Source organism: Podarcis pityusensis, assembly GCF_964106645.2.
Source record: "Podarcis pityusensis genome assembly, chromosome: 2".
Classification (NCBI taxonomy): Eukaryota; Metazoa; Chordata; class Lepidosauria; order Squamata; family Lacertidae; genus Podarcis; species Podarcis pityusensis.
The window spans coordinates 14,528,002-14,599,877 of NC_138029.1; the positions used below are offsets into that span (position 1 = coordinate 14,528,002).

At 45.2% G+C, this 71,876-nt stretch overlaps 1 protein-coding gene and 2 long non-coding RNA genes across 5 annotated transcripts; 2 read left to right on the forward strand and 1 right to left on the reverse strand.

Moving 5' to 3' along the window:
* Positions 1 to 23,026: 23,026 nt before the first annotated feature.
* Positions 23,027 to 33,870, reverse strand: LOC308470338 (homeobox protein Hox-A1-like). Of its 2 annotated transcripts, none has more exons than XM_080993498.1 (2): positions 33,128 to 33,870; positions 23,027 to 26,106 (listed from the first exon to the last, which is right to left on the reverse strand). In XM_080993498.1, exons 1-2 carry the CDS (start codon positions 33,723 to 33,725, stop codon positions 25,754 to 25,756), a joined length of 951 nt encoding a protein of 316 aa, XP_080849624.1. In that variant the 5' UTR covers positions 33,726 to 33,870; the 3' UTR covers positions 23,027 to 25,753. The 2 variants fall into 2 exon arrangements, 1 of the variants encoding a protein (XP_080849624.1); XR_013982375.1 differs by lacking the exon at positions 33,128 to 33,870 and adding an exon at positions 28,175 to 28,492 and having other exon boundaries at positions 25,976 to 26,106.
* LOC308470340 lies at positions 28,497 to 31,780 on the forward strand. The gene is made up of 2 exons (XR_013982378.1): positions 28,497 to 28,766; positions 31,444 to 31,780. It is a non-coding gene; the product is annotated as an uncharacterized lncRNA (long non-coding RNA).
* On the forward strand, positions 33,257 to 38,196 carry LOC308470339. 2 transcript variants are annotated; one of them, XR_013982376.1, is made up of 3 exons: positions 33,257 to 33,406; positions 34,062 to 34,220; positions 37,152 to 38,196. It is a non-coding gene; the product is annotated as an uncharacterized lncRNA (long non-coding RNA). The 2 variants fall into 2 exon arrangements; XR_013982377.1 differs by having other exon boundaries at positions 33,387 to 33,497.
* Positions 38,197 to 71,876: the final 33,680 nt, after the last annotated feature.

A 71,876-nucleotide genomic window follows, 5' to 3' on the forward strand; every position in this document is an offset into this window, starting at 1 on the left:
CATACACACACTGTCCATGCCCCCATGATTCACAATCTTTCTCTCTATTCAGTTCCTTAAAATACACATAAAATACACATAATGCCTATTGTTAAAACAGCTCAACAAGATGCTGTGCTGGGCCATGATGGAGACAGTGGGGCTCCCAGGCCTATCACCAGTGGTAAGGTGATGTTGACTCTGGGTAGCCTGCCTAGGCACCATTGATTAGGAGGTCTATTAAAAAGGTAAAGGGACCCCTGACCACTAGGCCCAGTTGTGGCCGACTCTGGGGTTGCGGTGCTCATCTTGCTTTATTGGCTGAGGGAGCTGGCGTACAGCTTCCTGGTCATGTGGCCAGCATGAGTAAGCCACTTCTGGCGAACCAGAGCAGTGCACGGAAACGCCATTTACCTTCCTGCCAGAGCAGTACCTATTTATCTACTTGCACTTTGATGTGCTTTTGAACTGCTAGGTTGGCAGGAGCAGGGACCAAGCAACGGGAGCTCACCCCATCGCAGGGATTCGAACCGCTGACCTTCTGATCAGCAAGTCCTAAGCTCTGTGGTTTAACCCACAGCACCACCCGCGTCCTTTAGGAAGTCTATTACCACTTGATTAAATCTGATACAAGCCTATTCCTTTGGCGCAGCGAGTTGTTGCTGCACTCAGTGTAGAGGCTGACCAGAAGGCAAACTCACTGCAGAAGACACACTTTGCATGTTAGAATTGTTGCAATGGAATCCCTGATCTGAACCAGGGACATCCCGAATGCCTTTAGGGAGGTATTTTTATATGCAACGGCTGCAGCTTGGACTTTGGTGGCAAAGGGGTGGAAGGAAGAAGAAGTCCCGATAATAACGGATTGGCATAACAAGCTACAAGAATCTGCTGAAATGGTGCAGTTGACAAATAGCCTGAGAGGCAATTCAAAACAAAAATTTATGGAAAAGTGGGATAGATATATGTTCAAAAATACAGTAAAGGTTCGCTATCTATGCTAGCATTCAATTGACATTGGAGATAGACTGAGTTGAGAAATAAGACCAAGGGTACATATTGATATAGGAATGTATTAGATAAAATGTAAAGAAATATACAATAATAAGAGTACATTCATTTGGGGAAAAAGGAATATACAACGGGATAGACAGGAAGTCCAAAATGTTGGTATATAAATGATTATGGAATAGTTTTTTGCCCTTGTTTTTTTTCCTTTTTTTCCTTTTAGTAGATAAACTTTGTATACATGTTGAAAATTATAGTATAATAAGCCTTGTGATGTAATATGATAATGTTTACCAATGTAACATAAGAACTTTAATAAATAAATAAAATTCAAAAAGAAAATAAAATAAAAAAGGAATCCCTGGTCTGGACCTTGTGTTGAAAATAATTCTCTCCACCACAAGAATTGTGTTTCACACCTTTATTGGATACAGACTTAAAACTAGTTACATATTAAAATTGTAAGAGGAAAATACAAAGTAACACATTGCTCTGAAATAGTAGGCAATGTGGTTTAGTCCTTTATGCAGTTCAGTAAACTCTCCTCTCTCTGGTCCCAGAGAGAGATCCTAAGCTTGTTCATCATTGCAGACCTTCTCCGTTGCTACTGCTGTTGCTACCACTAGCCATTGCTGATGAAGCGCATGCAGACTTCTCAAGTCTCAACTTCCTCCTGTGAGACATCTGCAGCTCGGGTTTCCAGCAATGAGTCATCAGGTGGCCTAACACACTGAAATGGAAAAAAAAACCAATGTCCCGCATTCACCTAGAGTGAAACTGCTTGCTTAATGCAAACCTATCTGCTTTGCAAATGCAAACTTTTACATAAGTTTTAACTTCAGTGCATACAAACATTGCATTTAATGCATGTTAAACATAACTTTATCACAGCACTAAGCAAAGAGATTAACAAAAATATGAGCTGGAAATGAAGAAAGTTCAAGCAGAGTTTTAAACTGATAACACAGCCCCAAATTGCAAACCCCCAAATTCTATCAACTTTTTTTTTTAATTAAAAAAAAAATCTAACCTGTTTTATTCCCTAAAACAGGAGCTTGGAGTAATTATAATCAAATACCCCCCTCCCCTCTGTATCTCCCTCTCCTTTCGTCTGTTTACAGGCCAGTTCTCACAATGTTAAGAGTTGGGTGAGACAGGATTGACTTTTCGAAGTGGTTTGTTAGAGATAATTCACAGACAAAGCTGTCCCTTTCTTATCACATCATGTAGATGAGTAGAAGAAGTTTACCCCTCATGCCAGTTGCCAAAAAAAGGGGGCAAGGTCAGTCGCTTTCCTGCTCCACCCATAGATCAGCCTTCAGCTTGATTGAGCTGCATCCTTGTTAAGCAAAGGTTTCACAGAAAAGGTAGGCTTGGCTCGTGAAACTGTGTCACAGTGTGTCAAATTCTGCACAAATCCACTTGACCCATGTACAAAACACACCACTTGGGTCATGTCAACTGGCTCTGAGCCAAAAACAGCATCATAGCAGAAGGAGAATCTATACTGCCATCCAGTATAGATAGACATAAAAAGGTAAAGGGACCCCTGACCGTTAGGTCCAGTTGTGGCCGACTCTGGGGTTGCGGCGCTCATCTCGCTTTATTGGCCAAGGGAGCCGGCGTACAGCCTCCGGGTCATGTGGCCAGCATGACTAAGCCACTTCTGGCAAACCAGAGCAGCGCACGGAAATGCCGTTTACCTCCCGCCGGAGCGGTACTTATTTATGTACTTGCACTTTGATGTGCTTTCGAACTGGTAGGTTGGCAGGGACCAAGCAACGGGAGCTCACCTCATCACGGGGATTCGAACCACCAACCTTCTGATCAGCAAGTCCTAGGCTCTGTGGTTTAACCCACAGCGCCACCTGCGTCCCTATAGATAGACATACCCTCCAGCTATTATGAAGACCCCTAATTTGTTCTAGAGCAAGTTGTCAGTGCAGCTCCTCTCCCTAGGGAACGAAGAGAGCAGAGGATGCTTTTATGATGCTGTGATGAAGAGTTAAGTCAATTGAGACTCTAGTATTGCAATTTGAGGGCCCCGGGTGTGGAAATTTGCAAAGGCTTTAAGCTAGGGCTGGTGTTTGAAAATGTGTCAATGATTTAATACAGGCAAGTCAAACAGGACGGAATGGCTTTTTAAAAAATAAATAAATAAATCCGCAACTGCGGAACATCTGGCTGGAGGAATATGCAGAGAAGATAACACGGCGCACAACTGCTTTTAATGATCCCATTTCCTTATTGAAGCAACAGATTAAAAAGGGCCCATTGCTTTCAAATGGCGGGAGAGATGTGCGGAATACCCATCAATTCCCGGCTCCGCGTTTTAGGGTTGGGGGGGGTGAGGGTGCCAGATGTCGTGTGGGCAGGGTGGGATTGATTACGTGGTGGGAAGGAATAATTTAGCACTGGGTTTTAGAAGAAAGTGAGGCAGCCCTGGGAAGGTTTTGATGTGGTCTCTTTGGTGGTGACAGGTGGAAGGTGTCACGCATGTGGGTTTTGAAGAAGAAAGGGGAGGCTTATGTCCAGGCATACAAGCAAGGTTTTAGCAGGCATATCATTGCTCATTAAGAGTCAATCCTTTTGCATGAGAAAGTGATTGGAAGAAAGCTTAAGGGGGCAGATTTGGGGCCAGCTGCTGATCTCCACTTTCCTTAAAAAAAGCAGTAGTTCGTAGCTGACACAGTGGAGCATGTAGCTGCTACAATTTTACTACAATTTCAGCATTGGGGATATCATCCCATGACAGTCTCAACATCTGGAGCTTCCCAAAGCCAAAAAAGGGCTTGCTTGTTTACTTACTCACTGATTTATTTCTTTACAAAATATATCAGCTGCCTTTTCTTAGAGTGGTAGAAATTAAAAACACATGCAAACGAAACCACTACAAGCTATTCAAACACAGCATAAAGCATTGCATAAAACAGCAAACTTTTCAGCTTTAAGAACAATTATTATTATTATTATTATTATTATTATTATTATTTTCAGACAGCAAGGAAAAAACCATTCATGCTTATGGGACATTTCAAGTGCTAGTTTGTCAGAAAATGTAGCTTAAAATGCATATGTACATATGAGAACGTGAGCTCTGGGAAGACTAATGCACATCTGTGGTGCCACCAACAAACAGGCCCCGGGTTAGGGCCGGCCTTACTATTAGACAGAGTGAGGCAGCTGCCCCACATAACTGATTATGCTTGTCATATGTATAAATTCAATTTTTAGAGACAATTACTGTAATTGAAATAGAAACACAATACACCACGGTGAGAAGACTGTGATCAGATTACAGTGCTGTCGATGGGCAAATTCAGGGCCTCCTCTTATTCTTCCTTCCTATGGCTGTTTGGGTGGTATTCTACTAATGAGCCCCACCAGCACATTCCACTTGTACAATGGGGCTTCCCCCTTCTGCCCACCCCCCTGAAATCGGCTTTTGGGGACCAGGAGAACCCCTATAGCAACACACAGGGGGAGAAGAGAGGGGATTGTTCTGTCTGTCAAAATGAAATCCTTGCACAGACTATTCATTCGGCATAGTGTGATGTTAAACTCCACCCACTGACAGGAATGGACCTAACTTAGTCACTTTCATTAATTTCAGTGGGTTTGCTCTGTGTAAAACTCAGCTGAATGGCACTCTTTGTCTTGAAATGGGTCTGGGAGTAGACAGCCCTTCAGAAACAACAGAGGATGCTATCAAACAGAGGACCACCCTACACATAAAAAACCACCCTCTGTAAAGTTGGGCACATGGGCATCCTTCTGGGGTGAGATGTCATTTGCTGCTCTGTTTAGGTAGCTAAAGATATTGCATCTGCCCTGTACAACATCCACCTGAAGCAAAAATTATCCCCTGTTTAGATAACTTGTATCATTTTCAGACTTGCATGGTTTTGGGGATGCGTTTGGTGCTTGGGACGCGGGTGGCACTGTGGGTTAAACCACAGAGCCTAGGACTTGCTGATCAGAAGGTTGGCAGTTCGAATCCCCACGATGGGATGAGCTCCCATTTCTCGGTCTCTGCTCCTGCCAACCTAGCAGTTCGAAAGCACATCAAAGTGCAAGTAGATAAATAGGTACCACTCCAGCAGGAAGGTAAACGGCGTTTCCATGCGCTGCTCTGGTTTGCCAGAAACGGCTTAGTCATGCTGGCCACATGACCCGGAAGCTGTATGCCGGCTCCCTCGGCCAATAAAGAGAGGTGAGCACCGCAACCCCAGAGTCGGTCATGACTGGACCTAATGGTCCCTTTACCTTTTCCTTTTCCATCATATCTGAGCAGGCTTGGCATTGGAAACTGGCATCTGGGGGCAGTTGCAATGGCTCAGTCCCTCTGCCAGGGCTGATTCCTGCCTTGGGTTTATGAATTTAAATTTCCCGCAATGTTTTGGAGTGATGCTACCATGGGGAGTATGGTAGGAAATTTAAAATGACCACAAGCACCAGGTTAGCCTACAAGCCAGAGCCTCCTCAAACCTGAAGGTGGCCCTGTATAAAAGAAAATGTAATTTCACATCTTCCCCTGTAGAAAGATGTGCAAATCGTCCATGCATAAGAAGTATAAAGTAATGCTATTTTTTAAGTATGATGGAGAAGCTTGGAGGTTCTGTGGTCCTGTCACAGCTATATTTGTTATGCAATATTAACATATGTTCAGCAAACATTTAATATGATTGTCAGAGGGCGAATCCATTGTGGGTGCTTAATACTGAAAATGGGTCACTGGCAACTTTTTAAAAACATATTAATTTCCCACAGAAATGGGAAGTCTGGATTTAATTTGGGGTGGTGGTGGTATGGGCTGGCATCTTGATGCCAATGACATCATGTGGCAACAGCCTTGTATGATTGAGGAGCACCCATCCTACGATAAACACCCGTCCCTGGGAGCACCTAGAGACAGGAGGAGATAAGTCCATTTCACATTTCCTGATTTAAACGGAAGAATTTCAAAGGAAAGCTGCGGCAAGTTTAAGCAGGCTAAAATTATATCAGTGTGGGGAGGTGTCGTTGACAGAGTGTTGGACTTAAGGAAAGCCTGGGTTCAATTCAATGCTTGGCAATGAAATTCACTTGCTGGCCTGGGTCTCAAGACACTATGTGTACACAGCGCCAACCCTTCCCTTGCAAAGTGAAATATTCAGCCCAGCACTATTACTGCATGTTCTCTCTCTCTCTCTGCCTTACAGGGATGTTGTGAAGATGTAAGCCACGTAGACAGCCCTGGGCTGCTTGGAGGAAGGTTAACATACAAATGTGATAAATATAAAACAAATGTTTTTCGAGGCTTAAGGGTTATTGATGTTCGAGCATTACAAAACTCGCATTTGTCTCCCGTTTTGACTGCGAACTGTACACATGATATGTTTACTGCTGTAATGTAGCCTGTCTACTTCACTCCTTATATGGGTTAATGGAAGCGTGTGGAAAGCGGCTGGTGGGTAGATGAGCTCGCCTTGGAAGGAGGCATTGAACTTGATGAATTGCTAGTCCCTTCCGTTTATGGTCCTTTATTGATATTGTTAGATTTACGATTCCATAATTGAAATTGGAATAAAAGCTGGCATCTGTAATAAACTCTTGATTTACTGTGATGGTTTGTAAATGCAATCGGTTGTGACCGGCCCATTCACAAAGTGGACTTTCTGTTGAAACCCGCGTAACGAAACTCAAACTCCAGATCAAAACTTTTACAATGGACACAATTCAGCCCAAGTTTAAAGCAATTTGAAGTCTCCCTGTTTTTAGTGGGCATTTGCTTAGCATTACAGTGGTACATCAGGTTAAATACTTAATTCGTTCCGGAGGTCCGTACTTAACCTGAAACTGTACTTAACCTGAAGCACCACTTTAGCTAATGGGGCCTCCTGCTGCTGCCGTGCCGCCGGAGCCTGATTTCTGTTCTCATCCTGAAGAAAAGTTCTTAACCTGAAGCACTGTATCTGGGTTAGCGGAGTCTGTAACCTGAAGCGTATGTAACCTGAGGTACCACTGTATGTGCATGTGGTGATGAATGTTGCCTAACCTAGATTTTGTCTCCGGATTTGAGGCGTCTCCCATTGGCACTGCCATTTCAGGCTGGCCTTTAGGCTGTCTGGGCCCTAGGTTTGATCAGAAATGTATGCAGGATGGGGAACCTGGGGTCCTCCAAAAGTTGCTGGACTACAACTCCCATGATTCCTGTTTTTGGCCATGCTGCCCTGGGCTGATAAGAGTTAGAGTACAGTGGTACCTCTGGATGCAAACGGGATCCATTCCAGAGCCCCATTCGCATCCTGAGCAGAACGCAATCTGCGTCTGTGCATGCACTGGTCACGATTCGCCACTTCTGCACATGCGTGTGACATTATTTTCTGCACATGCGTGTGACATCATCATCTGCGCATGTGCGAGCAGTGAAACCCGGAAGTAACCCATTCCGTTACTTCCGGGTCACCGCAGAACTCAACCTGAAAACACTCAACCTGAAGCATTTTTAACCTGAGGTATGACTGTACTTTGAGTTGGACATAAACTTCTGTATATCTTTTGATAAATATCAATAAAAATAGATCTTAAAATGGGGAAAAAATAGTTGTCTCCCCACCTCTGCTTTAAAGCCTCCAGGTATTCCTGCTTGGAATGAGGAAGAACAACTTACCTGTGAGAGATCTCCCAGTGGGTCTCTTCTAGTTCATTTTATTAGCAGTGGGGGCTGGGAAAATCCAGGAGGGCTGGACTTCTGGTAATGAAGGCTGCACCAAGGATGAATCTGACACAATGCAACTCTGGGAAGTTTGGGTCACCCACTAAATGTCAGGGCCTAAAAGCCCAATCCGGATTCAGTCTCTAGTCCAGATTAGGTTTCGGGACACACAAGAGAGGACATATGAGAAACAGACCCAGTTATTCCACATTATTCCCTGAGGTGGTGGTTGTTGTGATGGTGAATCTTCCCATTCTTAAATATCTCTCACTAAAATCAATGGAACTCTAAAGTGCTGACCTTTGGGAGGATTTCTACTGTGTGTCTTTGCCACGGTGAAAAAGGGCAAAAGAGATGTATGCTCTCGACAGACTTACCAAATGAGATATATATGAAAAAAACGGGGGAATAAAACCTCCCCAGCAAATGTTGGCAAGGCATTTATTTCTCCCTCTATTTTTTACATCTCTGTTAATTAGATAATTAATCTTTATTGGTTCCTTCTCTCCTTTATTGCACGCCTCCCACACCAGCCTGCTCATTGCTTCCCCCCACCGCACCCCCCCCCCACACCACCACCGGTGTTTGCATCCCAGCTGCTGAGGCAATATTTTTCTAATAGAGTGTTTAAAGAGGAGATGGGGATGCGTGGAGGAGAACGGGGGGGGGGGGGAGAGAGAGAAAGGAGACGTCTTTGAAAAATAATTTTGCTTCTGTTGCTTGCTAAAATAAGGCTGGTAGCAGGTAATAAAAAAGGGAAATCTCCCAATACAAGAGGCAATAAAGTCATCTTTTACAATAAAAATTGCTCTTTCTCTCTCCCCCTCTCCCTGCTCCCCTTTTTCTCCAGCTTTCTCGTTTGGGTGAGCTGCTTCTAAGCTGTGAATGTTGCCTTTCTGGAAAGAAAGAGAGAGAGAGAGAGAAAATGGAGGCCCAGCTTTCTTCTCTTTTAGAAAAAATATTCTTAAAACGAACCCATTACTATTCTCAGTGGCATCACCACCACTAATGAGTAACCCCCTGGTTATTCCTGTGGTATCGGGAAGTGCATTTGAATACATTAGAGATATTTGTGTGGTTAATCCTTGGCTTGACTCAGGGGCTGTTTACCCTCCCTCAGATGGATTAGAGACCTGTTTGAATTGGTAAACTGCGAGAAGCTGCTGGATGTGGCCCGCTTTCCCCACCAGCCCAGCAAGAAGAGTGCAGAGAGTGCTGAGCTTGCATTACGGGGGTGATAGAAGCATGTCTCCGACTGTCTCTTTCTATTGATCCCCACCTTGCAATCTGCTGAACCGAAGCACTTTTCTCTCTCTCTCTCTCCAAACAAGCACACATACACACATATACTACCCCCCCAACCCCCAATGAATATGCAGGCCAACTCTCTTTCACGATGTACCGGAGCCGTGATGTTATTTGCAACAGCAAAAGAACACGCCGTACAAATCTGACCCTGACACATTTCCTTTTCCTTTTAAAAAGATGCTCTTAGCGAGAGACTTTGACATTCCAAACCATCCGTCCCAAAGCAGAAGAAAGGAACTGGAAATTAGACCACGTCATATAAATCTTTATCAAATCCGAGCTGTTCGCCAGCTCAGCATGGAGATGCAATGTGGGTGGACAAGTGGTTTGATTCCAGTAAATATCAAATGGGAGACCACCTAGGTAGCCCAAATCCATCTCCATCCACGTGTGTGTGTGAGGCAAAAGGCACCCTGTTGCTCGGAAGCTTAGCTTTGGAACACGCAGCTCATCTCTAGCAGGGTTGGGGAACCTCCAGCTCACCAGGGCTAATGAGACCTCCCAGGGCTTCTCATTTGGACCACAAGGCCATTTTGGCCACGCCATGCTCATCTGTGTCACGATGACCCCAGAGCCCATCAGTGACCAAGAGTTTCTATCTAAGGTGCTAGACTCAAGATCTGAGCTTGCTGCTGGAGCTCAGGAGATAACTGAGGAGCATGCATCCCCAGAAGAACCTTCCTTAACTGTAGGGCAAGAGCCAGGAGGACCCTCATGGACACCTTTGCTCTGAGGAACCCAGGACTTCCCATTGCACCTCATACCACCAGTCCTGTGGCACAGGGAGAGCACTTCGGTGTGGGATCCGGCATTGGGCCAGCTGGATTTACGTCTGAGCTCAGAGCATTGCTAAGGAAAAGCAGCTGGGAAATGGCCTGGAAAGAGAGGGGTGTTTGCAAGGCAAAATAAGCAAGCAGAGGAAGAATTGGACAGCAAGTGTGCTCCCTCACGCACCAGCTTACCCCTGCAAATGCCTCCCCCAGCCTCTGCATGAGCAATGTGAGAGAGAAGTGAGCTGAAGAACCCTGTGTTTGTCTCCTTGCCCTCCTTGGAGCTCTTGGTTCTTTCCATACATCTCTGCAGTTTACCCACTCTCTGCTTCTTAATGCCGCACAACACTACCAATTATTTTCTATTATTTTTTATATCTCAAAGCTCTACCCATGTACTATTGCTGCAATCCTCACAACAGCCGTGTAAGGTAGGCCAGTATTATTAACTGCTAGGCATCATGGACCGAAGGCTGAGAGAGCAGTAGCTTGCTAGAGCCCACAATTGTGATTTATGTGGCTGAGATGAGAATATTTGAATTCGTTGGTCCGAGAGCTGACCACTCGCCTTTTTCATGGAACTCGTTCCAGAGAGATAGCTTTTGTTTGTTTGTCTGAAAGAGCAGAACCTTGTTCTTCTTCACCTTGAAATTCTGATGGAGACCATGTGCCTGACCTCAGTGGGGGATTGTAATGTGCTATTTATAGATCCTTTCCCCTGCTCATAATGCACATGAATAATAGAACTGCTCCAAAGAGTCGCTCCAGCTCCTTAGTATTAAAAAGAGAGAGAAAAGAATCTAGCTATTTAAAAATATCAGCTCTGGGTTCCATGGAGGTTTGCTAGACAGGAATATATATACACACCAGCAGAGGTGGCACAAGTACCCACAAATTGCACTATCCCAAAACTCAGCATTGATGAATTAAGGGTCTATCCAACACCGGGTGTTTAGTATACATACGAAACAAGTATTCTGTAACCCTTATAGAATCCTTGCACTCTAAAAACTGAAATTAGAGTACACTCTAGCTTTACAGTGGTACCTTGGGTTAAGAACTTAATTCATTCTGGAGGTCCATTCTTAACCTGAAACTGTTCTTAACCTGAAGCACCACTAGATAATGGGGCCTCCCGCTGCCGCCGTGCTGCCGGAGCACGATTTCTGTTCTCATTCTGAAGCAAAGTTCTTAACCCGAGGTACTATTTCTGGGTTAGCGGAGTCTCTAACCTGAAGCATCTGTAACCCAAAGCGTATGTAACCCGAGGTACCACTGTGCTATATGATGAACGGTTTGACTAGATCAAATCTCTGTGCTGCTGCTGACATTATTCCAGAGCATGTGAAGAGCACAAAGCACCCACTCCCTAGATCACTGATCTTCAACTGGTGGGTTGGGACCCACTAATGGACTGTGGCCTGATCCAAGGTGGGTCGCAAGCGGAACACTACCACCATGCAAATATATGGTAAACAATTCAGAAATGGGTCCCCAAATGCACGCTTGAGTAAAAAGTGCATCCTGGGTCCGAAAAGATTGAAGATCCCTGGTCTAGATTTGCCCTGAGAATTGGCGTGCAATCAAGCTGCAGCTGGATCTGCTTAGATCCCATGGGTTAGCTGGTGGTGGTGACAGACATGCACCCAATGATATGCCATGCCCCTAATCTATTTAGATGACTACATAACACACAAATCCTTACTCCATTCTCTCCTCCCTTAACAAAGACACCAGAGCTTGCCCAAACTCAAGTATACAAACCTGGTCCACTTTCCTAAGGTCACCTGTGTGAAGAGAACGATATAACAATAATTGCAAAGCCATTTGCATGTTAAAGTGCTATATAAATGATTAATAATAACAATGCTGTGCTCGTTAAAGAAATCAAGGACTTTGGAGACTCAAGGTGATTTTCGGATTGCCAGAGTTTGCACAGCACTCATTGCAACCCTCGGCTTTATGTAGGTTTGTTTATTCACAACAGTTTTATCAAGAGGGTTTATTCACTACAATTGTATCCAAAGTTGCTCAGAATGAGAAATATAGTCACACAGGCAACTCAGCCTTGCAACTACCCTGTGAGGTGGACAGAGAGATAATGGCCTGTCGGCATCATAGTTGAGTAACTAAAGTAAAGGGACCCCTGAGCATTAGGTCCAGTCGTGACTGACTCTGGGGTTGTGGTGCTCATCTCGCTTTATTGGCCGAGGGAGCCGGCGTACAGCTTCTGGGTCATGTGGCCAGCATGACTAAGCCACTTCTGGTTAACCAGAGCAGCGCACGGAAATGCTGTTTACCTTCCTGCCACAGCAGTACCTATTTATCTACTTGCACTGGTGTGCTTTTGAACTGCTAGGTTGGCAGGAGCTGGGACCGAGCAACGGGAGCTCACCCTGCCATGAGGATTCGAACCACCGACCTTCTGATCGACAAGTCCTAGGCTCTGTGGTTTAACCCACAGTGCCACCCGTGTGCCTTCTGTTGAGTGACTAAGTGGTATATAAATACTGTTAAACAAAATAAGATAGCAACAGAGTATGGAAACTCAAAGGATAGACTGAAGGATGAAGATAGTGCCCAAACCTGGGTCTCCAGCTGTTTGTGGACTACAACTCCCATCATCCTGAACTAGCAGGACCGGTGGTCAGGGACGATGGGAATTGTAGTCCCAAAATAGCTGGATACCCAAGTTTGGGAAACCCTGATCTGGTGCCTTGTCCGTAGTAAGGCCTTCCATTAGTTGCAGTGTTGTCATTTAGGGATGGTACAAGCAACCGACTGCCATCCCCACCTCCTGCCTGGTTTGTACTTCAAATCATATGATGAAGCATTCCTTGAGAGCACCTGTATTTCGGCCCAGCTCCTCAATTCTGCACATGAATGACTGTATCCCAAAAGCACACATGGTCTTGCTTCAAAGGAGGTGATGGTTTGATCCCAGTTGATATCATTAACATACTCTCCAATATCCTGGGAGGCAAAATCAGGATAAAACTTCCTCCCTCCCCATACCCCGCATCCCACCACAAACCAGGAGTCTTGAATTCTAGGCTCTAATAGACAGGGGGGAGGTTTCTAGTCCTCATGAATCAAGAGAAAACCTGAAGAATTGTGACATTTAATTCATAGCCTCTCTACAGTTCTTGCCATCCCTAGTTCATGCTCCACTTCTGCTTTTATCCCTCAATATTTGGGGAGACTCTGACCTTATTGCTCAAGCCTAAAAAGAGAACTAAAAAAAATCTGTATGAGAAGCCAAACAAAAGAAGATAGTGCCCTCCAAATATATAATAAAAGCTGGATAAATGGGCACACAAGCCTGTTTATAACAGATTCCAGTCTCAGAATTTTGGGATTATTTGTGCAGAATCCCAGGCACCTTGCAAATATGTATGCAAATAGAGGGGCAGGTAGGTGGATAGGTAGGTAGATGATGGATGGCTACTGAGATAAAGATAAAGATTAGCTTTCAGTTTTGTATGGGCAGCAGTGGTAATGACTATTAATGTGTTCCAGTTAGTGGCTACTACAACTCTCTCTCTCTCTCTCTCTCTCTCTCTCTCTCTCTCTCTCTCTCACACACACACACACACACACATTCACAATACAATTACATTTCATAGCCTCTTTGTCTTAAGAGTGCCAGCCCCCCCCTTTTTTTACCCCTCTTCTAAAAGTAAAGATAATCAGATGCACGTGTTTAAATTTCTACACAGCCCCCCAAAAGGGAGGGGGAGCACAAGCTGATTTATAGGACAAACCCTCCGCCATAAATCTTATGGCAATATATGTTTTTCAACGTGTGCTGGAGCCTCCCTCAGTGTAAACTTTTCTTCCACCTTCCCCTTAGTGTTGGAAGCAATAAAATATAATCAGGACCTGAAATCCCTCGCTTATGAAATGTTGAGTGATTTTTGTGTGTGTGGTGGGGGGGTTCTGGGGGTGACTGACGAAAAGCTCAAGCAGCAGGGTAGCTTGTTGCATTCACTCTGCTGAACATAAAACGGACCTGCTTTATAGAAACAAACAGACATTTATCTATTAATATCCTAACATCGGTGCTGTTGGTGCTTTATGGAATGACATTTAGAAGACATCTGAAGGCAGCCCTGTTCAGGGAAGTTTTTAATGTGTGACATTTTAATGTATTTTTAATCCAGAGTGGTTGGGGAAACCCAGTCAGATGGGCAGGGTACAAATAAATTATTATTATTATTATTATTATTATTATTATTATTATTATAGCAACAACAAAACAAGAGGGAATGGGAAGTTTTTAAAAGAAGGTTTCTGCCCCAAGTAGCTTACAATCTAAATGACTGTAAGGCTTAAGATGCAGCAGTGGCCTTTGTTTTGCTTGGGGATGACCAGGCACGGCTCCAAGTTTCGGAGGACCTCTTACAAAGTGCTCTTTAATGGCCCTCCCCATATTGTCTCCTCTAACCCAGTAGGAATACCAGTGGCATTGTCAGGCACTGCTGTGATCTGTGGCTTGCCTCTACTTCCAATACCCACAATGCCCAGCTTAGCACCACTACAGGGCATTGTGAGAAATTTAAAATGGCTGGTGACTTGCAGCTGCCTGCTACTTCAGTCAGGTGAGCCCAAATCTGGAGTCAGTTGCAGCTGGTGGGCTGGGGTGGGCTTTCCCCCCTGACCTCCTGACAGCTGCATTGCTGCTGCTTACTGGGAAGAGGAGAGAGAAGAGGTGGTAGGGAGGTCAATGCAATGTACAGTGGTACCTCGGGTTAATAACTTAATTCGTTCTAGAAGCCTGTTCTTAACCTGAAACTGTTCTTAACCTGAAGCACCACTTTAGCTAATGGAGCCTCCCGCTGCTGCTGCTGCGCCGCCGGAGCACGATTTCTGTTCTTATCCTGAAGCAAAGTGTGGTGTAGTGGTTAAGAGCGGTGGACTCATAATCTGGTGAACAAGGTTCACGTCTCTGCTCCTCCACATGCAGCTGCTGGGTGACCTTGGGCTAGTCACACTTCTTTGAAGTCTCTCAGCCTCACTCACCTCACAGAGTGTTTGTTGTAGGGGAGGAAGGGAAAGGAGAATGTTAGCCGCTTTGAGACTCCTTCGGGTAGTGATAAAGCGGGATATCAAATCCAAACTCTTCTTCTTCTTAACCCAAGGTACTATTTCTGGGTTAGCAGAGTCTGTAACCTGAAGTGTCTGTTATCCGAGGTACCACTGTAAATATATTGGCAGCTGTGCCAGATTGGCTCCACCAGTGCATCTGCACTGCAACAACCCCAGTCACCTCCCTCCACAGCAGTTGGGAGGTCAGGTGTGTCTGCTACTGCCTGGAGGAATGTGTAGCACTCAGCCCAGTAAACATTGTTGAAGGTAAAGGTAAAGAACCCCTGGACAGTTAAGTCCAGTCAAAGGAGGCTATGGAGTTGCGCTCATCTCGCTTTCAGGCCGAGGGATCCGGCGTTTGTCCACAGACAGCTTTCCGGGTCATGTGGCCAGCATGACTAAACTGCTTCTGGCACAACAGGACAACATGATGGAAACCAGGGCGTACAGAAATGCCATTTACCTTCCCGCCTCAGCGGCACCTATTTATCTACTCGCACTGGTGTGCTTTTGAACTGCTAGGTTGGCAGGAGCTGGGACAGAGCAACGGGAGCTCACTCTGTTGCGGGGATTTGAACCGCCAGCCTTCTGATCAGCAAGCCCAAGAGGCTCAGTGGTTTAGACCACAGCGCCACCCACGTCCCAACATTGTTGAGCCCTGTTGGGGAGACAGTGTCTGGTCATCTGTCCCAGGATGTTGGGCCTGGGGATGAAAACTTCAGGGAAGAGGAGAGATTTCAATAGAAAGGAAAGGTGGAGTTTGATAAAGGACAAGCTATCTCCTCTGGGAGAGGCACCTCAGTTTTCTGCTTTAAACATGGCTGCCGGTCTTTCTTTGGTACACACTGCTGTGCCATTCACTGAGGAAGAGGAAGCAGTAGGGCAAGAGTGAAGCGCATAGGAAGAGACCATCCTACTGGGGTGTGTAAGAAAATAAGAATCATGAAATAGGGTGGGTGGACGGCTTTGGAGACAAAGAGAATTGGGAGTTCATTGGGAGAGGAGTTCATTTTACTTCAATTAAGGTGGAGAAAATGAGAGCAATTTGGTGTTGGCGTGTTTTAATGAGGTAATATGCTTTATAGGCTTCAAAAGTGAATGCAGAAATAATAAGAGGAAAATGAGATGTAGGGAAGTGAGCAGAAACCTAAGTGAGGAGTGAGGAACCTGAGTTTGGGGCCCAAATGCGGTCCTTTGGGTCTTTCTACTTGTCCCCCAGACCTGCTGCCAGGGCATACCTACTCTACCTTGGCCACACCATCATTGAATGCTTTCACCTGTCTGGAATGTGTCCTTGAACTGTGAGAAAGCTCAGACTCTCCAAGTGCCCCTATTTCCCAGGGACAGCCTCAGATTTACAGAAGCCGTCCTAGTTTCTGATTTGATCCTGGAATGTCCCGCTTTTCCTTAGGACGTCCCTATTTTCATTTCAGAAATATTGGAGGGTATGGAATAGGATGTTCCCAAGGCTTTTTTTAATCTGGAACTCGCCAGAACTCAGTTCCAGCACCTCTCAGGTGGGTGCCATTGCCATTATAGAGAACAAGGATGGTGTTCATAGTGAGTTCCTGCACCTCTTTTTCTAGAAAAATAGCACTGGAAGTCCCTATTTTCATTGGAGAAATGTTGGAGGGTATGGAAGCTTATTGCTTGCCTAAAAGGAGGATAGAGAGTTGTGTGGTGTGTGTTTGTAGAAACGTTTGACTTTTGCTTGGCTGGAATAAAACATATCGTACAAAGAGTCACTTCTGTTGCTCTGCCCATGTTATCATTGGACCTCACCTACCAGTGACATATGTGGCCCCAGGAAGGATTGTCCAGAATGAAATGAGGCCCTTGGGCAGCCAAAGGTTCCCCATTCCTGGAATACGTGTTTGAAGAACAGTTGTACAGAAATCGTATTGGGCAATCCTTTCTTGCAGATAACCTTGGAGAAATACAACAGCGCCACAAGTCCTGGCACCAGGGCCGGATTTGGATTTGATGAGGCTCTAAGCTACTGAAGGTAATGGGACCCTTTCTATGTCCAGCTGTCATTCGTCAACAACAAATTGTCACTGTTTTTTATGTTGAATATATGCTATATGGTAATTTATAGACCTAATAGGTATCAAAGCCATTTGCACATAATAAATAGGAGCCTAAACAACACAAAACACTGATGCTGTATGTAGGTTTTTTTTTTTTATCTTATATTTTGAAAATGTACATCCAGTTTTTTTCCTTTAAATTTTTTTTGAACCCCCAAGAGAATGGGGCCCTAAGCTATAGCTTGTTTAGCTTATATGTAAATCTGGAACAGCCTGGCGCTTCCCTTCCCAACTGTCTCTCGAATATTCAAAAGCAACATTTGGGAATGTGTGGGTCAAATTCGACCTGGTACTGTTTCCCATTTGTTAGCAAGGCTATTTCCCCCCAAAACACCCCCACCTACAGACCCTCCAAGTGTCCCTATTTTCCAAGGATGTCCCTGATTTAGAGTAGCCATCCGGTTTCTGATTTGATCCTGAAATGTCCCACTTTTCCTTAGGAGATCCCTATTTTCACTGGAGAAATGTTGGAAGGTATGGAGCTCTGCGATCCCGAGCCATCTGAAGGCAATCCTGTATAGGGATGGCTTTTGTAATGTTTTATTATGTTTTTATATATGTTGGAAGCTTCCCAGAGTGGCTGGGGCAACCCAGTAAGATGTGTGGGGTATAAATTATAAAAGTATTCTAAGTCTAATTATAATTATAATTATTAAATAGGATGTCCCTATTTCCATTGGAGAAGCGTTGGAGGGTATGTATTACTATGTACTGCTCACCTGTGTCAAAGTCTATTGCCGTGCTGGATTTACATATAAGCTAAACAAGCTGTAGCTTAGGGCCCCACTCTCTTGGGCACCCTAGAAAAATTTAAAGGAAAAAACCCTGGATGCACATTTCCAAAATATAAGATAAAAAACAAATTAAATAAAACCTGCATACAGCAACAGTGCTTTTTGCTTTGTAGGCTCCTATGGTGTAAGTAATGGGCCCCGCCTGCGATCCTGCTCCCTAAAATATCACTGGTTCACTCATTTCTATATATAGGGTGCCTACATTCTGCATGGACTGGTTGCACGGCAACATGTGCAAATGGCTTTAGATACCTATTAGGTCCATAAATTACCATATAGCACATATTCAACACAAATAGTGGCGACAATTTGTTGTTGACAAAAGACAGCTGGACATATATTACCTTCAGTAGCTTAGGGCCTCATCAAACCTAAATCCGGCCCTGGTCTATTGCACTATTATTGCGCCCATGACATGTTGCAGAATTCACCGGTATGGAAGGGCCCACGAAGTATTGCTGTGGGGATGAATGGGGGAAGGAGAGGAGGAAGAAGAAGAAGAACTAAATGTGGAAATAGTAAGAGGGGAGAGAGGGAGAGAGGAATGGGAGGCAGGAAAAAGAACAGAAAAGCTGAAATGATAAATAGAGGAGGGGGGAACGGGACAGCAAGAGAATGAGACACAAAGATGAAGGTTAAGAAAGAAGGACACAAAAAAGAGCAAGAGATTGGAAGAAAGAATGACAAAGGAAAAGAAAAATGAGAGAAGTGGGGATAAAAAGAAAGAGCAGACAAAGGAGCAGGGAATGAGATCCGAGGGGACAGAGGAGGGTGGTTTCTCCCCCTCGAGGGGCTTTCATCCTTAGATATCCTGCAGAAGCTGAGGGATTCTCCCACCCTCCCTTTCTCTTTCTTGCGTTTGCTCTCTCTTTTTTTTATCTGAATAATTAAGTCATCTGAATTCCTATGATTTACCATTTCCAATGATAAATAGTCGTTACAGGAGTTAGCCAGTTGGCAGATCTTTAGCTTGAAGTTATAATTTGTCAAACTGCCACTAGATTCATGTTTTATGCTAATGAAGGTAGACTTATTGACTCAGGGTTAGGCAGTGACCGGGTCACCACTGCCCCGAGGCAAGACGGAGGTCAAAAGGTCAGAGGTGAAAGGAAGAGTGGGCCTGTATGGATTTTCTGTAAGGCAGTTGTGATTTTGTAAGAAGGCCTGTCTAAATGATATCAGGAAGCGGGGAAATCTTCCACTGAAAGTGGGTGCTGTGACTTTTTTTTTTTAAACAAACATGTCACAACACAGTGGTACACGTTGTAGTCTTTTACTGCTCATTCCAGGTTGCATTAGCCCTCTGTCCACTTGCTAAAGTGCATCTTGAACTGCAAAAGAAACAGCTTGGTCATGGCGCTGGGTCGCAAAAGCAGCTATTGTTTTTCTTTAAACTTACAGCTCTTTCTCTAAGCTGTGTGAGTACTTGTGGTTTGTATGTGTGTACATGCATATGCAAGCATGTACCATCAGACCTTCCAAGTGTCCCTATTTTCAGGGACAGTCCCTGATTTACAGAAGCCGTCCCGGTTTCTGATTTGATTCCAGAGTGTCCCGCTTTTCCTTAGGATGTCCCTACTTTCATTGGAGAAATGTTGGAGGGTATAGAGCAGGCACAAGCAAACTCAGCCCTCCAGATGTTTTGGGACTACAACTCCCATGATGCCTCGCTAACAGGACCAGTGGTCAGGGATGATGGGAATTGTAGTCCCAAAACATCTGGAGGGCCGAGTTTGCCTATGCCTGGTGTAGAGTTATGTGACACCTCCCCCCCAAGCCAAGGAGATAACTAACTATACCACTTTTAGAAGACATCTGAAGGCAGCCCAGTATAGGGAAGTTTTTTATGTTTCATGTTTTTGTTTTTGTTTTAATTAATATTTATTAAAGTTTCACAGAAAAGGAATCACATTAATAAAAAAGAAAAATTTAAAAATAAAAAGAAAAATACACAATACACAATACAAAAAAGAAAAAGAAAAAACAATTAAAAACAATTCCGTCTTTTCATAACTTCTTTTACATTTACTTGTTTCCCGGACCTCCTCATACCTCCCTCTTTTGTATTCCAATTCAGTTTGTTAGTCCAGCAATTTCTTTCCCTCCTTTTTAGTCCCAATCCTTAATCCTAATATATTGTAACATTAAGTTTTTACCTATTAAAAACCAATTTTTCCATTCTTTTAACCTTTTTAATCCTAATCCTTAATCTTGATATATTTATAACTTTAAAACCTGTACAGCTAGAAGCCACTTAGCTTCAATCCAACATCACTCTAACATTCATTAATTTTGCAATATTTCTGTAAATAATCTTTAAATTTCTTCCCATGTTTTATTACGTTTTTATATATGTTGTAAGTCGCCCAGAGTAGCTGGGGCAACCCAGTCAGATGGGCGGGGTATAAATAATAAAGTTGTTGTTGTTGAATAGGACATTCCTATTTTCATCGGAGAAATGTTAGAGGGTATGCACCATCATAACAACCTTAGGTGAAAGTTGATGTGGCACCATGGCTCAGATGCTGCCAGTTCAAATCTCAGCTAAGTTAGGAACTCGCAAGGTGGTCTTAGCCAAGCCACTCTCCTCTCAGCTTCCTCCCTGCCCCCTCCATGTGTGATCTAAAGGAAATAACACTTCAGGTTGTTAGGAATATGAAGCAACGGTATAGGCTTCAGTGCTACATGAAATGGCAAATCACCCTCCTCACCCTCATTAAGGCTTTCTGGGAGATGATATATAATGAATTAAAAAAGGTATTTAAATATACCTTCTTGAAGAAACCAGAGGCCTTTCTCCTGGGCATAGTCGGCCAACCGGTGTTAAAAAAGGATAGAACTTTCTTCATGTATGCTACAACAGCAGCAAGAATACTCATCGCAAAGTATTGGAAGACACAAGAGCTACCCACACTGGAGGAATGGCAGATGAAAATGATGGACTACATGGAATTGGCGGAAATGACTGGCAGAATCCGTGACCAGGGAGAAGAGTCGGTGGAAGAAGATTGGAAGAAATTCAAAGATTATTTACAGAAATATTGCAAAATTAATGAATGTTAGAGTGATGTTGGATTGAAATTAAGTGGCTTCTAGCTGTACAGGCTTTAAAGTTATAAATATATCAAGATTAAGGATTAGGATTAAAAAGGTTAAAAGAATGGAAAAATTGGTTTTTAATAGGTAAAAATTTAATGTTATATTATATTAAGATTAAGGATTGGGATTAAAAAGGAGGGAAAGGAATTGCTGGACTAACAAACTGAATTAGAATACAAAAGAGGGAGGTATGAGGAGGTCCGGGAAACAAGTAAATGTAAAAGTAGTGATGAAAAGAGGGAATTGTTTTTAACTGTTTTTTTCTTTTTGTATTTTGCATTGTGTATTTTTCTTTTTATTCTTGATTTTTTCTTTTTTTGCTGATGTGATTCTTTCTTTGTGAAACTTTAATAAATATCATTTAAAAAAAAATAAATCACCCTCATCACCGGCACCATCAACTGATGTCTCCGATAATCCTCTGTGCAAGAACAATAGGAGCCCTCTTCAGGTGTTCGCTCAGGTGAACAAGGAAGGGTGAGAACATGCTGACAAGCCAGTCTCCTTCTGGAACATCACCTTTCCTTTATTGCCCTTGCTGAGTTGGGCATCTTCTGAACCTGTGTGCGCTCTCCTCTACTGATAGAGATTCCTCCTGTACTTTAGAATCCGGATGATTCAGTGTTCTAAATCACTTGGGGATCTTAGCCAATAGCAATGGGTGAAACTGCCAATTTTGATTCTTCCTAGTTTCTCATTTTTTCAGTCCTAAGGCCAGTTCTTCACATTTTCACATAAGCCTGTCATTTTCTTTTTAAAGAAGGTTCTCACAAGAATTGTTTGACATTTTAGTGCATTTTTCTTCTGACACACACATTTTTAGATGAAATTTTGCTTAATAAAGCTAATTTCTCCATATATATAGCATTTTATGTTCTATTGTCTATGCATTTTGAGGCAAAGTTTTCCCTAACATGCACATTTTTGTACACAATGGTGGGAGAACTGCATTGTGAAATTCAGAGACGTACCAGTTTCCAGGAATAGCTGTGTTTCAATTCACTCATTGTTTTGAGAAATGCACCTTGGATGGTTTCTAAGTAAAATGTGAGCAAAAGTGGCTTTCTCCTCAATCCCTAATACCCAGTGGTCTGCACTCCCCAGATCCAAATTCTCTGAAAGTCTGAACCCTGGAACAAGGTAAACAAACATTCAGCAACATGATTTCATCTGCAATATTCATTTCAGATTCAGGCATGGGTTGGCGTTCTGTTTGTTTCCCTTGGTTCCTTGTTTGTTTTCTGTTGCTGACAAGACCAGTAAAATTTGAACAGCTCTGTCAATCTTTCCTCAAATGATGACTTGTTTTTTGAGAGTATGAAATAGATAAATAGAAGGTTTCCCCCCAAAAAACTATTGCTGCCTCGTTCACTGATACCAGCAGAACAACAACACTTATAAAGGCTGCAGCTCACAAACCACTTTCTCTTGAATACTTTTGTTGACATCAAGGGAGTTTTTAATGAGTGAATGTTTTATGGATTACAGTTTCCATGATCATATTCCTCCTAGCACAGTTGGCCTACCAAACAATATCAACATCCAATATTTATCTTCTCAGCTGTGCGCACACTGTACTTTTAAAGCACATGTCTCCCTACCCTCAAAGAATTCTGGGAGCTGTAGTTTGATAAGGGTTGTTGAGCATTGTAACTCTGTGAGGGATAAACTACAGTGTCTGGGGTGGTCTGTCCTGTATCACCACCTGAGGCAAAATGGGAAGGCCTTGCCCCGCTGCTGAAGCCACTCTTGCCTAGGTGTGTGGCGGCTAGGGTTGCCATATTTCAAAAAGTGAAACTTGCAGGTGAGCCGAAATTTGCCAGAAACTAGACTTCCAGTATGGGTTGCCATATTTCTGGATTTTCCCTCCGGGGTTCCACCTTTTGGGGTTCCGCCACCCAAAGCAGTTGCCTCAGCCCGCCTCATGGGTGGGCCGGCCCTGGTGCCCATAATTCTTTGAGAGAAAGATGGTGCTTCAAATGCGCTTTAAATATATAGCATGTGCTAGTATGTGCACAGCCTCCGTTCCCGTCTGAATTTTAATAGTCTGAAGTCGCATGATGCAGTTATTCTTCTAAGGCTAAGCAACTGTCTTACATACCCTGTAAAAGCCACCTAGGAACTGTTCATAAGCATCTCTGAACTCCACAGAGGAAATGTGGAGAGAAAGTGTAATAAGCCAAGCATGCAGAGTACTGATCAAAGCAAGATTTTAATTTCTCCATCTGGTATCTCCCCCTCACTTTATTTGCTTGCATGAATCAAACGCCAACGCCAACAGTGCACACAAATAATAAATACATAATAAACCCGTGTCATCCTTCTGATAGTCCAGGCCAATTTAGAGGTAGATATTCTGTAATCGCTTTATTAACTTCTATAAACTTATGAAAATGCAGAGCTCCACACACACCGCCCTTCTCAGTGGACAACCTGTGTTTTTCTGCTCTGAGATTGTAGGGATAAGGCCCAAATTTTGTTCTGAGCATAGGAAAGCTCTCATCAGCATCAGCAAGCATGGCCAATGACCAGGGCTGAGGGGAGTTATAGTCCACACCGGCTACCCTTACTCTAGAACATTGGTTAACTGGTGGGTCCACACCCACTGATGTTCATGTGGACCAATCTAAGCTGAGTTGCAAGAGCAGCAGTGCCAACATAGAAATATATGGCAAAAAAAGCCATAAGAAATAGATTCCCAAGTGCATGTTTGGGTTAAAGCTAGGTCCCAGATTTGGAAAATATTGAAGACGCTTGCTCTGAAGAGCAGCATGGATTGTGTGCGCTGATCAGAATATACCCATCCCTTTTCCTTCCCAGTTGACTCTGAAGAACATCTTGCTTCTTTCCCTTCTTCCAAATCCAATCCTTACTTTAAGCTAATGAAATAGCCATTGTTCCCCAGTACAGGAATGGCCTCTGAGAGCATGTTTGTGAGAGTAGTGTTATCTGTTATTTGATCATTGTTATGCTGTTGGAGACTGTTAACCATTTATGGCTGAAACAAAGTATTAAAAAAAGTGGACTCCAAAAGCAACACAATCTTATCCTGTGCCTCTGCAAGTTTGCTGGCTGCTTGATAGTGAAGGACGACAGATGTCCTCTCAGCCAAAGGTTGCATACTGTGAGGAAGATCCTGGCAGTGCAAGACCTTTGCATGAAACTCACTTCCACTCATACATGCCATGCTGGGATTGCAGCCTGAATGATATTCCATATTAAGGCAAATTAAGCCAGAGCTCACTTGCGAAACTATCTTTTCAAAATCTTTGCCGCTACACACTCCTCATTCCTAAGGCAATGACTGCTCCTTGTTCTGCCAGCGCTATTTATAGCACAATTACCATCACTGTCGTATTTTGCAGAGTCTGTGAATGTTTCTCTTCCTCTCTGTTTAATGAGGAAGTTGTTTTATACTCGGCAAAATTGGGAGAAATTCTTGCCCTGGTATGGGCAAACAGCTTTGATGTCAACCAGCTGACACTGCCTTGTGAAAGGAACCACACGCAAGGGACTTTGCCGTTTATCTATTGACTACCCTCCTGCTATCTTGGTCTATCTTGGTGATTCACAAATGTGGGGGGGGGGCATAGGTAAAAAACGTAAAGGACCAATGTGGGGGGGCATAGGTAAAAAACGTAAAGGACCAGGGGGGGCATACTGGTGGGCCAGAGAGGTCTTGGGGATGGGTCTATCTGAGTTACCTTCAGTAAGCCAATATCACAACAAGAAAAGTCCCCCCCCCCCCAAGTGTTTTGCTTCTGAGTCAATCCCATGAAGTGACTTCTGGACCCTGTTCTAAAACTCCACCAATTGGTCCCTTAAGCTTTGTCTCAGTGAAAATTCACACGATAAGGCTAACAGGGTCAACACCTGTGTCATCCACTTGATGGAGACAAAGGAGCCCACTCCCAGGGACCAAGGTCCCTTCGGGGGGGGGCAATAAAAGTTGGTGGGCATTGCCATTCAAATGGTGTGCATGCACCACACCTGGCAATCAATTATGTGGGGTGGGGCTTACATGCCCCCTGCTAGAATATCTTATTCAAGTTGGCACCCCTGACTGGAGACGTTCCTATGACGAGGTATCCTAAGCATTCCATGGTGTGCTGCTAGAATATTTATCCATAAATATGTTACTAAACATTAATGGAAACAGATTAATGGAGCCCAAGCCTCCAGTTGCCTCCAAGGAAGAGTATTCTACCCTCCATTCAGAGTCCAGCAAGCAACAGAAATTTGGTAAGAAGCATCATCAAACTGCATAGACTATTAGATATGAAACTAAGCTGTACAGAAGACACAAGACGACACTGGCCAGCTAGGTACCTAAATCAGAGCTGGGAATGAATAATCCACTCCCTTAAAAGATCAACCCTATGCCTATCTGCTCAGATGTAAGTCCCATATAAGTTACCTGGGATTAAGTCCCATCAAACGCAGATGGTACCCACTTATTCTGATTAGTAGGGTTGCGCTGCTAGGTAACAGGAATGTGGAGGGTAACGACCTGAGAGGAGAATGTGATTTTAAAAAGATGGAAGCGTGTGATTGTGTATCCCAGAACTTCTGTGCCTGAAAATGCCTTGTTAATGCATTTCCTGGGTTTCTTGTGTAACTGCATGCGGGCACAACTCACTGCAAAAGAACCCTTCCGTTCATCTGAACATCAGAGTATATAAATTATTTTGGATTTTCACCAGGCTGGTCCAGTAAAAAATAGACGGATACGCACACATCCCTACTGAATTTCACCTGACAGCCCAATGTGCTGTTTGTCATATTTGTGGTCACAGGGGAACACTGATGTCCTTCCCTATCCTTCTCTGCAAAGATCCCTTACATCCCTTGAAGGGGACTTTGGGACTTACACAACAATGCCAAGAGGCTCAACGAATGCCTCTTTCTTTTCTTTCCCAGTCAAAGAGGTGGAGTGATGGTGTCCTCATTGCTCCTGCTCGGGGAGGATGCTGGAGAGGCAAGATCTGATTTGTCGGAAGAGGAAGAGCCCCGCCCACTGTGGCCAGCGGCAGTTCCCCACAGTAGGCCTTCTCTCTCTCTTTTCTTCTGCTTCATCCTGCGGTTCTGGAACCAGATCTTCACTTGGGATTCATTGAGAAATAAGGCCGAGGCAATTTCCACCCGGCGGGCTCGGCTCAGGTATTTGTTGAAGTGGAATTCCTTCTCCAGCTCTGTCAGCTGCTTGGTGGTGAAGTTGGTTCTGGGAGAGGAGGGGGGAGTTGTCCTGTCTGCTGTGGTATCATGTAACTTCACTAAGGATGAAAAGAAGGAAGCATCACTCAGGGTACTGTTTGTGAGTGGTATTCAACCAAGTTTTACTTGGAGTAGACCACTTAGTTTCAATAGTTTGTAATTTCCAAGCACAATTCAAAGTGTTGGTGCTGACCTTTAAAACCCTAAACGGCCTCGGTCCTGTATACCTGAAGGAGCGTCTCCACCCCCATCGTTCCGCCCGGATACTGAGATCCAGCACCGAGGGCCTTCTGGCGGTTCCCTCATTGCAAGAAGTGAGGTTACAGGGAACCAGACAGAGGGCCTTCTCGGTAGTGGCGCCCACCCTGTGGAATACTCTCCCTTCAGATGTGAAGGAAATAAGTAGCTATCCTATCTTTAAAAGACATCTGAAGGCAGCCCTGTTCAGGGAAGTTTTTAATATTTAATGCTGTATTGTTTTTAATACTTGATTGGGAGCCACCCAGAGTGGATGGGGAAACTCAGCCAGATGGGCGGGGTATAAATAATAAATTATTATTATTATTATTATTATTATTATTATTATTATTATTATCCTATGATCATTTTGTTTATTATTGCTGCTATGATTTGCCCCAGTCCATTTTCTACTCCAAAAAATCCCACTATGGCTTGAATCCTCTCCGACCCCCCTTATTTAGAATATTTCTAAACCACTTTATGAAGAAGCTCTCCATGTGGCATACACATAAAACTGGAAAGAAAACACAGCTAAAACCCACAGTCTAATGAAAGACAAATATACATAAAGCCAGCATCATTAAAAACATAAACACACAAGTGTGCATAGAACCATCATAATTAAGAATAGATAAGATCAAAAGAACTTTAAAAACACACAGATAAAGTTAACTTAATTATATGTCTAAATTAAATGGCATTAAAAAAATTTAAGAGCCAGTTTGACCAGATACTGATCAGTCTGGATGTATGATAAGATCCAGTTTTTAAATAGCTTTTGCCCTGAACACCTGAAGAATCTGCAGTGCAGAAAGCTTGCAACATTTTCAATGACTTTTGGGGCAACTTGCTGTATGGGCAGGCCTGGACTGGCTGTGCCTTGAGGTCAGAACTGGAGATGTTCAAAGGAGTAGCAGGGTGGGGTGGCAGAAGCAATACTCTCCCTCCTACAAGTTCCTGGTGCATCTCCAAAGCTAATCAGGAAAACCCATTATGCAAATTGTGCTCAGCTATTTTCCCCCCAAGACAGGCTATGTGGTTTGGTTTATACCTACCCTCCTCTCCCAACAGGCAATCCATAGCACAGGCTTCCACAGCCAATGCTGGTGCCCGCTCATTCAGGACTGGGTCAAGCAGCTGTGCCTTTTCCCCTGGCCTAAAGCCTTGGTTGGAGTCCATTCTACACATGCCCATCACTTCATGCATCTAGCAACAATTTGGATGAGCGAATGAGCCACTGCAGATCAAGCAGCACAGATTGAAACGTCGCATCACAAACACCACACATTTCAGGGAAATGACTAGAATCTGTTCAGGAAATTAGAAATCAAGTGTTGTCTAGGCTTCTTGTATACGCAAGTCTTCAGAGAAGGTTAGAAATCAGGGATAAGAAGGGATGCTGGCTTGGATATTCAAGTCCCATTCCCCATCCCTGCCAATTCTGATACTGTTCTCTCCTCTTTCTGTGTCCCATTTTACACACAACCACAGCATCAAACCCAAGTTTTCCACTGTGCATTCACCTGGAAGCTAAAGCTGAGTGCATTCAGTGCATTCACTGAGGCATTTGCCAACATATATTGGTGGCATATTTACATATATATTACTTTGCACATTTCAGGATGCCCTTAAGACACCTTAGAAAAATGTAGTGTGTGAAGGTTTCTACCGGGGTGGGGAAGCTGTGGTCCTCTGGAGCTTGCTAGACTCCAACTCCCATCATCCCTGGCCATCATAGGAGCCAAATCCTAGGGGCCATGGAGGCTCCGGCCCCCACAATGAAATTTTCGAGGGAGCCAGGCTCCCTCAAAGTTGATGGACACTCCCATTCAAATGGGGGGGGGTGTGCACTGCCTCATGTGATCGATTATGCGAGGCAGGGCTTACCTGGCCCCCCCACAATATTTTATTCAAGTTGGCACCCCTGCTAGCCATCAACCATGCTGGTGGGAGCAGATGGGAGCTGGAGACCAAGAGCATATGAAGGACCAAAGTTTTCCCATCCATTCTTCTTTCACCATCAAGTCACTTTCATTCTTCCTGTTGACACTGTCTCAGTTTTTTCCTGTGTCTCATACTTCCTGGAGAGTGTCTCAAATAATTAAATGCTGTGAGGAGAGAGAGGGAGTTAGGGCAAAGGATACCCAGTGTTGACTGGTCCCTGTTGGGACTGGTGGGATGGAAGGTGGGGAGCCCAACAGTAGTGGAACCAGAGCCAATGACAGGTAGCCAATGAAAACTCAACTAATTCTAGAATTGTCCTCCCTGCTGAATTCTGCAAGGCCAGGAGGAGGGAGATAAGTAAGAAGGCAAGCAGGCAGGCAGGTGGGGTCTGGATGAGAGTAGACTGAGCTCTAGTGGACTAGCCTCGACTGAAGATGCCAAAATGATGCACTCTAAAGAGAAGCAACCAATGAACGGTGGCAAGAAAAGAACATTTTCAGAGGAACACAACAGGATCTTTCTGGATGGGAGGCAGGTATATATCTTTAATAAACAAATAAATAAAACCACTTGTGTTAGAACACATGGATACCTCAATACCATAACACTTCAATACCTCCAGGATTGGCTCTCCCCATCTTAATTGACCTGGACCCTGTGATCATCATCTGAGCCCTTCTTCATGTGCCTCTTCAAGAGCTCCTGAGGGTGGCAACACAAGAAAGGCGTTATCTGGGGAATGCTCTCCCCAGGGCGGCTCGCCTGGCACCTTCATTACGTACACACATTTTAAGGCACCAGGCAAAAATATTCCTCTTCTCCCCGGCCTTTGGCTAATTAATCAGCCTAAGGCCTTCTAAACTGCGTGTTGGGGGCATTTTTTTATTTGTTGTTACGTTGTGCATTTTTGTGCTTTTATACTGTAAACCACGTTGTGATCCTCAAATGAAGGGTGCTATAGAAATCTAATGAAGGAAGAGGAGGAGGACTGCTCCAAGGCTGCCTTCCCCAACTTGGTGCCCCCAAGATGTTGCCAAACTACACTTGCCATCACTTCTGACCACTGGCAGTGGAAGCTGAGTTTAGTGGGATTTTGAGTCCATACTATCTGGAAGGTTTGGAAGGGTGGTCTTGAGTGAAGGAATTGGGCAGGATGGTGTGTGGGCATTCCACACACCCCCCCCTCAAGAGTTGAACGGTGTTTGCTACCTGTCTTGCTTCCTGCATACCAGGATCGCTGCCCTAACAGGAGCTATTAACTCTCTCAGTGCCATAACCATAACTCATCCCGGTTCTAAAGCTAAGGAAGCGTCTCTTCAGCTTGGTGGACTGTTTTGCTTTTTAAAAAACAAAACAAAAGCATCCTTGCCTTTTCCTCTTGTGTTAGGAGGTGTAGAATGGATGGCAGCTAAACTTCAGCTGCCTTGGGCCGAAGGAGCCAACACAACCGTTAACCAAGGTTTGAAAGGACGAACTCGCTTGAAAGGGGACAGAGTTTTGATAGATGTGGCGGGCCAGAGCAGAGGGCAATGTTTAAAGATCTGGATTTTTTTTAGAAAAAAATGGCCTTCGCTTTGAAATGAAACGAAACGTCTTTTTCCCTGGCCCCGCCCCGCCCCATTCTGTCTTAAGCAGCTTTCTAAATTGCAGAGACGCAACGCGAATTTGACTTCTTCCAAATATGTTGGTATCTCGAGCGCCTGTATTTAATTCACCCCATTTCTCAAACCTCTATGCCAGCCAAAGGCAGGCTTCTTGCAAAACATAAGCTTAAAAAAAAAACCAAAAACCTGCCATTTTTAATATTTGTATTTTCCACCTACAGAAAAATAACAAGAAGAAAAGATTCTCCTTAACGTGACTTACTTTCCCAAGCTTGGAAACAAGCGAATGCATCATTTTTTAAAAGAGTCATATTAAACACAAATAAACACGCTGGCTCCATAAAGACATGCCGGTATTTTGGATCAGGTCTCAGCCTATATTAAAAATTATACGCCTTCCACACTTTTCTATTGTCTTTGTTTATCTTCCCCCGTTTCCATGATAAGCAATGGGGAAAGTGTTCATATTGTTAAAGGCAACAACAAACAAAAGGTGTGCGTTTGTTGGTGTGCATGCATATATGTGTGTGTATGTATATATAATGATATTAAAAGCGTATTATACAGACACGAGGGACCATCAGTTCCTTGAAAGTGGAGAAGTCCTCTGCTTGGAAACAGAGATTCTCCTCCTACCCACCCACCCCAAGATCCATAGAAGAAGACAATATTTCCCCCCGCCGAGATCTCTCTACTATCAGTGATATAGGAAGCCCCGAATAGAGAACGCATCTCGAAGGCTGACAGATCTGGAAAGGCGAAGGATCGTGGCGACCTCCCCCGCTTTCCCTAAAACTTGGAGGAACTTCGGACTTCACAGTGTAAACCAGCTTTAGAAAATTTCGACACAAATCAGATGTCTTCCAATGAATTACTTTGTATTCTTTCTCTTCTTCTTCTTCTTCTTCTTCTTCTTCTTCTTCTTCTTCTTCTTCTTCTTTGTTTAGCCTTACCCCCCCCCCCAAAAAAAAAACCAGCTATATAAAATGACGTTTTTTGTCTGTATGTCCTCGTAATGGTTTTGGAAACAATTAAAAAATATTCCTAATTTAGATATTAAAAAAACACCCTATAAAACAAACAAGTAAACCCCACCGCCAGTCGCGAAGCAACTTAATCTTATTGCCCCACGGGAGGAGAAAAAGGAGACGAAGAGTTGGATCTTTTCGGATCGAATTATATTCAGGAGCACAAGGAATCCTCCAGAATAAATTTCACAAGGCGAAACGAAAGAAAGTATAGTAGTTCGGGAAAGAAAATGGTTCCATTCTCTCTCTCTCTCTCTCTCTCTCTCTGTGTGTGTGTACACATTAACGTTATATGCATCATTAAGAAGTTCGCACACCAAAATCTTTCTGGATGCGGGGGCACTGAAATCTGTAGCCCGTTTCTCTCCGATTTCTGGCTTCCGGGGCTCCCTTTACGCGCGCCGTTTACGGCGAAAGGGAGACGACCAAGACGCGCGCCTATCAAAGTATCCAATTGCTCTCCGCTTTGGAGTTAGAGGAAGTTTGGTCTCCCAGGTCGGAATGCAGGCGGGCGCCCTCTTTGATGGGTGGGGGATGTCGTACATTGTCCAGTTTGGTTAATGATTCCTTAATCTTGCAGCTTTTTCCCGTTCAAGGGCTTAACAACTGATCCCGGTTTGGGGCTGGAAGAACCCTACTCCCGAGTCTACCTCCTCCGAAAGGACGAGACTGGCTACCATGGTTCTGTTTCGTTTTGGGGACATACTTTTCTTGTCTTCTCCCACCCAGAGGGAATGTCTGAGTGTGAGTATAAATTCTATTACCCACCCACCCCAAAGACAGAATAACCGCAGAAAGGACAAACTGGTCGAGGAACAAACAAACAAGCCCCAGTCACAAAACAGCAACAAGAACGCTCAGCTCTCCAGAATCCCGTTGGGAACAACAGCTATATTAAATAAAGAAATCTCTATCCAGCACGTTGTAACTTTGCTTGACTTTAGAAACTTTCAGGCCCTGGTGATCCCACAGAAAGAAAGGGGCGCGCGGATCCAACACAGACCGTGAAAGATTTTGCTTCGGATCCCAACCTGTTGTTTGGAAGTTCAGCAGACTTTCAGAAATTTCTCCCCACGCCCCCCAAATCCATGAGGACTAGCCTGATATTTGGCAACAAACAAGCACTATGCACAAAATTCACACATGCACCAAGAAGTCACGTGCGTGTTAAGATCTGCTGGCAACGGCCGTGTCAAAAGAACCTAGAACTCGCATCTCCTCGTCAAGAGACAATTTCACCTATTTTTAAATGTATTTGTGTTGGGGTGGTTAAAGTTCGCCAGGCGTGGATGGTGTAGCGCTGACAGATTGAAATGGGGCACGTGGGGGGGGGAGGGGGGCTAGGAGAGAGAAATTGATCGTTTCTGGTAATATCTGAATGGTTCCTTCTCCCACGATCTCGTGTGTCGGAAGGAGGGTTAAAATTATGCTACATTTAACGTTCCGATATCTTAAACATATTTATTTGGGAGTAACTCCTTTTTTGGGGTGGGGGAAAGTTTACCAGGAAGTTTAACTTTAGCTGCAGTCGAAACCCGTTAGTATCCATAGTGGGCTGCCGATACTTCAGTCTGTAGGTTTGCTGCTATCGGATTTTAATCCGATATAATGGCAAAAGCACTTTTGAAAGGTCGTTACAAAGTTTCCGCCTCTACTTTGGTGCATGTATTTTTTATTTTTATTTTACATCTATCTATCACATTCAGAACAAAAACTGGGCATTAAAAAAACCCCGAAATACAAATATTATTTTGAAACAATAAATTGCCAGCGTTTTCATGATCGCCAGACAGTCGATTCCTAACCAAATGCTTTCTTGAGGGCACCCATTCTGAACAGTAAATAGTTAAAATTTCTCTCTGAGTGGGTAACTTGAAGGAAAATTACCCCTCGCGTTATCCTTTCAAAGAGAGACCTAAGACCCCCGCTTAAAGCCAAAACGAACATACAACAAAAATCACAACAAAACGCTGTTTATTTTTTATTTAAGGATTGCTCTCTCTCTCTCTCTTTCTGGCTCTGCCTCAAATCCTTATGCTCCGAGAATGCTAAATCGCCTTCGCATTAGCCGTGAGAATAAGTTATTACAATCGCCAAACGTGAGCTGCTTAGAAATCAGACGCCCAATGGATATAGACATCTCCGCGCGTGATAGATGACTTTCTATTACCAATTTGAGGTACCTGGAGTATCCGGTGATGTTGCGCGCGCGCCAGCTACTCATCCAATTAGATCCGAGCGGGGCCTGCTCGCCAGCAACTCACCTGTTCTTCTTCGGGGCGGATTCCTCTGAACTTTCATCCATTCAAAAGTTTCCATCTCTCCGCCAACCTCCCGAGGCGGACCCCTCCCCTCCCCTTGGGCTCTCCAAGAGCTGACGGGCTGAGCCAAGAGGATTTCCTCTTGGCTACGTGAGTACTGGGGGTCCATCAGCCAAGCCCCGAAGGAATGTCCTTCTGGGAAACAAGCTGGGTACACCGAGGAAGAGGAAGAGGAAGAAAAAGATGAAGAAGGGGCGGGGAAGTCTCTGTCCCCATAGCTAGGTGGGTAGGGGGCACCGAGGGAGTTGCAGCTGGAAGGGGGAGAAGTCACTCCGGATCTACCTACGGCGGGCGGGCTGGGCCCAGCCCAGAGGTAATCGTGGGGTGGGCGAGGCATGCGAGAGGAGTGATGGGGCTGGTTGGCTGGGGAATGGGGAGGAGAAGGTCCCCCTGGGAGATCCCGCCCCATCTCCTCGCCTCTGTCCCCAGAGCAGCAGCAGCGCTGCCTCTCCGGCTGTCGCTGCCTTCCAGAGAGTGTCCCCGTGAAGTGGCCACTGCCCCCTGCCCCACACACCAGCTCTAGGAAGGGGCGATCCGTCATCCTGCCTTAATGGGCTTCCCTGCCCCTTTCGCCCAGCTCGGCGTCCCCCCCACCCCCACCTTTGGACCTGCTTTCACCATGTCAAATTGGACATTTCCCTACCCTCACCGCGCACTTCCCAAGGAGGCGGGGGTGGGGTGGGGGGCTACAAGCCCTGCGCGCAGAGATTTGCGGGGGGGGGGGGCGCAGAGAATGTTGGCTGAGACAAGAAAGCCAGCTGAAATTCGATACATTGAGAGCCACGTGACGGGCGCTTGGCCAATGGCCAAGGTTCACTAAGGGGTGGGGGGGGAGGCACTGTTTGATGAGCTAATGGCAGCAATTTGTAACTTTCAGTCTCTCTCTGGGCAAACACACAAGAGGGATGAGAGAGAGAGAGAGAGAGAGAGGAGTGGTGGCGCTTCTGCAACTGATCTCTCTGGGCTACGAGAAATGGACGCACTCATATCTCCTCCCCATCCCCATCCTGCTGGAATATCTACCAGGAAGCTAAAGGTGAGTCCATTTTTATTCCGTCTGTTGCATCTTCAGAGCTGGTTGTCTCCTAAAGGAGCATCTCCTCCCCCCCTCTAAGTCCCCACACTCTCTCCCTCCTTCCGAAAGCGAATCTCGGTGCCATTAAGTACCCAGCCATAATACACCGTTTCATCTTAATTTAGCTGATGAAGTTTGCAATTACTTTTCGCAATGAAAATAGATGCGCAGGGTTGGATAGCTGTGCGCGCGTGGTGGTGGTGGTGGAGGGGGGTAGGGTGCGAGGAGGAGCTGAAGTAAGCGAGAGGACCGCAAACTTTGTGACATCTCTCAAAAGTGGGGTGGGGAAGAGGGAAACGGAGACACTGCGAAACACCGTCACGACTTTTTCTGCAAATAAAGCTTGAATGTGGAGGGCCTGAGAGTATCTATTTAAAAAGGGGGGAAAACACTCACCCGGATCTATTAGAATTGCAAATGAAGGTTACAAAAAAGTAAAATAAAATAAAAACCCTCCCCCAGGCACACATTCGCAATGCAACCTGTCTCTTGGAAGGGGTGTGTGTGTGTGTTGTTGTTGTTGTTGTTTTGGTTTTACATTGGCAGATTCTCCTGTAAGTTGATTGGGTAGGATATTTCTAATTGAAATAAAAACGATTGCCTGTATTTTGAGAGGGAATCCATGGAGCGTAGAAAATGCAACAGAAGATGGGGACGGGAGAAGTATATTTAAATGCCTACTTCTAATGTACAGTTAAATTCATCTGATGAATGATGGGGGCATAAGCAGGTAGGGCCCACCCCCAATATTTTGAATGTAATAATGTTATTGGATTAAGATAGGAATCTTTGAGCTGCAGAGCCATATAGAACTGATATGAAACAGTAATAACATCTCTTAAAAATAAAAACTGGCTGTCCATGTGTTCTGTATTCCAGGCACGTTTCCTAGAGCCTACCATTCTTACTTCCAAGAAGTATTCATCTAAATCACTATTAATAAGGGACAGTTACAAGTTAATTGGCATTAAAATAATTCATTTCAATTTGTTAATATTAAATGAACAGATAGCACGCTTGCTTAAAACCAACTCATGTACAGCTTTTCTTTATTGGCACGATTATGGGAGAAGCGGGGGGAGGAGAATTGCTGGAAGGTCTGGAGAAACTTATGTGGTGGTGAGTGCGTGTGGCACCTTTGATCATGTGATGACTGCAATATCAAGTGACACCCTACATATGTGAAAACTTTAAAAGCCGTCACAGATGGAACAGCACAGAGGTTTTATCCCCCCTAAAATACAGTGCTGTTTAAGGGAGGCAGTCCACATATTCAGCTACAAGTACATCAAGTAAGTAACCTAGTGCTGTTCATGTGAGCTAGACTTCAGTTTTGCCACAGAGAACTTCACAATTCAAAGGAATTCTTATACACAGAAATACACTTGAGTGTCAGGAATACATAAATGTTTAACTTCCCCATCTCAGAGCCTGCTATAAAGCTCCACCATTCATTAAAGAAGCCACTGAAGAAGAAAAATGAAAGTTTCACAGTGCACATTCATGTACATCACTGTTTCTTACGTGAACTTCCTCCAGTGAAAAGGGATTTTTATTGAAGGTGATGCAGAATCTCTGTCATGGTTAGTTGCAGTCATCCAAGTGTGCTTGTGAGGATGCATCCTGACTTTGTAAAGATTTGAGCACCATGGGGAAAGCACCGGAAATTGTTTCTGTGGGCTAGTTCACATGAGGATGCTAGTTGCTCCTTAGGGAAAGGTAAAGGGACCACTGACCATTAGGTCCAGTCGTGGCCGACTCTGGGGTTGCAGCGCTCATCTCGCTTTATTGGCCGAGGGAGGCGGCGTACAGCTTCCGGGTCATGTGGCCAGCATGACTAAGCCTCTTCTGGGGAACCAGAGCAGCGCACGGAACCACCGTTTACCTTCCCGCTGGAGCGGTACCTATTTATCTACTTACCCTTTGACGTGCTTTCGAACTGCTAGGTTGGCAGGAGCAGGGACTCACCCCGTCGTAGGGATTCGAACCGCCGACCTTCTGATCGGCAAGTCCTAGGCTCTGTGGTTTAACCCACAGTGCCACACGTGTCCCTTTTAGTTGCTCCTTAACTGTACCTTAAATTGATGACCCGTGAATGTGCCATCAAAGACAGGATTTACCACTGATTTACCTAGAAGGTTCCATGGAAGTTGTGATGAGAAACCATGTGATGTAAACACATGTGCTCTGTGCTTCCACAGTGGCTATTTCACATGAAAAGTCCATTCGCTGAATGAGCTTTCTCTGTGGACCAACCCCCATGGATTGGTCTGCCTCCACTCCAGAGCTCTTTCCTTCTCCAGAATCCAGTGTGAGCTTCCCAATTGTTATTATACAGCATAGTCTTCCTCTTATTTGTAGAAAATGTTCAGGTATCAACCAGTGGCAGATTTAGCTGATGAAATGTGGACTCTAATCACTACTCTGCCTTTGAGTTGCATCTCAGCCTTAATGCCTCTGCCTGTAAAATTGGAGTCACTGGGAATGAGCAGATTGGTAAACATTTGATATCTTAATCCTAGAAAAGTTTTATCTCTGGTTCTACATGGCCCTTTCTGATGTCCTTGAATAAGATTTGAGGAGTTCATACCAAGCTCTTAAAGTGTGCTCTCACTTTGAGATGTTTCCTTATAACTAGGAAGTCTAATCAAATTCTGAAACCCCACATCCTAGCATTGATTTTCTTGGAGAGGGTGAATCTTCTGCTGTTGGAATCCATTAGGTTTCAATTCTGCCTCCCCTTCAGCTGGGTTGGTGAGGTATCCTGTATCCCATCTATTTATTTCTTGCAGAGCTAAACTGTGTATTATGGGATGGGGTGGTGAGGAGGGAGAGAGGGAGGAGAGCTTGATTAATACTTACAGAATTCTGCCTCTCTAATTCATTCGGCAGCATTTCTTCCTCGTTGCCTGTCAGCTGAAACTTGGATGCAGATGGGACCTGGATTGCCTGCCATAGATGTCAGAGAGAGAGAGAGAGAGAGAGAGAGACCTGGTGGCAAATATATCAACAACAAAAAATAAGTCAACATGTGCTTCGGTCTTTTGCCTTCTGCAAATACAATCAGAGATGATGGGCCTGTCTTTTGCCAACGCACCTGCGCTCTCACACACATGCAGCCACTGGATTATGCCATTGGGCTAAAGCCACAGAAAGCAACTTGTGGCATCATTCTTCTGCCTAAAGACAGGAGGCAATATGACATAGCTCTGTTCTTAGACCCAGAGCTTATCAGGCTTCGCCACGAATATTTCCCCCCTCTACTGATGCAAATGAAGGGTTGTTGTTTTTTAAAAGAGTTTTGCTTGTTGCTTCACTCATTTGCTTGCAATGTTTATACTGTTCAGTGTTTTCTGTTTATTTATTGCTGTAACCTGCCTTGTGAGGGTTATACCTTGAAAGGTGAGATACATTGCAGTCTTTACACCTGGCATGGATAGTTGGTGCTCTTTATGCTAAGGTTGCAGGTTCAATCCCCATATGGGGCAGCTGCATATTCCTGCATTGCAAGGGGTTGGACTAGATGGTCCTCAGGGTCCCTTCCAACGCTACAGTTCTATGATTCTATGGTTCTTGGACCTCTCCCCAAACTATACCCTCTTCCTCCAGGCCAGACATACACCTTTGACATTGCCACACCCCCCAAGTGTTTTTGCCTGGCTGGAATGTGTCCTTGAATTCTGATGATGTCTCTTGCTTGTCTGGTTGGAGGGGTATGTGAGTGTATGTAGAAACTAGTCTACTGCACAAAGGTAAAATTTTGCTCCACCCACTTTTGCCTCTGGCTCCTCCCACCGCTGGAATATGGCCCCTAAGTATGTGGCCCTCAGCTGAAAAAGGTTCCTTATCCTTGCTGTAGAAATCAGTGGCCTTTCTCCAGGTAAGTGGGAATAGGGTTGCAGCCTAAAAAAATAAAAATAAAAATATGTCCCTTACAGACTGGAATGTGACTTATTATTTGCCAGGCATGGAATGGAGGGAGCGGAAGGGTACATGATGGGGAACCACATTTTACATATATTCTTAGCAGAGTACCAGCTGTTTTTTTTATATATATATCCTAAGAAGCCTCCCACCCTGTCTGAACCACACACACACATCTCATTCTGTTCTACTTCTGTGTGGATTTTCACTATACGTGTCAGGGGTGGGTGCCTCAAACAGGTCAGTAATAACTCACGTGGCATCAGTGAAGTTGGCTTTTTATTCAAAGAAGCAAACAGCTCAGGAGGCCAGGCCTAGTGAGCACAGTAACTCTTCCTAGTAGATCTTGCCCCCAGTGAGGCAGTTGTGGGGACTGAAGGTCCCTACCTTCCCACAGTTGCCTAAGCCTCCTCCTTTCCCTGGTGCTTCCCAAGCAATCTGAGACTCCGTGGATGTGCCTGTTTCTGCTCTGCCCTTTTCATACCTCTTCTGGTCCTGGGAGATCAGTGGGGAGGGAAGATCCCCTGGCTTCTTCAGCAGCCTGTCTGATGTCTGCCTCTTGGCCCCCCCTCCTCTCCAGCCTCCGCTTCTGCCTCTGATTCTGGACTGCTCTCTGCCATAGACTCTCCCTAATCACGAAACCCTGTTGCCTCTTCTGCTTCCGACACCACCTCCACCCAGTCTGCTCCCTCTTCTCCCTCTGACCACTTATCATCATCCCACCACCAATTCCTTGGCTCTGAGCCTTCTTCCCTTTGGGGGTTCTCCAACTGATGCCTCTGCATCCAGCCAGTCCATTACAATATGCCACTTTGGGTACCAATCTTTGCTATCTAGAATATAAATAATTAAGTTCATGCATAACATCAAAAGAGGAGCAGCCTCTGTTAAACTGGGAAGGTTGAGACATATGCTTGTGCGTATGTTTCACAAGGTTTTGCCATGCGTTTAAATATTTAGCTCAATGTTTATTAAAAGGAGGGTGGGAGTAGGTCATGCCAGCTTCAGAAAATTGATGTTTTTCAATATCGGGGAATATTAACAAGATATTGCACCAGGCAGCTGCTTGTCAGCCAGCCCACAGGAGTAGTAAATGATGTATGGGAAGTTTAAAACTTGAGAGTGTTTTCTTCTTTGTCCAGGCTTGGCTCCAACAATCCATTGCCCTGTCCAATATAAGCTGTGTGCATGTTATGGCTCAGTCAGCAAAGCAGAGACCTTTGAACAAGGAAACAATTGGTTGGATCCAAATGTTCTTTTTCTCAGACGGAATCCTTCTTTCAGAGGAAGGGACTCTTTGGATTTAACCCACTGCAACCATATGATGCCCCAAAGATCATGCATTCTCAAGAGTCATTTGGAAACAGAAACCACTATATCACTTCTCCTTCAATCAAAATAGGAAGAGGCAATCTTAAAAAGCCAAAGCCTACATTGATTTCCCCTCCCCAATGGCTTAAATTTTGCTTTCACTGGACCATTTTCGGAGGGGGGGATTTGCTTTATAGTGACTGAAAGGGTTACCTTCCTGTATTTCTTGTGGAAATATGCAACAGATAGTAAAGGGTGGGGTGGGAAAAAGAGAACTTAAAACAATCATTTGCTGATTTTTTAAAAAGAATTTCTATATATTAACCCCCCACTTTTATTCAAGGTGAATTGTATGTGTATCATTATTAATTTTATTGTATTTTATTATCCATTATATACTGCTCTGTTGAGAGCCCATTGGCCTGAGAATGTGGGAATAATAATAACAATAACAATAATAATAATTCTATAGTTAGTATGCACAGTATTTTTCAAGTTTTAGAAACATGGAACATTTATCCCCCCCCCAAAAAAAAAAACAATCAAGAAAAAGCCCAGTTTCCACTGTGTGCAATAATAAACTTTATGCAAATTTATGTATTTATTCAATTTACTTCTATCCAGTTTTTCTTCCTGCAGACTCCCAAAGGGGCTTATGTAAATAATCGAATTAAAATAAAACCATAATGAAATGTCAGTAAAATATACAACTAAAACCAACAATCAGCTAGTCAAATGATAGAAAGATACAGGTAAACAATTTTAGCTGAAAATGATCTACCCAGAACATGCTATCCAGTGCAGCATTATATGTATCTACTCAGAAATTAGTCCAATTGAGCTAAAATGGGGCGTACTTTCAGCTCGGTAGGTTCAGGACTGCAGCAAAAATGCTGCATTTAGTCCATGAAGCGCCAGATGAAAATGAGAAAGGTCTTCCTCTCCCTTCTCAAAAACTTGCATTGGGCTGGCCTGGCCCACAGCTCCACCGGAACCAATTTCTGTAGAAAAAGCGCCACACTTGTGGAAAAAGCCCAGAACCTACTGATCTTCCACTAATCTTCTGCTGGCAAGGACAATTGCAACAGAGCCCATTATAAATAAAAGATGTCTGATTTTAATAAATATGGGTCTGTTTTCAAGATTTGCATTGTTTGTCAGTGGTCTGGGACCCTAAGAAACAACACACTCTAAGGAGTGAAGCTGAGGTTAGAACAAAACAATGATGTACATGTCTACTCATAAGTCCTATTGACTTCAATAGGCCTTACTACCAGGTGAGTAAAGGAATATAGACCTGTATAATACTATTGTCTAACGATCCATTCAGGCATTCTGCAAAAGTACTCCAGGGCTGAAACTAAGCTGGGTCAAAGACCCAGTTTGGGGTGGGTGTGGGTGTGGGTGTGCACGCGCGCGCACGCACACACACTTGTGTACACACACAGTCTGGGAGCCTTAATGGCACCCCTCTTGGAGGCTTCACCTGGGGCAAAATACCTGGCTAGCCCCCCACCTCCATAGCTGCAGTCCTGAGGTCCTCCCCTGTTGTTGTTTTCTAGAGTGCCCCCTACCTTGCTATGGTAGAAGGTCTGAAATGGATAAACCTGCAAATTAGAGACTCCTGGAAACCTGAGCAGGAGCAAAACAAAATGGACCCATTTGAGCTTATTTGGAAGAGGTGAGAAATTGGAAGTATTTTTGAACTCGGAAGCTGATGTACCAAGAAGACGATGGCTAAGAGTGGGATGACTTAGGGGGCCTGAGCCCAGGGTCTTTCTTGGTGGACCCCATACTTCCTGTCCTTTCCCATCCATTTGTTAAAAATGCATCATTCCTTTCCTTACGGGCTCTCTGATCACATTAAAAGCACAATGTAGGAAAGACCTGAGCCACCTGCCACCTAACTTTGCCCAGAGGCACCAGTGGAAGACCTCAAGTTGCGGATTAACCCATTTTAGATCTATAGATTTTATCGTTTGCTTTGGCTCTGAGAGCAACCTGAATTATGAGGTGAATAAAGGGATATGGGTGAGGTTTTCACATGCCTGAGTTGGATTTCACTGCTCACAAGATGTCTTGAGATAGATCAGCAGCTCCCTAAATCTCCAAGTCCTTCTGTGGGCTGGGGTGCATTTAAAATAAGGTGACTGCTGAATGTTTCTTTTTCTTTCCAAAAAGCAAAACGAAGGTCACTAGGAAAATGCTCTGTGCTTGAGGGGTTGTCCACACTTCTGCAACCCTAGAAAGCTCGGTCCTAGTGGTTTCCTGCTTCCCTGCCACTTCCCTTAGGAACATCCGCTCTTTACTGCTGTAACTTAGCAAACATCAGTCTGCAGAAAACCCCATTGACCGTTGCTCCGATTCAGCAGTGAAGAGCAGGTTTTCCCTAGGGGAAAGTGGTGGGGCAAGAATATGTGTGGACAAGCCCTAAGTCAGAACAGAGCAGAGAGGTTGGAGAATCTTTCATTTTGACTGACAGGTCCAGGTTTTAATCACATTGAATTATTTTCTGAGGGCACTCCAACCATAGCAATTTGGGAGAGGGGTGCTAAAGTGTTTGCTTTTCGAGTGGCTGCTGTTCTTTTGTGACCCCCTGCACAAGAAAGCAGGGCGTGCTTGGAAGAGCTCTGGGACCCATGGAATCCTCCCCAATCATTTTCTGTTTCCTTTCAAACAAAAGAAAACCAACGCTTCACTCAAATTGTTCTCATTCCGTTCTTTTTGTTATGTACTGAAGTTCTCACCCTGGACCAGCAGGGGGATACTGTAGATAGTTTTCACTCAGGTCCACATATGCAAATAAGGGATCGAAAGTGAGGTTACGTTGTACTGGAGCGCTATAGAAGCAGGCTGGCTTGAACCCTTCAGTTCAGTTCTGTTCTGACCTGACCTGTGAATAAACAAGAGCTGCCAGACCTTAAACTTTATTATGAATCAGCAGCTTTTTGCTGGCTGAAAGAATGGCTGCTTCTTGAAAACACTGATATTTTGGATCTAGAAGGTTTCAACAATGTATTTGGATGGCATGCATATCTGTGGTATGATAAGGTCAAAGCACATAAAGCATTTAAAAATCACATTGTCAGGAAAGCACTGTTTAATGTTTGGATAAGATACAAGGATTTATTAGAAAACAAAACTCCAAGGTGGCTGTCACCAATGGAAGCGAAAGCCTTGAAAAAACTCAATATGGAGGTCAAATGGCCGAAATATTGGGAAATTTTGGAACAAGATGGAGATAGACTGAAATTGCAGAGTTTTGAAAAATTAAAAAACAAAGTGCGAGACTGGCTTCATTATTTTCAGATAATGGAGGCATTTAATTTGGACAAGAAAATTGGCTTCCAGATGGAAAAATCAAAATTAGAAACTGAACTGTTAGAACCCAAAACTAAGAATTTGTCAAAGATGTATAACTTGCTGTTGAAATGGAACACTCAGGATGAAACGGTGAAATCTGTTATGATTAAATGGGCACAAGACATTGGACACAACATTATGTTCGCTGACTGGGAGCAGTTATGGACCACAGGTATGAAATTTACGGCATGTAATGCCTTAAGAGAGAATATTATGAAAATGATATACAGGTGGTACATAACCCCAGTCAAGCTTGCAAAAATCTATCATTTGCCCGATAATAAATGTTGGAAATGTAAAGAAACTGAAGGCACATTTTTTCACCTTTGGTGGACGTGCCCAAAGATTAAGGCTTTCTGGGAAATGATATATAATGAACTAAAAAAGGTATTTAAATATACCTTCTTGAAGAAACCAGAGGCCTTTCTCCTGGGCATAGTCGGCCAATCGGTGTTAAAAAAGGATAGAACTTTCTTTATGTACGCAACAACAGCAGCAAGAATACTCATCGCAAAGTATTGGAAGACACAAGAGCTACCCACACTGGAGGAATGGCAGATGAAACTGATGGACTATATGGAACTGGCGGAAATGACTGGTAGAATCCGTGACCAGGGAGAAGAGTTGGTGGAAGAAGATTGGAAGAAATTTAAAGATTATCTACAGAAACATTGCAAAATTAAAGAATGTTAGAGTGATGTTGGATTGAAATTAAGTGGCTTCTAGTTGTACAGGTTTTAAAGTTATATATAGATCAAGATTAAGGATTAGGATTAAAAAAGTTAAAAGAAATGGAAAATTGGCTTTTAATAGGTAAAAATTTAATGTTATATTATATTAAGATTAAGGATTGGGATTAAAAAAGAGGGAAAGAAATTGCTGGACAAACAAATTGAACTGGAATACAAAAGAGGGAGGTATGAGGAGGTCCAGAAAATAAGTAAATTTAAAAGTGGTGATGAAAAGGTGGTATTGTTTTTAACTGTTTTCTCTCTTTTTTTTTGTTTTTGTATTTTGTATTGTGTATTTTTGTATTGTGTACTTTTCTTTTTACTTTTAATTCTTTTTTACTGATGTGTCCTTTTTTTTTATTGGAAACTTTAATAAATATCATTAAAGAGAGAGAGAGAGAGAGAGAATCGCTGTGTCGTCTGATATGTTCACCCACAACTTAACACTTTTCTTTTTGGTTCATGTTAACTTCGTTGTATTCACAAACTTCCAGGAGAGTTCCGTGTAAGATAATTCCACTCAGTTCACTTGTAGGGCTTTCTGTGTGATTGATTTGTTCCTTTTTATTTGTTGTTTTCCAACAATGCCTACTCTGTTTATTATTATTTGTCCCATTTAGTTTCTCTCATTTTTCGCAATCTTCTCTTCCAGTCCTTCCACCAACACTTGCTTGTGCTTGTTTGATGCCTTTTATTCATTTCCATTCCACTCCCCTCCAAATTTCAGTTTGCATGTTCAAAATGTCACCTTTCTGTCTTCAGTTTTGGGGTACCTGTAATTTCACTACATTTAATGTATTCCTATTTTCTTCCTTCCCCCCTCAAAAGCTCCTCTGCCCACATTCAGGTAAGCTGGATTGGCCCTGAAGTAAGCTCCAACTTTCATTGCTTACTGAGAGCTATGTAATTATTACTGTTACTCAGGACCACCTCCATCATACCACCAGTTTACAGACTGATCACCCATTAAAAAAAACTAAGGCAGGTTAAGTGATTTCTATTTTACCCATCCCTGAATGGTAAGGTCTGCCCAAGTGAGAGAACTACTGCACTTGTCTTTCTGAAAGTTGGCCTGTTTCATCCCCTTGGAATGGGCAAATAAACTGCAAATTGCACCCAATTCCAGCATAAAATTGAAAGTTAGATACTTTTTTTCTTTTTGAAAAAATAAACTTTAGAAGATTCCTTGAATGAAAATTCCTGCCTGAAATCTGGCAGGCTTAATCCAGTCAGAGAGGCTTCTTAGCCTGCAAATTTCATTCACTTCTGTGAAAAGAGAAAAAGGCCACAGATATTTTTAGATTCTCCATTATAATCAAATAGGGTTGGGTGAACAGAGCTTCAGATTAACAGATGTGATTCAGAGTGGCATAGGCAAACTTGACCCTCCAGATGTTTTGGGACTACAACTCCCATCATCCCTAGCTAACAGGACCAGTGGCCAGGGATGGTGGGGATTGTAGTCTCAAAACATCTGGAGGGCCAAGTTTGCCTATGCCTGATTCAGACTCAAATAACAAGATGAACTGCAAAGACACAGAGCAGATCCCAAACAGATCAAGTTGCTTTTAATGCTACACATACAATATACAAGGTGAATCTTGTGGCCACTGCACATCATTTGATAGATATATAGGCTTAAACATCTTTAGATGTTATGACACACACACACAAAATAAATATTAATCAAATATTTGGTTACTCAGAGAAAAGCTGGTGAATTAACATCCTCAGAATACACGAAGAAGAATTTGCATAATATTCTTAAGTCATGATGAGACAGACAAGTTTAATGCTTATAAGAATGGGGATGATGATGATGATGATGATAATAATAATAATAATAATAATAATAATAATTTATTATTTATACCCCACCCATCTGGCTGGGCTTCCCCAGCCACTCTGGGCTGCTTCCAAAAAATATATTAAAATACTCTAAAACATTAAACATTAAAAGCTTCCCTAAACAGGGCTGCCTTCAGATGTCTTCTAAAAGTCTGGTAGTTGTTGTTCTCTTTGACATCTGGTGGGAGGGCGTTCCACAGGGAGGGCGCCACTACCGAGAAGGCCCTCTGCCTGGTTCCCTGTAACTTGGCTTCTCGCAGCGAGGGAAGCACCAGAAGGCCCTCGGTGCTGGACCTCAGTGTCCGGGTAGAACGATGGGGGTGGAGACGCTCCTTCAGATATACTGGACCAAGGCTGTTTAGGGCTTTAAAGGTCAGCACCAACACTTTGAATTGTGCTCGGAAACGTACTGGGAGCCAATGTAGGTCTTTCAAGACCGGTTTTATGTGGTCTTGGCGGCTACTCCCAGTCACCAGTCTAGCTGTCGCGTTCTGGATTAGTTGTAGTTTCCGGGTCACCTTCAAAGGTAGCCCCACGTAGAGCGCATTGCAGTAGTCCAAGCAAGAGATAACCAGAGCATGCACCGCTCTGGCGAGGCAGTCCGCAGGCAGGTAGGGTCTCAGCCTGCATACCAGATGGAGCTGATAAACAGCTGCCCTGGACACAGATTTGACCTGTGCTTCTTCATTCCAGATTTCTAGCTGTAATCTGATACCCATAAGCACTCAACAGAGACTCAGTCTGCAATCCAGGTGCTGGCATGGAGGTGGTTAAGATGAAGCATGGGTTCCTCTGCACTGGCCTCTGCCTGTAGAGAGCAGCATTGCTGGTGAGGGGAGTGCCGCTGCAGTAGAAGCCCAGCTTCTACTGAAGCAACTGGGAGGCTACCATCTCCATGGGGGTGGGGGGCGGACAGGGGTTTAGAGGAGTCTGATCCTGTCCCCTATGCTGTGTCAACCTCGAGTGGGTGCAGCAATAACCTCTGAGAAAACTGCCACCCCACCATCTGGCCTGACTGGCAGGGCTTAAGAACTGTTGTTGTTTTATGTACACACCACCCATCTGAGTGGGTTGTCCCAGCCACTCTGGACTTTGGATGCAGCAGTGACTCCACCACTTTGATAGTCCCGGGTTAGGAGCAGTCGGCCCTCCAGTCTGTATTTCCACCTTCAGGCCAAGTCTAAATGCTGGTCTCAAGCCTTCAAGATCCAGCCCATTATTATTTTTAAAACAACCTTTCCCCCATTTCATGCACCCACCTCCTGCTTTGAGTAACATCTCAAAGTTTGGCAAACTCAGAAGCTTACATACTATTTTGCTTCGGTTTGGTTTGTCCTAATAACGGTACAGTGGTACCTCAGGTTAAGTACTTAATTCATTCCGGAGGTCCGTACTTAACCTGAAACTGTTCTTAACCTGAAGCACCACTTTAGCTAATGGGGCCTCCTGCTGCGCCGCCGGAGCCCGATTTCTGTTCTCATCCTGAAGCAAAGTTCTTAACCTGAAGCACTATTTCTGGGTTAGCGGAGTCTGTAACCTGAAGCGTATGTAACCTGAGGTACCACTGTACTGCCCAACTGTGACTTTCAGATAATCTTTCTCTTTCTTCTAGACCAGGGGTCTGCAACCTTTAAGACAAAAAGAGCCACTTGGACCCGTTTCCGAAGAAAAAAAACCTGGGAGCCGCAAAACTCGTCATTATAAAAATAACTTTTTTGGCACTTTTTTAAATTATTTCTTTGTTTGACCCCTCAGAATTACTCCTCCTCATAGAAATAAATGTTAAATTAACAAGTTACCTTTTTTTGTGTGTGTGTTCTTCACTCCCCTTCAAAACAGTGACCAGCGTACATGCCCCCTTTCAATGCAGTGACCAGCGTACATGCCCCTTACAATGTAGCGGGCGGGCGGGAAGGTGACGTCGGGACGGTGCGTGACTAACGCACGCACCGCCCCCATGCGACGTCACAGCCAGTACAGCGCCCGCCACAGTGGGGAGTGTCGGGGCGCACAATGCGCCTCCTCCCCTCGCTAGTATCCGCCCTGGAGCCGCGGCAAAGGTGTAAAAGAGCCACATGTGGCTCCGGAGCCGCGGGTTGCAGACCCCTGTTCTAGACCAACACAGCTACCTAAAAATATTTTTTAAATTATACGCTATCTCAACCTTTTTTCTTTATTCTGCAAACCTGATGACAAGCAACAAGTCTTTCAAGGCTGCAACCCTTCCATTTGCGACTTCAAAACGACAGAAATCATTTCCTGGTGTGATTTATAAACTGCATACAACCTATTTTGTACCTGAACCCTTTCCCCCTTTCCCCAGCCAACCTCAATTTCCATTAAAGTACATCTGCCTGCTGTATGTGCGTGAGAACAATCTGATTTGAGATTTGCCCGAGTGGAGAAAGAGGCATGTGGTGGGTTTTTCAGTCCCCCAATGCTTCAGAAGGAAGAAGATGGTGCTTTGTTTGACACGCTGCTCTCTTATTGCCTGGACAGGGCACAGAGGCCTTCAAAGATGCTGCCAGAAAATGCAATAAGAGACCAGCAATGAGCCTTCTCTTCTCCGCCCCACCCTGCTTTATCCATCTTGTGAGTTGTAAACGATTCTGTATGGGGGAAATTGGCCTAACTGGAGACAGTATTAGTATAAATATTGCTCAGGCTTTCTGTCATTTCCTTTCAACGCCGTTCTGCGGCAAATTGAGCTTCCCACTTTAAAGCAAGAGGCGGCGGAGATTAAAATGATAGATGCTATTTAAAGTTGCTCTAACTCTAAGACGACATAAACACTTTGCCTATCTGCAATTCGCGTCTCTTTCGGAGAGGCAGAGCCCTGAGAGATGTGGCGCAAAGGAAAACTTCTCAGAAATGCAGAAACTTGGCAGATCTCACCAAGGCGAGTGGTGATAGTAGTGCATGTGTGATGCACATCCTCTGGCAGAGCTTCTGGATGCCTTGAGCATGAGCTCTGGCCACTTGTGTGGCCAGTGCACAGCTAGATGGGCATTTTCTAGCAGCATTCCAAGTATGAGAGTGTCAGAATTGCAAAAGGGAGAAACTTGTAATGTGGGGAGTGGAATAGAGACAAATAGGGACGTGGGTGGGGCTGTGGTCTAAAAACCACTGAGCCTATTGGGCTTGCTGGTTGTAAAGTAGGCAGTTTGAATCCGTGTGGTGGGGTGAGCTCCCGTTGCTCTGTCCCAGCTCCTGCCAACCTAGCAGTTCGAAAGCACACCAGTGCAAGTAGATAAATAGGTACTGCTGTGGCAGGAAGGTAAACAGCATTTCCGTGCACTCTGGCTTCCGTCACGGTGATCCATTGAGCCAGAAGCAGTTTAGCCATGCTGGCCACATGACCCGGAAAAGCTGTCTGTGGACAAACACTGGCTCCCTCGGCCTGAAAGCGGAGATGAAAGCCATGCCCCATAGTTGAATTTGACTGGACTTAACCATCCAGGGGTCCTTTACCTTTCACTTTACCAGAGGCAAGCAGCTCAATCCTGTGCATGTTTGCTTGGCAGTGGGGAAGCCCTACTAAATCCAATTCTTTTATTTCCTGCATTTATTTATTAATTTAATTAATTGATTCAATTTATACCATGCCTTTCCTCCATGGAGCTCAAGACAGCATACAGTGGTACCTCAGGTTAAGTACTTAATTCGTTCTGGAGGTCCGTTCTTAACCTGAAACTGTTCTTAACCTGAAGCAGCACTTTAGCTAATGGGGCCTCTCGCTGTCACCATGCCGCCGGAGCACGATTTCTGTTCTCATCCTGAAGCAAAGTTCTTAACCTGAGGTACTATTTTTGGGTTAGCAGAGTCTGTAACCTGAAGCGTCTGTAACCTGAAGTGTCTGTAACCCGAGGTACCACTGTACATACCTCCCACCTATTCTAGTTTTATCATCGCAACAACCCTGTGGAGTGGTTTAATTGGAGAGCTGATGGCCGGCTTAAATTAGCCAAGAAATTTCATAGCCAAGTGGAACCTTGGTCTTCCATACACGCTCCATACATTTAAAGCAACAACATCCCTGGGAATTGTATTTTGTTAAGGGTGCTGGGAATGGCAGCTCTGTGGGGGGGAATGTTCCAGTTTCCCAGGATTCTTTGGGAGAAGTCATGTGCTTCATTTCTGGATGCCTCAGCTTTGCAGCCTATTCCTTAGTATGCCTGCTCTCCTTCCCAGCCCTGCCTTGACCTCCTGCCGGCCACCTGCCTCTGCGTTTGGACCCATTTTGCTGGCACTCCTACTCCCAGCACCCTGAGAGGTCACAGGTTTGCATAAACTTTCCACCTGCTGATTTGTAATTTAGAAAATTGTAAAGTTAGAAACAATAACCTTGATTTCAAGATAAATGCAAAGCACTGATCACAGGGAGAGTGAGATTTTTAACCGATGGGTGCCATAGAGACATTTTAGAGTGCAACTCTATGTGTGTCTGCTCTGAAGACAGTTCCACTGAGTTAGGTAAAGGTAAAGGGACCCCTGACATTAGGTCCAGTCGTGGCCGACTCTGGGGTTGCGGCGCTCATCTCGCTTTATTGGCCAAGGGAGCTTCCGGGTCACATGGCCAGCATGACTAAGCCGCTTCTGGTGAACCAGAGCAGCGCATGGAAACGCCGTTTACCTTCCCGCTGAAGCGGTACCTATTTATCTACTTGCACTTTGACGTGCTTTCAAACTGCTAGGTTGGCAGGAGCAGGGACGGAGCAATGGGAGCTCACCCCGTTGTGGGGATTGGAACCGCCGACCTTCTGGTCGGCAAGTCCTAGGCTCTGTGGTTTAACCCACAGTGCCACCCGCGTCCCTCCCTGGTAAATGTGTAAAGAATGGCTGCTTCAAACAAAGAGCTAAATACATTGAGGTCCTAGGAAGGAGATCAGGACAGACATGTCTTCAGTAAGCATAAGGAGATTATTGGCTCATGAGGAAATGCATGCTTTGAAGTTAATATTTGCAAAATTCTTTGGCACTTGACTCTGCCTAGGAAGTGGCCTATTCGGTTGGTTTCTTTGCTACAGTACTATAATAAAGCCCTTGTTTACAGAAGAGAAAGTGCAACCTCTCTCCCTCTCCCTCTCTTTCTGGCACATGCAAATATGAAAGGCATGGGCAGGTGTGTGGGCTGTCAATCTACGGTCTTCGGGATTCATGGAAGCATAAACCTGCTCTCCTTGAGATGACTGTTTGAGGAGGGCCAGCTGTTTTCACATGCTTTTCACTCTGAGCGGAGAGGGGAAATCCCCCTTGGGCAGAAACTTTCTGCATGTCAGCTCAAGCTGATGATGGATTGCCCTGTGAGCTGGAGGGAAGTTGTTCAGCTGTGGGAAGAATGTGTGTGTGTGTGTGTGAGAGAGAGAGAGAGAGAGAGAGAGAGAGAGAGAAAGAGAGAGAAAGAGAGAGAGACCGCACATGGAACAAAATCCTCTTTTGCTGTAAAGTGACTGTTTCAAAATGAGGACAGGATTGTAAAAGCCAGGGGCTGACAGCAAGATGGAGCTAGTCCACTGTGAGGTAAGCTCTCTGGATGAGGAGGAAGGTAAGCGGTATGGCAGGAGAACCCAGAGGGCAGTATTATTATTATTATTATTATTATTATTATTATTATTATTATTACAGTGGAACCTCAGGTTAAGTACTTAATTCGTTCCGGAGGTCTGTTCTTAACCTGAAACTGTTCTTAACCTGAAGCACCACTTTAGCTAATGGGGCCTCCCTCTGCCGCCGTGCCGCCGGAGCACGATTTCTGTTCTCATCCTGAAGCAAAGTTCTTAACCTGAAGCACTATTTCTGGCTTAGCGGAGTCTGTAACCTGAAGCGTATGTAACCTGAAGCGTATGTAACCCGAGGTACCACTGTATTAGCTTCCAACACATATGAAAACACAATAAAACATTACACATTAAAAAGATTCCCTATACAGGGCTGCCTTCAGATGTCTTCTAAAGGTTATAGAATTACTCATCTCCTTGACACCTGATGGGAGCATGTTCCACAGGGTGGGTGCCACTACCAAGAAGGCTCCCTGTTCCCTGTAGCAGAGGGACTGGCCCCTAGAGTAGGGTTACCAGATGTGCCCGGTTCCCAGGGACAATCCCCGGATTTGCAAATCTGTCCCTGGACAAATTCCATCCCCGGAATGTACCCAGATTTGCAAATCTGTCCCTGGGAAATGTGGCAGCGGCAGCCTCAGCAGCCCGGAGCCAGCCTGGTAGTGCAGTTGGCTCTGGCTGGCTTCAGGAGCTGCTCGCTGCTGTGGCGCCCGCCATTTTTCCTCGCCGGAAGTCCCCATATGATGTGTATTGTGTGCATAGGATGTGTTTTGTGCGATCTCCTGCCCCCTTGCCCCTTTGTTTTGACTGATCGGGGGAGGCTCGGGAGTCGCGGGTGGGTGGGCGGCCGTTGCCCAGTTTTTTAAAAACTCTGCGCATTTATGTTTCACAGGGTGCGAAAGAAGGGCTTTGCATCTTTATACAATATGCATGTGTGCTTGGGCCCAGGGTCTTTTGCCTCACCATCCCTACTACTGACTCCCTGTTGCTACTCAGCTTTCAAAAAAAAAAGTGTCCCCGGATTCATTGAAAAAAATCTGGTAACCATACCCTAGAGGGAGGTACGTGTGGCTATGCAGTCAGTGCTCCTATGGCTATGTGAATTGCCATCGGTTAGACCAGCGTTCCCCTACCTGGTGCAGGGCCTTTTTTGCATTGGCTCTCCGTTTGTGGAATGCTTTCCCCAGGAAGGTACGTCTGGCACCTTCATTAGGCAAAAAAATTCCTCTTCAACCAAGTCCTTGGCTGATTAATATTCTACAGCCTTTTGAATGTGTTTGTGGGAGGCAGGGGTTATTGTATTGCTCATTTTGTTTTAACTGTTTATTTGTGCTTTTACCTTATATTTTTATCTTGTAAACAGTCTTGAAATCTTATGGCAAATGAATGAATGAATTGCACTGTAATTGCAAATGAATGAATTGCACTGTAGTCCTTTGGGGTGTGCAGGTGGCGCTGTGGGTTAAACCACAGAGCCTAGGACTTGCCGATCAGTCATGCTGTTCACGTGGCCCGGAAGCTGTACGCCGGCTCCCTCGGCCAATAAAGCGAGATGAGTGCCACAACCCCAGAGTCAGTCACGACTGGACCTAATGGTCAGGGGTCCCTTTACCTTTACCTTTTTACCTTTGGGGTGTGAAATATTGTCACACCTTCAGGGGTGGGATGGTTGGTAGCTCCAGCCTTCTGCTTTACCTGTCCTCTTCTGCCACTGTCATTGTCTTAAGTACCCCCCACATCTGCAGACTCTGTCATCTGATGACTGAAACGGCCGTGTTCAGGACTGCAGCCTGCCAGCCAGACTGGAATTGGTAGCCGAGGACCAGTGGGGCTATTCCTTGGGGGAGCAGATTCAACGTCAGCCATTTATAGATTGATGTTAGGTGGATATAAGCCTCCACTCTCATCATCCCCATTTCTAGTCTAACTCATGCGTTTGAAACACATCTGGGAACTTGTAGGAGAGTTCTAAGGAGTTTGGATTGAACTCTCTCAAGGGGGAAGAAAACAGAGGAAGGCGGGCCCAGAAAGGATCCATAAAGGAGCTGTGCCAACGTTTTGGCCTTGCATAATTTTAGGGCTGCGGGGACAAAAAAGCCCCCTTGTGCTCTAAATAATTTAAGAATACAGTTTGCGATTTGTTCCACTGATCTCCCAATGGAGTTTATGTGAAGTTTGTTGGTTCCTGAAGTTTGTTGGTACCACCTTTCCTAGATACTTATAATTTGTGACTTGTACTAATTTGTGGCCTTGAAGTTCCCGGCTTCTAAGCTTTGGTTTCCCCCCGAAAGCGAGTATCTTCATCTTTTGATTGTTGATTTTGAGACATTCACAGTATTCTGCGAGCTTTCTTAGTGCTCTTTTGAGTCCAATGGGGGTTCTAGATAAAATTACTGCATCAGGCCGTGCTTAGATGACTGCCAGGACTTGCTGTGCCTCTTGCAGAGCACTGCCGTATTTTTCGCTCTATAAGACGCACCAGACCATAAGACACACCTAGTTTTTGGAGGAGGAAAACAAGAAAAAAAATATTCTGAATCTCAGAAGCCAGAACAGCAAGAGGGATCGTTGCACAGCGATCCCTCTTACTGTTCTAGCTTCTGGGATAGCTGCGCACCCTTCACTTGCTCCATAAGACGCACACACATTCCCCATTACTCTTTAGGAGGGGAAAAGTGAGTCTTATAGAGCAAAAAATACGGTATATCGTGAAGCACACAGCAAGGTGCTTGGCAACACCTGGCAATCAGTCACTTGCAAAACACCCCTCAAGACCCATGTATGTGGGGGAAATGGTCACCTGGAATCATGGTGGTGTTGTGCTACTGACAGGGGGTCCTCTGACCAGTTCTACCTCCTGATCTGCCTCCTTTATCTGCAGCTGCGCCCAAGTTCCTCCACCCCACCCACCTGGTGGCAGAGGCACGAGTGACCTGTGGCAATAGGGTGCGATCCTTCCTTGAGATTTACTTGACAATCCCCACCAGCCTCTTGCCTCTGAACCTCGCATTTCTTGCTTGCCTTGGAATTTGTATCTCAACACCCTTCCCGAGGGAGGAATTCATTCAGCAAGCCCTTCTGCCCCCTCCATTCCTCCTTTTTTGCATAATGCTTAATTAATCTGGTGATGGGCCCTTTAAGGAAAGAATTATATGGCCAGGAACAATAAAAAAGAGACACTGGAAAGTCTCTGACAAGCTGCTTAAATCCATTTTATGGGGCGATTAGAGCGAGAGACATCATCGTTCTGAGTGCTTTATTTTTATCCTTCCTCTGCTCCTACAAACATGTTCTTACCCCTTCCTGTCCTCATTAACAGCCGAGCAAGCATTAGATAGAGTTACCGTTTTAATGGTCCACATTGACTCGTGTGTCTCCCCACCATTCTCATTCTCTCTCTCTCTCTCTCCCCAGCCCTTGCTGTTTTGCTTCCCATGTTATGAGCCTCAGGCCGGCCAGTTGTCTGTCTTATGGTCACCGGAGTGTACTAGCAGATTGGAGACACAGCAAATAAAGCGAGGAAAAATGGAAATAGCTTCTAGCAGCAAAGGTTCCCCCCTGCCCACTAGACAGCGGGGTTGAATCTTTCTGATCAGAAGTGTTGCGCTAGCAGGATCAAAGTGAGCATATTGCAAATGAGCCTGAAAACTCATTCAGTAGAGGTATCCAAGATTTCCCGCTATTTCATTGTTCCATTTGTCTCTGTTATTTAAAAACTTAATTTATTTCATTATATGTTTCTTAAAATAACATGCATTTTGTTTTCCTTCCTTCCTTCTTTATTTTGCTGCTGCCAGTGGAAATTGCAGTAGGAAAACTGTTGGCAACCACCTACTGGAGGCGGCCATGTCATTCTCCCAAAATGCTCTGGGGTTTGCATCATTCCAGAGAGCATTCTGGGAAAATAAAATGGCAGCTGAGAGAAGGTGGCTTCTGAAACTGGTTACTGCTGAGCATAGGCACCAGCTCCTAGGGGCTGAGGCACTTTGGAACCCCACCCAATGTTTTTTAAAGGGTTAAATTCATTACAAACCCTGGGAAAAACTGAAGGTCCCTCAGTCTGTTTAAGCAGTGCCTTGCTGTTTGTGAGGTGCTTTGATGTCCCAGGTTTGGGACATCAAAGCACCAAATCACCTGACATTGTGATGTCAGTAAGGATCTGTGCTGATGAATCAGAAAGGTTTGAATGCTCTGGCTTAAATGCATAAAAGTCAGCATAGGTAAGCTCAGATCATGCTGTTATTGTCTGGATCTGGGGACAAGTATTGTCCAATCTAGCTTACAGAGTAAACTTCTGAAATGGAGTGTTTTCAGTGGATCCATTTTACACTTTCAGATTCCTGTCACCTATACCTGGTTCATATATTAACCTGCCATCCCTCATGTGGTCATGCCTATTGGAGCACATGGGGCGTGTTAGGAATTACAGGGAAGTATTTCATGTGCAAGCAACTGACACCATTACATGGGAGCTCTACACATTGCTCCCACTATTTAAGTATGGAAAAGGACTGCAAGGATTGTTCAAATGGAACTGGCTGCTTTTACAACTCCCCACATGGAGACACTGCTTTATACAATTGGTTGTATCCAATGATGTTGCTCAGCAGATGGTTGAGCTGGGAGAGAGATTTGATTCAGCTTGGTAAAGAGAAACGTACTGAACGAAACACAGCTGTCCTTCAAAATTCACACTTCTCTGAATTTTGCAATGCCATCCTCCAGTTGAGGAATATGTAGGGTGACATGAACATGTATTAGTGAAAATAACATAAAAGAATGTATCACACATGGGGAAATTGCTTGGGGAAAAAATGTGTGTGCTAGGCAACATTGCATATAAAAATGTGCATATTGGACTTTTTCCAAAAGAATTCTCAAACTAAAATGGGAACGTGGAGAACCTATGTTAAGACTGGAAAAATGAGAAATTGAAAGAAAGTGAAATTGGCACGCTACAAAGAGAACGAAACAATAAAATTATCAGTAGAAAAGAACACATTAAAACATTCAAAAAATAAAATCAATAATCAGCTAAAAACAGGTTGAAATGCACATCGACATTCTACGTGTCTGGGAATTTTCTTCTCACCCAGCTAGTGTCTCCCTCCCTGCACTTTTTGGAGGTGTCATAAACCACAGAGCCTAGGACTTGCCGATCAGAAGGTCGGCGGTTCGAATCCCCACGACGGGGTGAGCTCCCGTTGCTCGGTCTCTGCTCCTGCTAACCTAGCAGTTCAAAAGCACATCAAAGTGCAAGTAGATAAATAGGTACTGCTCCTGCGGGAAGGTAAACGGCGTTTCCGTGCGCTGCTCTGGTTCGCCAGAAGCGGCTTAGTCATGCTGGCCACATGACCCGGAAGTTGCACGCTGGTTCCCTTGGCCAATAAAGCGAGATGAGCGCCGCAACCCCAGAGTCGGCCACGACTGGACCTAATGGTCTGGGGTCCCTTTACCTTTACTAGTTGGTTAAATGCATCATACAGTTGAAGATAAAACATCATCGGCAAAGTACAGGTCTAGCAATTAAAGCAGCAAAGTAAAATCTTAAGGAGGTAGAAAATAATTCTGGCATGGAACGTCCTTGAAGCCATTCTCTACCACTCCTAAACTCTTTAGGTCCTTCTGCAGAGAGGCTGTGACATGGCTGGTATGTAACTCATAGAATCATAGAGTTGGAAGAGACCACAAGGGCCATCGAGTCCAACCCCCTGCCAAGCAGGAAACACCATCAGAGCACTCCTGACATATGGTTGTCAAGCCTCTGCTTAAAGACCTCCAAAGAAGGAGACTCCACCACACTCCTTGGCAGCAAATTCCACTGTCGAACAGCTCTTACTGTCAGGAAGTTCTTCCTAATGTTTAGGTGGAATCTTCTTTCTTGTAGTTTGGATCCATTGCTCCGTGTCCACTTCTCTGGAGCAGCAGAAAACAACCTTTCTCCCTCCTCTATGTAACATCCTTTTATATATTTGAACATGGCTATCATGTCATACATGTTTTGTTTTGAAATGCTAGAAATCACTGTTGTGACCACCTGCATGATGCTTGTCCAACAAACTAGATAAATCCCCTCAACAGTCAGGAAGACAATTTCAAATACTCTCATGTATTCACAGGAAAGGTTTATATACGCAGGATTTCTTTGTATATATTCAAGATTCAACGAGGTAGAGCAAATTACGGTAGCTTTGGTTTCAAGAGCACTTTAACAGCAATATTTCAACCCACTTTTGGATATTTATGTCACTTATATTCCACTTTTCCCAAGATAGCTCCCCTGCCACTTATGTCTTCACAATAGTAGCTCTGTGAGGTAGCAATTAGGGTCAGAGAGAGAGACACGCCCAAGGTCACACAGTGAATGTCATACCTGAGTGGGGAGTTGTACTCAGATCTCCCTTGTCCTCTCCAATCACTACACCATGTTTCTTTTTGTAGCACAGAAATCTGTGCTTTTGGAGTGCTTGTGTACCATGTGTTGCTGCTGTTTAGTCGTTTCGTTGTGTCTGACTCTTCATGACCCCATGGACCAGAGCATGCCAGGCACTCCTGTCTTCCACTGCCTCCCGCAGTTTGGTCAAATTCATGCTGGTAGCTTCGAGAACACTGTCCAACCATCTCGTCCTCTGTCGTCCCCTTCTCCTTGTGCCCTCCATCTTTCCCAACATCAGGGTCTTTTCCAGGGAGTCTTCTCTTCTCATGAGGTGGCCAAAGTATTGGAGCCTCAGCTTCAGGATCTGTCCTTCCAGTGAGCACTCAGGGCTGATTTTCTTAAGAATGGATAGATTTGATCTTCTTGCAGTCCATGGGACTCTCAAGAGTCTCCTCCAGCAGCATAATTCAAAAGCATCAATTCTTCGGCGATCAGCCTTCTTTATGGCCCAGCTCTCACTTCCATACATCACTACTGGGAAAACCATAGCTTTAACTATACGGGCCTTTGTTGGCAAGGTCTCTGCTTTTTAAGATGCTGTCTAGGTTTGTCATTGCTTTTCTCCCAAGAAGCAGGCGTCTTTTAATTTCGTGACTGCTGTCACCATCTGCAGTGATCAGGGAGCCCAAGAAAGTAAAATTTCTCACTGCCTCCATTTCTTCCCCTTCTATTTGCCAGGAGGTGATGGGAACCAGTGGCCATGATCTTAGTTTTTTTGATGTTGAGCTTCAGACCGTGTACATCTGCTTAAAGCATGGTCCATCATTTATGTGGGCTGCTCTGTTCTCCAGATAGTGGTGTGTTGTGGGGAAGCTAGAAGGGTATTTCTGTGAGTAATTATATTCCTCCAGGGGTGGTCAGTTCCAGTGCCGGATTTACGTATAAGCCAAACAAGCTTTAGCTTAAGGCCGCACTCTCTTGGGGCCCCCCCAAAAAATTAAAGGGGAAAAAACCCTGGATGTACATTTCCAAAATATAAGATAAAAAAGAAATAAAATAAATCCTACATACAGCAACAGTGTTTTGTATTGTGTAGGCTCCTATGGTGTAAATAATGGCCCCTGCCTGCTAGCCTGCTCCCTAAAATATCACTGGTTTGCTAATTTCTATACAGTGGTATCTCTGGTTACAGATGCTTCAGGTTACAGATGCTTCAGGTTATAGACTCCGCTAACCCAGAAATAGTACCTCAGGTTAAGAACTTTGCTTCAGGATGAGAACAGAAATTGTGTGTGGTGGGAAGCCCCATTAGCTAAAGTGGTACCTCAGGTTAAGAACAGTTTCAGGTTAAGAACAGATCTCCAGAATGAATTAAGTTCTTAACCCGAGGTACCACTGTATATAGGGTGCCTACATTCTGCATGGACTGGTTGCAAATGGCTTTAGATACCTATTAGGTCCATAAATTACCATATAGCATATATTCAACACACAAAAAGTGACAATTTGTTGTTGACAAAGGACAGCTGGCCATATAAAGGGCCCCATTACCTTCATCAGCTTAGGGCCTCATCAGACCTAAATCCGGTCCTGGTTAGTTCTGTAACAGGGTAAAGAGAAAGCTGTGGCCCTCCAGTTGTTTTTGGACACCAAATCCCAGCAGTACAAGCCAGCACGGTTAACAGTCAGGGATGATGGGAGTTTTAGTCCTGGCAACATCAAGAACATTATTCTTCAACTGGTGGATTAGAATCCACTACCTCCTAATCCAAGGCAGGTAACAACTGCAGCACTACATTCAGGGGTGTCAGCTAGGGGGCACTGGGGGGCCAAGTGCCCTCCAAAAAATTTCAAGGAGAAAAATTTCAAGGAGAGGCCTGGGCCCCTGAAAATTCTGTGGCGGCTGTGCACACATGCCATGGGGCATGCTGACATCACTTGTGCATGCCTCAGGTCATGTTTGCATCACGTGGGCACAGCTGCACGATATGTGCATGACTTTGTGGCATGCATGAGTGACATCAGCATGTGCGTGCACGTCACACAACCTCGGACCCCTCAATAGCAGGGGCAAGCCTGACTATGTCCATGCCAATATATGTTTTTAAAAATAAGGAATTGGTCTCCCCAGTGCATTCTTTGAGATAAAGATGGATTCCAGGTTAGAAAAAGGTGAAGCTACTAATCTAGAAGCCCAGAGGCCCTCTCATTTCTGCTTTGCAGTAAAAGGAAGGCCTTCGAGTGGTAAGAATAGTGGTTTTAATTTTTTTAAGAAAAAGCTCTTCTAGAGAGGTCATTATGTTAGCCTGGTAGGCTTGTGGCATCTTAAAGACCTCCGCTCCCTTTTTTCCTTTGCATGCAAAGAAATGAAGATATTCTGGCTTTCATTCATGCTAGCTGTTCCTTGCTCATCATGGACACAACAAATCACAGAACTATGGGGTGTGTGTGTGTGTGTGTGAGAGAGAGAGAGAGAGAGAGAGAGAGAGAGAGAGAGAGAATATGAATGCTCAACAGCCCCTTAGTGACCTGCCTGGAATTGCTATACAGGACTCAGATGATGGCAAGTGTAACTTCATTATTACCAAACCATCCTTGACAGATGGGTCTCTAGCCTTGAGTATCTCCATTCAAGGGAGCCACCCTACCTCTCTTGGCAGCCTGCTCCATTGTCCAAACTGTTCTTAGAGTGATAAAGTTTCTCCTAATGTTCCCTTTAATGTTTCCCTGCTGCAGCATAAGCCTGCACCGCACTCTCCTCTCATTTACTAATGAGAGTAATTGGTCGTAGTCCCTTCTTTTTACAGCATCCCTTTACATATTTGCAGCCTGCAATCATGTCTCCCGCATGTCATCATTGCTCCAGTCTGAACATGCTTGGCTCTCTCGCCCTATCTCTCCTAGGTCCTGTTTTGCAAACCTTCCATCATTTTGGTTCCTCTCCTCTGAAGTCCCTCCAGGATGTCTAGGGGAAAGGGGAAAGGCAAAACAAAAACAGTAACAACTGGAACCAGGCACTGAATATCTTCTCTTATGCGGGTAAATCTGGCAAGATAAACTCACAGGTCATGCAAAACAATGCAACCCCATTGCTACCATCCTGGAATTACTTTTCAGTTTTAGCTCTACCTCTCTTTTAAATCAAGGGACGCGGGTGGCGCTGCGGGTTAAACCACAGAGCCTAGGACTTGCTCATCAGAAGGTCGGCAGTTTGAATCCCCGCGATGGGGTGAGCTCCCGTTGCTCAGTCCCTGCTCCTGCCAACCTAGCAGTTCGAAAGCACGTCAAAGTGCAAGTAGATAAATAGGTACCGCTCTGGCGGGAAGGTAAACGGTGTTTCCGTGCGCTGCTCTGGTTCGCCAGAAGTGGCTTAGTTATGCTGGCCACATGACCCGGAAGCTGTACGCCGGCTCCCTCGGCCAATAAAGAGAGATGAGCGCCGCAACCCCAGAGTCGGTCACGACTGGACCTAAGGGTCAGGGGTCCCTTTACCTTTACCTTTTTACCTCTTTTAAATCAGAACCAGTGAAGGAAGTGAAGGTCCTGTGTGAGTGCCTGGAGGCAGTTGGAGGATGGATGGCAGCTAACAGATTGAGGTTGAATCCTGACAAGACAGAAGTACTGTTTTGGGGAGACAGGGGGCGGGTGGGTGTGGGGGACTCCCTGGTCCTGAATGGGGTGACTGTGCCCCTGAAGGACCAGGTGCGCAGCCTGGGAGTCATTTTGGACTCACAGCTGTCCATGGAGGTGCAGGTTAATTCTGTATCCAGGGCGGCTGTCTACCAGCTCCACCTGGTACGTAGGCTAAGACCCTAGCTGCTCGCAGACTGTCTCACCAGAGTGGTGCATGCTCTAGTTATCTCCCGCTTGGACTACTGCAATGCGCTCTATGTGGGGCTACCTTTGAAGGTGACCCGGAAACTGCAATTACGGTAATCCAGAATGCGGCAGCTAGACTGGTGACCGGGAGTGGCCACCAGGACCACATAACACCGGTCCTGAGAGATCTGCATTGGCTCCCAGTACGTTTCCGAGCACAATTCAAAGTGTTGGTGCTGACCTTTAAAGCCCTAAATGGCCTCGGCCCAGTATACCTGAAGGAGCGTCTCCACCCCCATCGTTCAGCCCGGACACTGAGATCCAGCACCCAGGGCCTTCTGGCGGTTGCCTCATTGCGAGAAGTGAGGTTACAGGGAACCAGGCAGAGGGCCTTCTCGGTAGTGGCGCCCGCCCTGTGGAACGCCCTCCATTCAGATGTGAAGGAAATAAGCAGCTATCCTATTTTTAAAAGACATCGGAAAGCCGCCCTGTTTAATATTAATATTTAATGCTGTATTGTTTTTAACACTCGATTGGGAGCCACCCAGAGTGGCTGTGGAAACTCAGCCAGATGGGCGGGGTATAAATTATTATTATTATTATTATTATTATTATTATTATTATTATATTAGCTGGCGTTGCCAGGGAGTGGCTCAACCCCCAGCCAGGCCCTGGATCATGCTCACTCTCCCTTTATCAAAGGACTTAAAATTGCCCCCCTCTTGCTTACGTTGCAACTGGATCCAGTACAATATGCAGTGCTGCTGAGACCCCACCCACCCACCATGTTAATTGGCCCAGAGGTACTTCCCTTAGCTTATATTTGTACGTAAGTAGCAGATTTTGTCAGCAGATTGCAGGTGAGGGCAACGGTCCAGATCCATATAAAGTGTCATGGGCCTACAAAATCCTTTTTGGCAAGAGTAAGCCCCGGCAGCAAGAACTTCTGAAAGTCTGTCTAAATTTGCATTTTCACATATAAATCAAAATATACGTTTTTATGACACATCTCAGCCAGCTGAGTTGGTAAAAGTGAGGAACCGGGAATGCTGTCCATTCACACAACACTTCATGCACAACTGTGTAGAATGCAAGTGCATTTGATCACGGAATGAATGAATGCTGCCACACAATTAAAACCAGCCTGGTTGAAATATTCCTATTCAACTCAGTACATAACACTGGTGTTAATGCTAGAAACCAGATGTACAGTATTGAACAGAAGGAGTACAATGCAACGAAACAGGGAAAGTGAAAGGAAACCAGTTTAACCTAGGTCAAGTAAGTATTTCAATGTTCCGAGAAGGTGTGGATTTGAATTTGTCTTCCACCAAGATAAAGTGCCGATCAGCACATATAAGGGAAAGCTCTCTTTGTTTCAGAGCTAGAAAAGAATGTTTTCTTTTACAACTTAGAAAGATTGGCAAGAGAGAAGGCTGGGGACCCCAGCATTAAACTGTGTATTTCCTATGTACTCTGGAAAATGTTTTCTGTTTATTTTAGCTCTGGGCAGCTTGTCATGAAGTCACTGATAGAACAAGCCCAGACAGTGACCCCAGGCTGTATTATGAGGGATGTTTTCCAAGTTTAGCAAAGAATGTTTCTTGTTTATTACTTTCCAGGATGAGCACAACACACACACACACACACACATAAAGAGAGAGAGAAATATTATTGTACACTTCACTGAAAGATATCCCCTTGTACTATAAAACTTCACTCTCATGACTGCCAATCAAAAGAAAAGAAAGAGGAAAAGAAATCATAATCCTGTGATCCTTTTGCTAACTTCCTAAGGCTCCCTTCAAATGTCATTTTTAATGGGTAAAGGTAAAGGGACCCCTGACCATTAGGTCCAGTTGTGACCGACTCTGGTGTTGCGACACTCATCTCGCTTTATGGGCCGAGGGAGCTGGTGTACAGCTTCCAGGTCATGTGGCCAGAATGACTAAGCCGCTTCTGGCAAACCAGAGCAGCGCATGGAAACGCCGTTTACCTTCCCGCCAGAGTGGTACCTATTTATCTACTTACACTTTGACGTGCTTTTGAACTGCTAGGTTGGCAGGAGTAGGGACCGAGCAATGGGAGCTCACCCAGTCGCGGGGATTTGAACCACCGACCTTCTGATCGGCAAGCCCTAGGCTCTGTGGTTTAACCCACAGTGCCACCCATGTCCCTTTTTAATGTATATTTAAAGGCAAATGTGTGGATTCAGTCTTTCTGTATCAGCAAGGGTTTGGACAAGATGACCTCCTGGGTCCCCTTCACAGGAGCGAAGGAAGGGGGGGTGCGGTGGGGACGGGTCGCCCTTGGTGTCACCACTGGGGGGGTGACAAAATGCCGGGCAGCACTCACCACGGGTCCTGCAGCACGCCCGAGCCACTCGTCTTTCCTGGGAGTGACGCGGTGGCTTGGGCATCTGCAGGCTCCGCACTGCCCCAAACGGTCTGCCCGCCGCCTCCCCCTCAGCTATAGGGCGACTGAGTGAGAGGAAGCAGGCAGACTCCTCCAAGGCCTCGCGGAGCGTCCTGCCCCAGCTGGCCCCACTCCACGAAAGGCTGGCCCCACCCCTGGGTGCAGGACACACACGCCAGGCGCCCAATTGACTTGCTCCGCTGCTGCCTCTTCAACTCTCTGGGCTGGTAAAATATTGCTCAAATAAAGATGTGCTAATATGCCTGGATTAAAATGTAAAGTATCTGAGGGAAGGTAAATTAGTAAGGAAAGATAATAAGAATATATAGAAGATTTGAGAAGATTGTAAAATGCAAAGATAAATGTTATCTCAGAATGTAGAGGAAATCAAGTGGGGGCGGAGGGAATTTCTTCTTAATGAAAACTCATTTCATTTATTTATTAAAAAGTGGGAAAGAGAGGGTTTAACTTTATAAATACATAGAATCTTTTCCCTGTCCAGAAATTCCCAACTGTCCCTTTATGTATTGTGTTACAGGATTCCACTCATTAATAACATCTCTAAACCTCTCTCCTTTGAGCATGGCTGTTAATCTAATAACATTTAGTTGTCCCAAAACATCTCCCTTAAAAAGGTCCATTCTATTGGGCTAGTGATTGTTTGCTTGCTTTTATTATATGAAATCATTCCTGTGCCTTCTGGAATACTGAATAATGTGGGAGAAGTGGAATTCTTGGAACCATTTCAACAGTCGTTTCCAGGATGGACTAAAGCCATATTGAAATTTCCAAGGGACCACTAAGATTTGTGCTGCCCAATGTGACAAGTGAGGAATAAAGTACTTTAAAAGAAACAATTAGCAAAGGAAAAGAAAAACAAAGAAAGTAAAAAACAACAACAAAGTGAATGAAAAGGGAAGGGGATAATAACACTATCAGCTCACATTAAGGATACAAGAAATATCAGTACATGCATCTTAAATTAAACATGCAAGTCGATATAAGCCATCCAGATGTCAAACAGGTACCCACATGAGATTGATGTTTGTAGGAAATGTGCTCAAATGTAGCAAAGGTGGTGAGGGCCTCAGACCATTGCATAATAGATGGTGGGTGTTTATCCTTCCAGCCTTGAAATATAAGTCTCCTAGTGACCATAAGGACTTGAAGAATTCACTTTAAAAAGGGGGAGGGGATCCATAGTGGAGAAAAATATATCAAGCAGGGCAATATCTACATGAACATTTCACACGTTAAGGGCTCAGTAGATGCCTGGTGCAACTCTGCCCATGTCTTGCTTAAAGGTGTTCAATGACAATTCAGAAGCTTGGAGGAAGTTTTCTGTTGTTCAAGGCAGTCAAAATAGCTGCACAGTTGACCTCAGTTGGCCAACTGGAGCTGTCTCAGCATGTCGCTCTCCACTATGTCGGAGATTGTTAAAGGGCACAACCACCCTTTTTTTGCATACACGTGTGACTTGTATACACCAAGGCATCCTGTTGTGATCTGCTTCTGTATTAAAAAATGAGCATATATTCACAGAAACATTGATACATATGGAGGAATTCAATGCCACACTCTTCTGATGGTTCCCTCAACCCAAACATTTCTGCTTTCCAGGTAGAACAACCCTCTTTCCTGTTCTGGGGGTTCTCCTAACTCTCCACAGCAGATCTGGGGGAGATGAATGGGTTGTATGGAGGGAGGAGAGGAGAGAAAGTCCTATTGTGCTAATGGGAGCCCTTATGTTGACTTCCACTAGCACACCAGGTTAGTTAAATTTGGGCCAACACAATCCTGAATTTGGACCATATAGGTCTGTGTTGAAATCCACTCACCATTCCACCCACCCCCACTTGTTGACCATTTTCATTGACTTCATTTGTCCTTAGCAATGTCACCCCACATGGTTAAATCTGATTGGCTACATAGCCTAGTGAGGTCATCCTTCTCATTACATGATCCCTTACTGGCTGGGATAACTCGTGTGAATAATTTAAGTTTGATGTATTATGGTATTTTAATATTTTTTGGGAAGCCACCCAGAGTGTCTAGGGAGGCCCGGCCAGATGGGCGGGGTATAAATTATTATTATTATTATTATTATTATTATTATTATGTTGGCAGGAGAAAAGCAGCAATCAGGGGAGAGATGACACTGAACTAGAAGCAGGCAGAAGACGATAAATGGAATCAAGTAAGGGTATAAAAGGCAAATTTTCACACGTGTTTTTGGGGGAAATTTCTGCCTCCCAAAATCATTATCCTTCTCTCCAAAATTAAAATATTCACTATGCCTCTGTTGAAAATTCAAGACAGGGTTCAAATGTTTTCTGAACAGCACAATGCAGTCCCTCAACTGTGAAAGGCTGGCAATCTTAACTGTACCTCCCTTAGCTTTATTATGGGATGTACGTGTCCTAAGTGGCACCAGGTATAGAGGGTGGGGGAGGCATGAATTTCAAAAACGCAGTCTGGATTTCTTGTGTTGCCCTGTGATTCAAGAACCTGGAACTTTAAGATCTGATGCGTTAGAAAATCAAGCGTTTTCCATTGTACAGTACAGATCCTCATTGCGAAACAGAGAAGCAGAGAGGGAGGGAAATCGCCATAAATTTCCATTATTTATACAAGAAGATGGAGCGTGCTGCAGGCCCGAAAGCGCACAGTAATGCTTTTTACGTAGTGAAATAATAATATCCCTTTTGTGGCTGGAAGCCTCTCTGCTGCAATCCAGAAACCCCTCGGGGCACTTTTGTCAGCTCCCCTTTCTTATGTATTTATTTAGTGTTAGAAAGCTCAGAATGACAAACTGTGAAATATTCTGGATCTATCAAAAGTCTAAGATACTTTCCCACTTGTCTGTGTTTTATTATTATAGCAGTTCTGGAAAAAAATAAAATAAAGTGACTTGGGGAAGCATAAATGTACTGTAGCTTCCCCCCACCCTTTTCAGAAGGAATAAAACAAGCCCCATCCGCCACAACTCTCCAGCCTACCCATTTGGAAGGAGCAACAGTTGCACTATTCATTGTGAAATCTGTACTATATTCACCCCCCACCCATGCCTCCACTTGCATGCCAGAGCAATCTCTATGCAAACTTTCATTATTACTATGTTATTGATTTGCATTATTGAAAATCACAAGCTGAAAATAGAGGTGGGGAAGATGTCACCTTCCCAAGGTCGAATTACAAAAGTGCATTAGTCAGGAATACATGGAAGGCAGGACCGAGGCTGTTAATGTCAATGAGTAGGTAAAGCTGCTGACGCGGGTGGCACTGTGGGTTAAACCACAGAGCCTAAGACTTGCCGATCAGAGGGTTGGCAGTTCGAATCCCCGCAACGGGGTGAGCTCCCATTGCTCAGTCCCTGCTCCTGCCAACCTAGCAGTTCAAAAGCACGTCAAAGTGCAAGTAGATAAATAGGTACCGCTCCGGCGGGAAGGTAAACGGCGTTTCCGTGCACTGCTCTGGTTCGCCAGAAGTGGCTTAGTCGTGCCGGCCACATGACCCAGAAAAAACTGCAGAAAAACGCCGGCTCCTTCGGCCAATAAAGCGAGATGAGCGCCTCAACCCCAGAGTCGTTCACGACTGGACCTAATGGTCAGCGGTCCCTTTACCTTTAGGTAAAGCTGCAATCATCATCATCACTGCTTATCAGTCACTTTTCTTTACAAACTGCAACCCAAACTAACTTACAAAACAGCATAAAACCAAAACCGAATATAAACATAAAAGCGTATTTATACATACTAAAGCCAGATCTAACACATCTCACCCACTGAAAGAGGCCACAAACATCTAAAACCCTCCAATTTGGGGGGCAAAGGCCTGGGTAAATAGAAACATTTTTGCCTGGTGCCTAAAAGTAGATAGTGATGGTATACCTTTTTGGTACATTCTATAAGCGGGGAGCCACCACTGAAAAGGCCAGTTCTTATTTTTTTAAAAACACTTTATGTAATAAAAGTAAAAAAGTAAAAAAAAATAGTTTTGGAATACCAAAGAATTTAATTTTACCTTCTGAAAATATCAGGTAATGCTAAAATTTGGATATATACACCACACACACACACACACACACACACACACACGGCAATCAATTTTAATGACTTCTTTGCAGTTTTAATCACATTTTACTTTCCTTGTTGCTGGCTTCAATCTTTCTCAAGAGACAATGGAGTTGCACTCCAGGGGTGAAGTCAAACCACTGCATTAGTAGCACCGAAGTGACATCCCTGGGACACAAGTTTGGGCTGCCCAGATGACAAGACCTCCCTCTCAGCCTCCCTGAGGTGGTCCAAAGGAAAGCAGATCAATACATTTGGCACCAGCTTGGCTGCTGGAGTTGCTGGAAGGAGGTGTACAGGAAGGTGAGGCAACCCCCCACTTGCCATACCATACCAGCTTCTATTTGGAAACATGGCGTGATTTTGCAGGCAAACCCATAGGTGGGTTCAGATGAGAGGGAAGTGCTATAGTGACCAATATGAGCCAACAACATCAGATCATGACCCAATTTCACTCAAAGAACTTTGGACGCTATCCATCTGCTGGAGGCATAATCTAAAATTCCATTTTCTTTTCCAGGTGGCTATCAATAATAAAGCATTGTCCCTTTTTCTCAGTTTTATGATGACTAGCAAAACGGCTATTGTTATGGCAGGTGGTAATATGTGTAGACAGGCTGCATGTATATTTCAGTATCCCCCCCCCCCCTTTCCCTCCAAGAAGGAGGTGATACAACTCTGAGGACTCTGCAAACAGAGAGATGTCATGGACACACACTGCATGTGGTTCCTGTTCGTGGAGAGGCTGAAACACTCATCAGTGGGTAGGTTTGTGTTCCTATGGAAACTCTGCTCTCCATAGGAGTGAATGGCAGGCAGAGCCAGCTCCAGGTCTGATGGTGTCTTTTGCAAAATGATCTTTTCCTACAGTGGGACACACACACACTCCACTCCAGTCTTACCTGGTGGCAGACAGCAGCAGCAGTGCTCTGATCAATCCCAGGCACGGTCTGCCATTTTAATTTCCCAGAATGCCACCCAACATAGTATAACTCCAGGTCATTAATATTATATTTGTCTTTTGGCTTTGTAGGCAGAGTTCCTGATATGGTTAAGTGAATACACTCTGTACGCTGCAGAGAAACAGGGTTTCTCACACTTGGTTCTCCCATCATCCCAAACTAGCAGAACCAGTGGTCACAGATAATGGGAACTGTAGTCCATGTTTGGGAAACCCTGCTCTAGAACCACTAGCCCAGGAAGAGGGATGCAAAGGTTTAAAATACAGTGGTACCTCGGGTTAAGTACTTAATTCGTTCCAGAGGTCCGTTCTTAACCTGAAAGTGTTCTTAACCTGAAGCACCACTTTAGCTAATGGGGCCTCCCGCTGCTGCCGCGCTGCCGGAGCACGATTTCTGTTCTCATCCTGAAGCAAAGTTCTTAACCCAAGTGTCAGAGCTGCTTCCAGATCCTAGCTCACAGAGGATCACGCTAGCCAGCGATCATTAAATAAAAGTCTTTATTGAGTTACAGTTTCCATTCTCAAGCTGCTGCGTGCAACTCTACGTCTCATGGTTAGATCGGCGAAGCTCCATCTGAGTCTCCGCCCCTTGTACACCAACTTAATATCCTAGCCTTGCTCCACCTTTTCCGCCTGACTGTTCTTCTCTGGGTCCCTCTGCCCCCCGGGGTCTCTTCCTTCCGGGATTCCTCTGACGCTGACGCTGACCCCCCTGACTCTTCTCCCTCCTTTCGGCGGGCTTTAGGACCTGGCTCCCTTTCCGGGCTGCCTACTGCGCCACCTTCCTGTGCATTTGAACTTGGCACGCGCGCCCAACCTTCCACCTTCCGTCTGACCGTTTCTTCGCTCCCCGATGGAGGTGTGGCCACTCCTGACTCGTGCCCTCCCCCCTGTTGTGAGCTGCCAGCGCTTGATCCCTGGCGCCCTTCCTCTTCCCTGCTCTCTGGCGGTGACGCTGGTCCTGATTTCCAACTGCTCCCCTCTGAGTCCCCTCTGGCTCTATCTTCCTGGGGTGTCCCCCTAGGCTCCCCCCTTGCCCTGGCCACTGGTGCTCCTTTCTGTGAATCTTCTGATTCACTGGAAAGACTCGGAGATCTCGGGTCGTCGTCATCACTCATCTTTTCTTCTGCCTCCTCTCCCTCGCTCTCTGTTTCCTCCCTTGCCCTTGCCTCTGCTCCTGAACCCCTGACATCCATCCCCCCCTCGAAGCCCCCTCTTCCCCCCTCCCCTCCTTCCGGTGCGGGATCTGGGTGCTGCCGTGTCAGGGGGACGAATGTCGGATACAGTTCGCTTCCCGTGGCGGGCCGCCATCCGAAGTCTTCCGGTTCTTCCTCCCTGCTCTCGTTGACGACGGTCACCTCCGCTTCCATCTCTGTGCCGCCGTGCTCGAAACCCGGGTCGTCCCCGAAAACGTCCATGTCCGTCTCTCCCTCGTTGCCTTCTGGAGACGTTGCTCATCCTGGACCCTCCAGCCACCTTCTGCGGAACTGCTCCTCTGGTCGATCATCCCACCAATACGAGGGTTCTGAAGCAGATCCCGAGGGTGACCCCTCTGGGGAACGGGCGTCTCGTGTCGGTTCCTCGTCCGAGTCGAACCCCCGGAACGTGCTGGCTGAAAGCGTGGGCGTGAAAAGCCAGTCGTCGAAAAAGTCTGCTGGCATTGGCCTATGTGGGAAGAGGGCATGAAACTCTTCTTTGAGCAGAGGTTCGTCTAAAGCGTAGCCCGGCACCCAGCTGTTGGCACTGGCCGGGGTGCCCTCCTTGGCGAGAAGGTATTCTACCCCCTCTTCCCCCCATCTGGAGTCCAAAATCTCCGTGACTTCGTTGATGCGCTCCTCCTGTGCCACTCCCCCTTGCCCGGTTCTCTCTCGGAGCGGACCCGGTGCCGTTCCTGGTTCCTGAAACCTGTGAGGTGCCTTGTAGGGAGTGAGCACCGATCTGTGGAACACCGGATGCATTCTGGAACCCTCCGGAAGAGCCAGCCTGAAAGCCACCGGGTTGACCTGTTCGTCGACTTGGTAGGGCCCCAGTTGTTTATGCCCTAGTTTCTTCTTCGCCAACGACCTGGCCGGCACTGCGTGGGCTGCTAACCAGACCCAGTCTCCCACATGGATCTCTTCGCCAACCCTTCTGTGTTTGTCCGCTTGTACCTTGTATGCGTGTTTAGCCAGCTCCAGGTGCCGCCGCAGCTGATCGTGGACCTCCTGCAACTCCGACGCGAACGCATCTGCTGTCTGCGGCTCCCCCTCCCCCATTCTTTCCAGTCCCGGGAAGGTTCTAGGGTGCCTCCCGTTGTTGGCGAAGAACGGCGTGACCCCCGTGGACACGTGCTTCGTGTTGTTGTAGGCGAACTCAGCGAGAGGCAGGTAATCCACCCACGTCGCAGGCTGTTGATTCGCATAACATCTCAGGTACTGCTGCATGATGGCATTGACCCGCTCCGCTTGCCCGTTGGTCTGCGGGTGTCTAGCCGACGCCAGGTTGATCTTGACGTTCAGGAAGCCCATCAGCCTCTGCCAGAAGTTTGAGATGAACTGTCGCCCTCGGTCGGACAGAATAGACCGCGGCAGACCGTGAACCTTGAACACGTGGTCTATGAACAGTTTGGCGGTTTGTTCCGCCGTGGCCACCTTCGCACACGGAATGAAATGTGCCATCTTGGAGAACAAATCCACCACCACCAGCACAGCCGTCTTGCCCCTCGAGCTGGGCAGATCCGTGACAAAGTCCAGGGCCACTCTCTCCCATGGCTCGAACGGAGTTTGCAGCGGTTCCAGCAGTCCGGCCGGCGGTCTGTGCACTGGTTTGGCCCTCTGGCAGGTGTCACACCTCGCCACGTAGTCCGCGACTTCCCCTCTCATTCCGGGCCACCAGAAGTCTCTGGCTACTAATTCCACCGTCTTCTCCTTGCCAAAGTGCCCGGCAGTGGGCGCGTCGTGCAGCTGCTGCAGTACCTTGGCGCGAAGTTCGTCTCCCGGCACATAGATGGCCCCTTTACGGATGAGCAAACCATCTCGCAGCTGGAACTCTTCGGTCGCTGCCGTGCCCCTGTGCACCTCTGCCATCTTTGCTTGCGCGAAGGAGTCATCCTGCAACGCTCGTCGCACCGCATCCAGGTCAACTGTTGCCGCCGCGCACGCCCACACTGTCGGTGCGAAGATGTGCATGGCGGCCGCTGGCGTTGCCTCCTCCAGATACTGTGGCTTACGGGAGAGAGCATCCGCCATGATGTTGGTGT

Coding starts and splice junctions, on each gene's coding strand:
- LOC308470338 (XM_080993498.1), bottom strand. CDS start 33,725: ATGACGGATCGCCCCTTCCTAGAGCTGGTGTGTGGGGCAGGGGGCAGT. Junction 26,107..33,127: donor TCCGCCCCGAAGAAGAACAG/GTGAGTTGCTGG, acceptor TTTCATCCTTAG/TGAAGTTACATGATACCACA.